We start from the raw sequence: 72,089 nt of genomic DNA, 5'->3' as shown, positions 1-72,089 counted from the left end.
AAGCTCAACCAACAGAAAGACTAGAGAGAGAGAGAGAGAAGCTAGAAACAGAGAAAGACAGAGAGACAGAGGAAAACCGAGATCATCTCTCCATTCGGCCATTAATGGAACCGAGAGCTAGAGTGAGAAACAGTTTTTGAGAGTTTACTGTTAGGTTTCTTTTTCTTTTGATTCTTCTCTTTGTGAGAGAGAGAAGGAGAGATTGAAAGAGTTAGTAAGAGAGAAGCTCTTGAATTGTAGAGAGAGAAAGAGATTTAATTTAAGTTATAAAACTCCATTATTATTTTTTTCTTCTTTCTTCATCATATTCGGTTGTAAAGATTAAGAGAGAGTTTCTGTGTTCATTAGAGAGATAAAGAGAGAAGATTGAAAGAGAAAGAAAGAGAAAACAGAGAAGGAGAAGAAAAACCAGGGAAGGAAAATTATTTTCTCACCTGGAAATCGTTTCCGGGAAGACGAGAAAATAGTTTTCCCTAAGGGTCTGTTTGGCGGAATTTTGGGAAAAACAGAAGGAAATTATTTCCCTAAGGCCCTGTTTGGTTTGGAAATAGCGAAAAAGATAAGTTTTCTTCCATTCTCTTTTATTATTCATATTTATTTAAATCTCGATCATGATTAGCTAAGACTCTCCATCTAGGGTTTTACGATGAAACCCATTTTTGACCTTTTAGAGATATAATTTTTATTGATTAACTCTTGATTAATGCTTCATAGTTTAATTCGTTTTAGTTTGATAAATAGATTTTCTTTTCACTATTTATACTTTTCGATTTGATGCATCGTGCTTATGTTAAATCAATTGACGATTCATACTTATTAATTGATAAATAGTAGTTTAGAAATTTATTTATTTAAAATAAAATGATTACATTGTTATGTTTTATTCGGTTTTAACGAAAACATCTCCCGGAATTAGGATAGTTCATTATCCGAAATTCTGAGTTATAAAAAAAAAAGAGAATTAATTAGATAATTATTTGCTCTAAAGGTAATTTTATGTGGTGAATTCCTAAACCCTAGATCCTCTCCCCATTTGAGTTCCTTGTATCATTTGTAATTATTTTCTTTCCGTAATTTTACTTTAATATTTTATATTTTATTACCAAAACCTCATTAAAACCAAAAACCAAGTTACTTCCGAGTCTTAGAATAGGTTTCACTTAGTCTCTGAGGAACGAACCGGTCTTACCGGAATTTATTACAACTTGACACCCGTGCACTTGCGGGTGTAGACCTATTTAGGAAACTTTTTAGGCCCATCAAGTTTCCTTTCAAAGGAATGCATCTGAAAGAAAATCCAGTGTTTTGGAGCTTGTTTATTCTGACGTTTGTGGACCTTTAAAGGTCAAAACACTTGGTGGTGCTCTGTATTTCGTTACTTTTATAGATGATGCTTCCAGGAAAGTTTGGGCATATGCCATAAAGACCAAAGATCAGGTACTTGTAGTTTTCAAGAATTTCCACAACATGGTAGAACGGGAGACAGGAAAATCATTGAAGTGCATTCGCACTGACAATAGAGGAGAATACATCAGATCGTTTGAAGAGTATTGCAAAACCCATGGTATTCGACATGAACAGACAGTTCCTAAAACTCCACAACAAAATGGTGTAGCAGAACGCATGAATCGCACTATTATGGAGAGGATCAGATGTATGCTCTCAGAAGCTAAGTTGCCTAAAAGTTTCTGGGGTGAAGCAATGCGTACTGCATGTTATCTGATTAATTTATCACCTTCAGCACCATTAGATGGAGATGTAGCTGAGAGAGTGTGGACTGGGAAAGAAGTCAGTTATGAACACTTAAGGGTGTTTGGTTGCAAGGCTTTTGTGCATATACCTAAAGATCAAAGAGCAAAGCTTGATGATAAAGCCAAGCAATGCATCTTTTTAGGGTATGCAGAGAAATTCGGATACAGGTTATGGGATCCAGTCGATAAGAAGATTATTAGAAGTAGAGATGTGGTCTTTCTTGAAGATCAAACTATTAAGGACTTCGGGAAAGTTGAGAAGCATGAAAATCATAGTAATGATCTCATTGATCTAGATCCTCATATCTCTTCTAAGGTTATGCATGATAATGCAGGTGAAGAACAAAATCATGAAGATGAAGCTCATGAAGATGTTCCTATGGGTGATGATGTTGAGCAAGGAACGGAAGTTCAACATGAACCACCAGATGAATTGAGAAGATCGACTAGAGAGAGCACCATCTACCAAGTATCCTCCACACGAGTATGTGATGGTTACAGATAGTGGAGAACCACAGTGTTATGAAGAAGCCATAGATGATGAACACAAGAAGGAGTGGTTGAAAGCTATGGAAGATGAGATTGAATCATTGCATAAGAACAACACTTTTAAGTTGGTTGAAAAACCTAAGAATAAGAAAATTCTTAAAAATAAGTGGGTTTTCAAAATCAAAACCGAAGAAAGAAATTCACAACCACGGTATAAGGCCCGCCTAGTGGTGAAAGGATTTGGGCAAAAGAAGGGTATTGATTTTGATGAGATTTTCTCCCCGGTGGTGAAGATGTCCTCGATACGGTTAGTATTGGGATTGGCTGCAAGTATGAACCTAGAAATTGAACAACTAGATGTCAAGACCGCTTTCCTTCATGGTGACTCGGAGGAAGATGTGTATATGGAACAACCAACAGGGTTTGAAGTTAAAGGTAAGGAACACTTGGTTTGTAAGTTAGAGAAGAGTTTATATGGGCTGAAACAAGCACCAAGACAGTGGTACAAAAAGTTTGAATCATTCATGAAGGATCAAGGGTATCACAGGACGGCTTCAGATCATTGTGTTTTCGTTCATAAATTTCTTGATGGAGATTTGATTATACTTCTACTTTATGTTGATGATATGTTGATTGTTGGTCAGGATGCTAATAAAATTAGCAGGGTAAAGAAGGAACTAAACAAGTATTTCAATATGAAAGACTTGGGTCCAGCAAAACAAATTCTTGGCATGCATATCTCTCGTGATAGGAAAGCTGGAAAACTTTGGCTATCACAAGAAAGATACATTGAGAAGGTTCTAGAAAGGTTCAATATGGACAAAACAAAACCAGTGAGTTGTCCATTAGCCAGTCACTTCAAGTTGACTCGTGATTAGTGTCCATCAACTAGAAGTGAGAAAGAAGAAATGGAGAAAATTCCTTATGCTTCAGTTGTAGGAAGCTTGATGTATGCAATGGTGTGTACGAGACCGGACATTGCATTTGGAGTTGGAGTAGTAAGCAGATTTCTTGCTAATCCAGGCAAAGAGCATTGGTTAGCAGTGAAGTGGATTCTGAAGTATCTTGGAGGTACGTCTAAAGCTCGTATATATTTTGGTAATGATAAGCCAATATTAGTTGGTTACACAGATGCAGACATGGCAGGAGATGTAGACTCTAAAAGGTCTACATCAGGCTACCTATTTACATTTTCAGGGGGAGCAGTGTCATGGCAATCTAAATTACAAAAGTGTGTAGCTTTATCTACTACAGAGGCAAAATATATTGCCATTACAGAATGTTGCAAGGAGATGTTATGGATGAAGAGGCTGTTAGAAGAACTTGGTATGAAACAAGATAATTATGTTATTCATTGCGACAGTCAAAGTGCCATCCACCTCAGTAAGAATTCTAGTTTCCATTCCAAGTCCAAGCATATAAATGTGAGATACCAGTGGATCCAAGATGTTCTTGAAGAAAAGGTGTTGAAGATCGAGAAAATCCATACTGACGACAATGGTTCAGATATGATGACAAAACCATTACCCAAAGGCAAACATGAGCTATGTAGCAGTGTTGCAGGTTTGGGGATGGTATGAAGGATATGATGCCTAAAGTCTGAAGGAATGGTATCCTTCCGAAGGAGTGTCCTTCGACCAAGGATGCAATGCGTGCAATTTGGCTATTAGGATCTTAATGACCTTATTCGGAAGATCATTAGTCTGGTCCAATTAGGGGTCGTAATGCTTAGCTAGAAGCCAACTACGATCGTCGAATCAAGAGTTGATTCGCGGCTAACATAGACCGGATCCTACAAGGGTTACACAACAGAGTAATGATTTGAACGGAGAGAATTGACTAGATGGATAATGGCAAATAAGTGGATTGGATCCGTTACTGGTAAGTCCTGAAAGATTCGGAGAAGTCCGAAGAGATAAACATGTCCGGGCCCAAAAGGGAGGCCCGGAATGGCTTTAGGGAGGCCGGCCATGTGATGGCCGGCCCAGGCAATAAGGGCCGGCCATGTGATGGCCGGCTAGGCCCTAAGTGGGCCGGCCAAGGAAGCCCATAAAGGGCTATGTTGGCCGGCCACACTTAAGAGACCCAATGGAGGGTATTTTGGGTGTTGCCTAATAGTTAGGTTTATGGAATCCTAGTTTGGGTCTAATACCTCTTCTAGGGATTTCTATATATATCTAATTATACAACCTAAAGAGAGAGACAATTCAGAGATTGAATTCTCAACAACTGAGAGGGTTAACTGAAAGAGTTTCAGAATATACATCTCAGAGAGAGAGAGAGAGAAAAGGAGTTTTCTCAAGTATCTAGTCAAGAAGAAGGAGTTCTTCATCTCAACCTTCAAGAAGGTCCTAGCTGACTGAAAGGAGGGAGTTCAAGTCATTACTCGGTGTCTCAAGTAGAGGAGCTACACTTGGAGCTCTTATCTTCCGAATACTGATCGGAATTTAGTTCGTGGGAAAGCGATTAAGAGGTAATCATCTTTCCAATCTAGTTCATTGGTATGTTCATGTATAGATCATGGAATTAGTGTTAAACATGTGATGTTTGAGATTCCGCAACCAACACTATTCAATTAGGTGTATGAGATACACTAGGTTATTCCCCTTCAGTGGCATCACGAGCCGTTTGCATGAACTATCTTTGACTAGATGAATTAGATTCTTACTTGAACAACTAGATATTAGTGTTTTAATGTTTGAATAGAGATTTAAACATAAGTTTGATGAGATCAAATTAGGGTTTTGGATGAGATTCATGACCTAGAAACACTAGAAACATAGTTTTATGAAAAGAGTTTTCATAAACAAGTGTTAGGGTTTTAGAATTTTGATAAAAATCATCAAAACCATGAAGATTGGTTGATGAATTGATCAAAAACAGTACCTAACAGCAGCTGGAACAAAAGAAAAGAAAAGAAAAATCAGTTGGGACGGTTGGATTTCCAAAAAATTTGGAAACCCTACTGGCCGGACCGGCCAGGACGCGTCCGGGCCGGACCAGCACGTCTCGGACAGACAGTCCGAGACAGGCAGGGACACGGACTGGAAATCCCAGTCCGTGAAGGACCGGGAATCCTAGTCCGAGCTGGACTAGGAGTCCGAGACTCTCGGGTCCCGGACATCCCAGAGCGTCTAGGACGCGTCTGGGATATCCCAGTCCAACACGGACTAGGAGTCCGAGACTCTCGGGTCTCGGACGTCCCAGCGCGTGGGACGGGTCTGGGACATCCCAGTCCGAGACGGAATAGGATTCCGAGACAGGAGCGTCTCGGATATCCCTGACGCGTCTGGGACGCGCTCGAGGGAACCTATTTAGAGTCTCGGTCTAGGACCGAGACACTGGACGAGTGTCCGGATGCATCCAGGATGCGTCTGGAGCAACCAGAAGCATCTCGGATACGACTGGAAGCTTCCGGATGCAACTCGGATGCGACCGGAGCATCCAGAAGCGTCTAGGACGCGTCTGGACGCGTCCAGAAGGCATCCCAGATGGGATGGCCTTGCCGTCTGTGCACAGAAGCGTCTGGGACGCGACTGTGGAGCACGGGTGCATCTCGGACCGAACATCCGAGATGGCACAGGTGCTGTCCCGAGACCAGACACGTCTGGGACGCGTCTGGGAGTTCCAACAGCTCTTGGATTGAGCATCCGAGAGGCATATAAGGCGACCGGATGGTCTGGACGCGTCTGGGACGCGACCAGGACGCATCCTAGACATCTCACCCGAGATGTCTATGGTCTGTCCTAGGACAGAAGCGTCTATCTGGGCTAGGACGCGTCTGCCCGAGAGACAAAGCACGGTAGGAAGGTGCTGTCTCTAGGACCGGACCTTGACCAGACTGAGTCAAGAGTTGACCAGAGACCAGTCAAGGGACTTTGACCAGGGTTGACTCAGATTTTTTGAGTGAGACTCAAGGGCTTTTTGGGCCATGATCTGAAAGGGAGTTTTTTCAAACTTTTCTCCCGGTTCCGAGCATAATTTTTTTTTCCGAAATAGACCCGGGTTAGAGGAGAACCCGAACGGAGTTTTTCCTTATATTGATTTTGGAAACAATTAAGGAAGAAACATAATGTGCTTCTAGTTTGAGTATTGAGAGTACGAAACTTTAGAGACATTAGACATAGAGATGTCACAAATTCCCACGAATAGCTATACGATAGCAAAACCTAGAAACGAATCTAGGATACATACTTTATTTATTATGATTGTCATATTTTTGTATGTATGGATGTATGTGATTGCGTAGAATAGTATACCTTTAGATAGGATTATCGTTTCTTGTTCTAAGCGCAAGGAGTTGTGCCCGAATAATACTTAGAGTATAGGGTCTTAGAATCTACTGACGAACTGAATGATGAGATCATGGTTCAAGTGGGAGTAGTCAATAGAGGTTCTTGGATATGAATCCAATCGAACCATAGGCGAACAAGAAATAAACTTAAAAGATGGGATCTTTTAAGGGGTAATACTAAGATTTAACAAATCATTACGCAAACCCACATAAACTTTTACGTAATAAATCATGAATGGTTATGCAAGAGTTCACAGTAACGCAACTTGATAAATTACGTAATAAGTCCCAAAAAGAATTTTGAGTAAAGCCTACCCAGATTAAGACACCTGTTGAGCCCTTGTTCATCGATGGTGGGTCATGCCAAAGCAGGGTGCCATCTTTTACCTCGGGACAATACGGGTAGATCTATGAAGAGGTCTACATGTCTAAATGGTTATTCTCAAACGAGTCAGCAAAAGGGTTTTGGACTTCGAGGCTAAAGGACGATTTAATGTTTAAATCGTTAACCAAGAGTCATATGAGATATGATCAGTAAAGGAGTTACTCACCCAGGAGGGTGAAGTTAAGGGCAGTGCCAAAGTACGCTTAGCTTCACAGGAATGGGATCTTGGAATTATATTATTCTAAGGGGACGACAAAAGTAGAATAATATAGGCAAATTAAGAAAATTGCCAGGATAACAAGTTTAATCACTTTCGCATTTCTTACATGTAGTTTAATTATGACAACAAACATCTTCAACCTCTACACCATACTTGAGAAATTGAACGATACCAACTTCGTTCAATGGGAGAGGAACCTGAGAAAGGTTCTGGGAGAAAGCACAGAAATATTAGACATTTCGATCCCCGTGCTTTCAGAAACTTCTTCTGATGAAGAACGTAAGCAAGTAGATGATATTAGAAGGAAGTCAGCGCCAGTAACCGGTTTAATGCTAATGGTCATGGAAAGAAAATATATAGATATGTTCATTGAAATGGAGGCATACACTATTATTCGACGGCTAAGAGAAGTGTTTGGAACACAATGTCGAATGGAAAGATTTAGAATCACAATGGTGACACTGGGAATGCGACTGGAGAAAGGGAAACCCGTCCGTTATCATGTTTTGGAGATGATTGATCACTTCAAAGACATGGAATAGATGGGGTCTCCTATGCCAGTCGTAATGGCGGTTGACATCATCCTGAATTCATTGGATGAAAGGTTTCAGGATGTAGTAGCAAACTTTGAAGATAAGTTTGGACGGGTATCCTTCGAAAGTCTACTGGCGATTCTGGAAGTAGCTGAAAGTAGATTCAGCACCCCTGAAACTCTAGAAGAGATTCTAGGAATTCAGGAGACTGTAAATACGGGAACGGAAGACGTTAGGAGAAGGAAGCCGTCTGGCAAGAGAATGGGCAGGAAAGCACCAAGACCCAGAACTATCCTTCCTAACAAGAGATGTCTTGTGTGCGGTAGTACATCTCATATTCGATTAAGAGATTGCCCGCTATTCTTGGAAGATCTAAACGACGGAGCTGGGAGTTCCGGTCAAGGTAAAAATTATTAAAAGTTATTCAATTAAATACACATTCCTCGAGGTATGTGATACCTAAAAGACTCTTATCATTATGAATGACAGGAGCAAGAGGGAGCTGAGTATTTATTGAAGAGGAGATGAACCTGTCGAAAGCTGAGAAGGCAAGAGTTGCTGGAAAAGCTCAAGAAGGATCATAGACTCGATAGGCAATACTTTAAAGTAGTTTTAGTATTTCTTTTTCTTTTTAGAACAATGACTCTGTAATGAGATTATGGGAGTGAATAAAATATGAGATATTTTATGATGTTCTTAAAAGAGCCTATCTGACTTTTAAGTAATTTTAACGGATGATCCGACATAGTCATTCTAAATCTTGTAAGAGTACAAGAGTTCAGTTAATCGTAGAAAATAATGTTAGACATGAAAGTCTGCGATTAATGTGATTAGAATGGACGTAAGACTTGATTGTGGAAAAGTTTTGGAAACTAATCCTAAATCGAGAAGCGGATCTGGATGACTAAAGAATATGATGAGATCATAAGTTCGATGGTCATCGGTCTTCCAAAACACAAAGTCTAATACGTATCTGCCAAACCACTAAAAACCTAAAAAGCTATAGTGAATAATTGAGTCCATCTGAATATGGATATTATTTTAGAAGGAGTTCTAAAATTTGTCAATTATTCTAATGTCTAAAGCGTGTTAGACATAAGTTCTTCAGGAAGAAGAACGGGGTTTTCTCGCCAATCATCGGAACACAATGAGATTGTTGCTCTCGATGGTGTCTTCATTAAAAGGAGGGTCCTTTTAAGAAGACAAGTGGGAGGAAAAATCGAATGGGATTCGATAAAGAGCAACAAGAGGAAGTAAGGAGTTACTTGCCTTAAAAAAAAAAAAAGTAAGAGTTACTCGGCTTTAAAACGAAAGAGAGTAAGAGTTGCTCGGCTTACGTGAAAAGGGATGTCGACTTGAATGGTTCAAGGGACGATCGCCTGGAAACTTCTTAAGGAGTTAAGAAGGTTGCTCAAAAACCCCAAGGAATCTTTAGAAGATTCAAAAGAACTATAGCAGAAACCACTCTGAAATTGGATCGGAAATCCAAAGAGATAAGAGTAAGAATGGTTAAATCTTGTGAGACAAGAAGGTAAGTGGGAGTGAAACAAGAGTTGTTTCAGGTCATGTATGTAGGAGACATACAAGAAAGGACAAGAAGACGAGGGTGAATTAACCATGGGCATCAAAAGTCTATGGAGATAGACCAGAGGATGATAAAGACTCGTTCAAAAGGAGTTTTGAAAAGGTCTGAATAAGAAGTTCTCTTGGAGAGAAATTCTACCCAACTCCCGTGATAAAACACAGGAGAGACACTTATGTTAGAAAACATAAGAACGATCATGAGATGATTGTTGTTTACCCGAACATCTAAAAAGTACTTGGAGTACGGAAGGATGTCGTCGCCCATACAAGTCAGAAGATTGAAGAAAGTCATAAAAGTAATCTTCCGAAAATAAAGATAGGAATCTTTTAGGAAGGGCTAACAGATGGGAAAGAGTTTTCCATGCTGGGAGTCGTTGCTTAACTCTACTAGATAAGAAAGTAAAATTAGAACTTGGGAAGTGCTAATTTCAGTGGGAGAAAACTGATATTATCATAGCAGCTTACGAAGAGTTCGAAAGCAAGATAATAACAAAGCGAAGTGAAAAGGAAACTAAACTGTCACCTTAGAACGATCATGAGATGCTCGGGTCTAAGGAATTAGGATCCGGGAGGAGAATCCTAAAAAGACTTGTAAATTTGAGAACGTGAAGGAGTTCACGCGGGTGCTCAAATTTTACAGACTCTTGTTATCCGAAATAAACTGGGTTTATTTCGTCATCTAAATTGTGGTTTAGAATTTAGACGACAGTCCAAAAGGATGGAGTGTTCCAGGTAGGTTTATTAGATACGTGATCTAATGAAAGAAACCCTACTAAGTGAACATGGAAGCACATCATCCTTCTATCCCTAGTCCAGGTCATTAGTTGGACAATAATGACTTAGGAAGACTAGCATGAGTGATTGACAAGATAGCGCTGTTTCTTGGATTATGGGAATAGGAGTATTCAAAGGTCAACTTCATGGGTGTATAGTTGATACACTGGAAACCCGCCGGATGAGAGTACTTCAAGAGTTGAAGTTATAAGATGTCATAACTCTCATTTAAGCAAATTGGAGAGATTCCTCAAAACATGAGTACTCACTCAGTTTATGGAAAGAATGTCGAACTTTGGTACCGTCAAACGCCATCCGTAAAAAGTGGTTATAAAAGCGGCATACTGGGGGAGACAGGATAGACATGAAATTGAGTGGGAGTACAAGAATGGATTATGTTTTCCTGAGTAAAATCAGGATAAAGTATCTCCGGGCCACTTGATGAGAAACAACTGAAAAATGCATGGCCGTGCTCAAACGGATTAAGAGTTAATCGTTTGGATTGGAAGTTGTTCTCGGGATCAAGAGAGTCTGATAAATATGACATATCAGATGAGATACGAAAAAACATGGGAATCGAGCATTGCACTTGTTCTAAGTACAAGTGGGATTCTGAAGGATATGATGCCTAAAGTCTGAAGGAATGGTATCCTTCCGAGGGAGTGTCCTTCGACCAAGGATGCAATGCGTGCAATTTGGCTATTAGGATCTTAATGACCTTATTCGGAAGATCATTAGTCCGGTCCAATTAGGGGTCGTAATGCTTAGCTAGAAGCCAACTACGATCGTCGAATCAAGAGTTGATTCGCGGCTAACATAGACCGGATCCTACAAGGGTTACACAACAGAGTAATGATTTGAACGGAGAGAATTGACTAGATGGATAATGGCAAATAAGTGGATTGGATCCGTTATTGGTAAGTCCTGAAAGATTCGGAGAAGTCCGAAGAGATAAACATGTCCGGGCCCAAAAGGGAGGCCCGGAATGGCATTAGGGAGGCCGGCCATGTGATGGCCGGCTAGGCCCTAAGTGGGCCGGCCAAGGAAGCCCATAAAGGGCTATGTTGGCCGGCCACACTTAAGAGACCCAATGGAGGGTATTTTGGGTGTTGCCTAATAGTTAGGTTTATGGAATCCTAGTTTGGGTCTAATACCTCTTCTAGGGATTTCTATATATATCTAATTATACAACCTAAAGAGAGAGACAATTCAGAGATTGAATTCTCAACAACTGAGAGGGTTAACTGAAAGAGTTTCAGAATATACATCTCAGAGAGAGAGAGAGAGAAAAGGAGTTTTCTCAAGTATCTAGTCAAGAAGAAGGAGTTCTTCATCTCAACCTTCAAGAAGGTCCTAGCTGACTGAAAGGAGAGAGTTCAAGTCATTACTCGGTGTCTCAAGTAGAGGAGCTACACTTGGAGCTCTTATCTTCCGAATACTGATCGAAATTTAGTTCGTGGGAAAGCGATTAAGAGGTAATCATCTTTCCAATCTAGTTCATTGGTATGTTCATGTATAGATCCTGGAATTAGTGTTAAACATGTGATGTTTGAGATTCCGCTACCAACACTATTCAATTAGGTGTATGAGATACACTAGGTTATTCCCCTTCAGGTCCCTCTTCATAAGTCGGGAGGGGGAGTTTGTTGGGGTCCCTCCTTATAATAAAAGGACTCCTAGTTGGAATAGGATTTCCCTTATTCCTTGTTTGGGGAAAAAATAGAAGTTTCTATGTTTGCAAGCCTAAAAAGGAATTCCTATTTCTATTGGTAAACCTCCCTATTTATCATTATAAAAGAGAATGAAAGGGAAGAGATTATTGACAACAACTTCCAGAACAAAGAGAAGTCAGAGAAAGAGAGATTTCTGAAGTGGTTCTTTTCAAGAGAGATTGAAAGAGCAGAATATTGGTTTGAAGAAAAAAAGATTATTAATCTTGTGAAGCAATTTAGTTTGTGATTATCTTCTTCAACCTTTAGTAATCTAGGATTTGTTCAAATCCTAAGGAGTAAGAGATTTTTATTTCTTTGTTTCTTTGTTCAGTTTATCCACCATAGGTTTGGTGAAGAGTTGTTTATCATTATAGTGGAAGATTTCTAGACTAGGTCCCGTGGTTTTTTACCTTCTATCTTGGTGGGGTTTTTTGCCACGTTAAATAATCTTTGTGTCTCTACTTTTACTTTCGCATCGTTTATCTTCATATTCCTGAACAAGTTAATTAGGTTATTTTTCCTAACATCTTTCTCTCATTCTCATTTTTGTCTTCAGCTTTTGCTCCACCAACCCCTCCGCCACCAGTTCACCACATCTCTCTCTCACTCTATCTCCGCCCTCGTTGAGGTTCAGGGGATCCCCCAACTAAGGCACAGAGAGAAAATGGGGAGAGGAAGGTGAAGTGTCGACGACACCTTTGAGGTGCCCAGAAGGATGGGGCCTATAGAACTTTTCAATTTCTTACATCTCTCTTAATAAGGGGTGAAAAAGGAAACGAGAAGCGGGGCTATGCTTTTCCGCTAATGTCCCATTTTTCACTCGCATTATAAGGTGGTCAACTTTATGACTAGCTAGTAGCTAACAACCTTCCCTCCAGACAAATCCATTTTCACTCCGTAATGCTAGTGATATGGAAGAGGATGATGGTTAATGGATACCCATTAGGAAAAAAGAAAATGAAATTATGTTTAATGCAGTCACCATTTTCTTCATCTACACTCACATCAAATGTATTTTTTACTAAGTTTAAAGGAAAAGTGTATATAACAAAAATAGTGAGTGCACATAAAATTTTCCTGGGAAAAAGGGAAGTTTTATAGTCCCTTTTGTTAAGGGCCTGTCCACTTTAAAGACTTTTCTCTTTTGTTTTTTCAGTTCTAAACACGGCTCTTCAAAAAAGCACCCCTCCATTATTTGAGGTAAGGGCGATGCCGTTAGGTCCTTCCATATCTTTTTCTTGTTTTCTTTTTAATTTGTCGAACCAATCGCACTTTCAACTGAGCATCAATGTCTCTCTCTCTCATTTCTCGATTCAGATTGAGAAGAAGAAACCCAATATAACGTTTTTGCACTAGAATTTCAAGATCTGATTTTGTCAAATATTTTCTATTGAATTCTCCAACCTACTGCTTAGAGCAACTCCAACCTAAGAGGTGCTTAGGCCTAAAAATTTACTTTTTCTACTCAAAATTAAATCAAAGGCCTTAACTTCAAAAAATCAAACTCAAACCGAAAAGGGGTTAAGCCAAAAATTTGTGTATCTGTGAAATACGTGAGAGATCTTTTGTGGGTGTGTGAAAAACGCGTGTGATCTTGTTTATATGTGAAACACGTGTGTGAACTATTTTTAGTTTTTTGTTTTAAATTCAAAATCTTTTTTTATTTGGATTGCTCTATCAATTTGAGGTAAACTCTGAAACTGGATTTTTTCTAATGTTTTTATGAAGTTTACATTGATGTTTTGATGTTTGTATTAGTTTTATGCAAGTTTCGTAGCCTTAAATAGGTTGTTTGGATTAATCATGTGAACGTGATTTGATTTTTAATTTACCATTCGGTGGTCTGGAAATCGAAAGGCGACGAGCTCGACATCAACTTGTAATCTGTTCATACACGAGTCTCGGTAGTATTATCTTTTATCTCCTCCGGCTATGGTAATATCTTTCCATTCTTCTCTTTAAATTAATATGTCTTATCTTTTGGTGAGAATATGCTTAAAACATTGAGGACAATGTTAGTTTTAAGTTTGGGGATGGGGGTATGATATTTTGTCCTTATGACCATGGGTTTCAAAAGACAAGAGGGTTCAACAAATTCGACCAAATTTGAAATTTTTTGGGTAGATTTGGTATGACTCTAGTGGTACACTTAGGTGTGTTGATGCATGTGTTTCAAACTTGGTCTATGTTATGCATGCTCTTAGTCTCTTTCATGAATGTTTAGTCCTTTAGTGTTTGTTTTCTGATCATATGAGTAGCATCCTAAGGAAGAAGAAACATTTCTGAGGGACCTAGAAGAGTCATTAGTGGAGACTTAAACCCATGTGAGATATCTTAGCCTTTATATTGTTTTCGAGTGTACTCTTCTGCGCTAACTCTGAGTAGAATGAAGAGCTACTCAACCTCGCAACTTTTGCAAGAACTTAGACGATCTCATGAGCTCAACTTTCTTAGGCACTAAGAGTGACATCAGGATAGTGACTTTACCTTTGTAGTCCATGAAAGCCGACAATAGTGTCAACTTTAGGGAAATGGATACTCCACCACCCATTCACATACTACTCCCGAGAATGAAGACTTGGAAAGTTTAGAAAAAGAATGTGAAACAAAGTGAGAATAAAGAAAAAGTTGTTTGTTGAGAATACTAGTTTTAGTGTTCTTGTTTTGCTATGAAAAAAAAAAGTGAAAAAAAAAAGAAAAAAAAAAAAGTGAAAAAAAAAATCAAGTTTATTTGTTATTTTGTGTGTTGTGAAAAATAAAGTGTTCAAAGCAAAAGCTAAATTTAGAAGTTGTTTAAACGTTCTTTTTATTGAAGGCGTCGACATTCTCGGGATCTCATCACTTCCATCTCATTACTTGTATCCGTTGACCTTTAGGAACATTGTTAGAGGGTAGATTGGGTGAGAAGGGTGAGTGAGCTTCCCCACTCCATTTTAGTGGCTATTTCCAACTTTAGGGATCATTTTGTTCTAAAACATTTTATCCTCATTTGTTTTGTATGTGTTGAGTTTCACTTTATTCCATGCTCACACTTTAGAGTGAACCCATTATTATCCTTTATTGAGTGATTTTATGTTTTTGAGTGTATGACCGTGAGGCTAAAGTCGAGGCGAAATGTACTAAGATAGGAAATCGAGGTTTTGTGACTTTGAACTTAGATGATGCTCATTATGGTTGGACACTTACATTTTAGGATGAAACTACTAGTGAGGAGACTTTTAGCATTTATATGCGTTTATCGATTTTGATTCGCTTGTTTAGCATGCTTGAGTGTGTCATTTGTTGTCATTATCTTATTTACATCGATGTTGAATCTTTTGTGTCTTTGGAATCTTGAATTTTGTGGGTATATTCACTGGAAACTCTCACGAGACGACACTCGTCCTTTAGGGGAAACCTAGGGGTTGAACGACTTGTTGCATATGCTAAATGCAATTGGGATTCCTCCGAAAGTGAGTTTTTACTTTAAGTTTGTTTGCTCGAGGACTAGCAAATTGTAAGTTTGGGGATGTTTGATGTGGCCTTAAAATGCCACATTTGGATCACTTAAGTTCGATTAGTTAGTTAATTTTGGGTTTTATTTCTAACTATTTATGTAATTTTCTTGGTAGGTACCTTATTTGGAGTTTGATGCTTAATTCAGAATAAAACAGAGCGTTTATCACATTCTCATCTCATGTGAAAGAGACCGGAAGGAATGAGAGACCAGGGGTATTTTGGTCATTCTGGTACAAATCAGAGGCTAAATAATATGTGGAGTCTATGGTGAATCCAACGGCGAAGACGGAAGTCGAATCGGAGTTCAGATGGAAAAGTTATGGTAAAATGAAATCGATGAGCATTTCGGTCTTTTCTGAAAATTAGAAGAGGTAGAGACAAAGTTAATGGCACACCATTGTTTTCTAAATGAGAGGGAAAGCCTAACCAATATCAAATATCCCAAAGAAGAAAAGCAATGTAAAGCTTTATGAGCACCCCCACTTGATGGGCCCAAGTCAAGTCTTATGACCAATTCTAGGTTAGTTTTTTTTTTGCAAGTCTTATGACCAATTCTAGGTTAGTTTTTTTTTTTTTTGAAACCATTGAAACCATATTTCATTCCAAAGTGATTAAATCACTGATTACATGGATATAATGTTATTTCTCTCGGTTCAGCAACATGAGAGTTACATAAGTAAATTCTCACAATTTCGAATGCAAAGTGCCTCATGAAGTGAGAGAAATTGGACTAGACACTGACGAAAATAAGAAAGAACAAAGCTGAAAGGATCCTAAAGATCACGGATGAAAAGACCCTAAAGGTCAACAAAAAATCTGAAAAACAATACTATTACTAATACTAATACTAATAGAATCACTATAGTCGTCACCGGGAAACCGCTTTCATCACCGAAAAATCGGTTTCATCACCGGAAAACCGTTTTCATCGCCGGAAGTCGTCGTCGTCCCCGGAGAACCACCCCCACCGCAGAGAAACCGCTCCATTGTAAGCACCCACTATCCCGACGAAGAGGCCATCATGTGTTATCCACAAAATCACCATCTTCTCATACCACTAACCATTCCCCACCAACACCACAAAACACCATGAAACCCTCCACCACCACCATTTATCACCATCCCATGCTTCCCCACCACCACCACAGCACCATCACCCAACACCCCTCATAGCCCTCGCCACCACCACTAAACCTACTTGAAAACCAGTAGATCTAGCCTTAAATCAGTCGCACAACCCCCACCATCAAAACCATCACCATTACTAGACTCCACCATTGAAACCACACTACCACCACCACATCCCAACACAAAACACCACCAAATCGTACCATATATCGCACCACCACCATCCCATCACGAACCGGTTTTACTGTAAAAGAAAGAGAAAGAGGAGAGAAAGAGGAAGAGAGAAGCAATAAGGAACCATAAAGGGTTCCGGCGAAGGGATGACCCTTCGCCGAAGGAATCAAAACTAGATCTGGAAGACGGTTTTCCTAGAGAGGAATTCTAGGTTAGTTGAAGGGGACAAAAAGAAAAAGGGAGTCTGATTGGGATCATCTTCTATCTTCCCCAATGGAGTTTTAGGGTTTTTTGGGGGAGTTCAAGCTAGAGAGAGAGGGAGAGAGGTTGTCGGCCAAAGCTTGGCCGACCAACACTCAAAGTCAGCCAAGTCGAGGTCGGCACATCAGAAACTCGGGGAAGAACACCAGACCGGAACAGCAAGACCACACAGACGTTGAAGAACGAGCAAAGAACAGCTCGAATAGCACATAGCAGCAAGCTCGGGTTTCCACCAGTGGAGTAGTCGAGATCTAACAACAGGGACAGCAACCACTCGTTCTTCCTCGGCAAAGCTGCTGCTTGAAGCAGCTCGGGATGTACCACCGGCACAGGACAGCAAGGACTCGCCGGATTTCATCAAAGTTCTGGCCGGAAAGAGAAGAGAGAGCAGCAACTCGGGGTCGGGGCATCTAGCTCGCAGAACAACAAGGAACAGCAACTCGGGACGAAGAAGGAGGCAGTAGCTTGGCCGGATTTGTGTTGATTCCGGCCGTTATTTTGGCCGAAAAGTTTAGGGGTTTTGCTCCTTTGATCATTGCCTTGATTCCCTTGTTATCCTATTGTGTTTGGGTAAATATATCTAGAGAGAGAAAGCTTAAGTGAAGCTTTCATGGTGGATTTTTTCTTAAGGAAGAAGATGATACTGACTGATAAAGGGAGGCCAAGTTCTGCTGAGGGGACACCTATTGTACATTATTAAGGGAACTCCTGCATTCTTTTACAGGGAGATCGACAGCACTTAAACACATATACTTCCTGTCGATCTTAGTCTCGCGCCTCATCGGAATAGAGAGATTTTCACCTTAACTCATGTCTTTCTTTATTTCCTTCCCGTTTATTATTTGTTCCACCATGTTTAGCTAGCTTTTGTATTCGGATACTCGTGAAACATGTTTTGATGTGATAAATGATTTTTATTGCTTTTAATGATAACATCTTCCAGATTTTAGACCATTCATGTTCTAGAATCCGAGTGATATAAAGAGTTCGTTGACCAATCCAAGTAAATGGGTGAAGTTAACGAACTTTTCATGCTTATATATTATTAGTACTAGTCACTATCGATTTTGTGGATCGAAGTATCCTCCTCACTTTATTCTTGATCGACCCTTTTTTCTCGAATCTCTCTCACCTCTCTTGTATATAGTTTAGTTTACTTTTCGTTATTTCCTACAAATCAATCCAAAAACCAAATCATCATCTTTTATTTTAGTCTGAGTTCAGTGACACCTAGACCGGTGGGCTAGACTTCCTCGATATTCGTATTACCTTTCTATCTTCGTGGATCGATCCCGGTCTTATCGGTTATTACTTGACGCCCGCATACTTGCGGGTGGAGACCTTTTAGGTGTAACCTTCTAGGCCCATCAATGCTCTAATATTTTGTGTTTCTTGAATCTGACTTGTCTCTTTTTTTTTTGGAAATCAATTTTACAGGAGTTGATGAATTGATGAAGAAAACCAGTTCATGATGATAGTATAATAAAAGGACTAGAATTACAAGAAACTTAAGTATAACTCTTTCACCATTCCTTGTGGCAACGTCGTGGAGATAGACCACTTTCTCGGCCAATTGAGTCAAACAAAAGGCTGATGGTGAATAGTTTCTAGATCGTCAAGGTCTTCTAAAATATTTTTAAGGTATCTTTAACTGCTGCCACAATGCATATGATGTTTTGTTTCACTTAAAAACCCAATGTTATAGTTTTTCCCAAGAAACCAATTGCAGTCCTCTAAAACTTTGGTAAGAAATATACCTCAATCCTGAAACACGTGGGTTTATGTGGATGCCAATTGGATTCATTTTGTAAATGTTACAATATTATTTTGTCGACTTTAGATACTAATTAAAAGCCCCATGGAATATCTTGAGATATTTCAGATAATAGTTAGTTTTATAGTAGTTATCAATAATGGGTATTTTATTTAGTTTGTATACGTATTAGAAGTTATCTATTTTAGTAGTTATCCATAATGGGTATTTGATTGAGTTTAAATACATATTAGTAGTTATCTAGTTAGTATTTCAAGTTCAGGAAATTACTATTTGTAAGCCTATAAAAGGCCTCTAAGTTTTTAATAAGAAAACAGAGAAGTTAGTAGAAGTAATTTGTGAGAGATTATCGTTTGTTTACCACTGGCCTAGGTACGAGCCCTCTTGGTTTTTATCACAGAGATGCTCGTCAACTTGTTCAGTCATAGTAGCAGAAAATAGCATAGTTTGTCTGCGTTTAGGACAGACACGGACCTACAAAATGGAATGTTTCAATTGAATAAATTATCAAATATTTCAAGAATGTGAAATGCAAAACCAAGTTTCCCAATTGTGTTCTGCATAATTAACTCTGGATTGTTATACATATTAAGAGAAGAGAGAGAAGAGAGAGAGGAGAGAGAGAAGACATAGAGGAGAGGAGAGGAGAGAGAAGAGGGAGGAGAGAGAGAGAGAGCCGGTCGGCGGTGGCCGGAGAGGGAGAGTTGGCCGGAGAAGAGAGATAAGGTGCGTTTAGATTGAGTTTTTTTGGTTTTTCACCGTCATCTTCGGAAATTTTTTAGCTTTCCCCAAAGCGGGCGGCCAAATAAATATTAGGGAGATTTTATAGGGCCCCCTCATTTTTGTTAAAAGGCCTCCCCTCAGTGATAATTTAGCAAGTAAAATGGTTCATGGGGAGGCCTTTTAACAAAATTGGGGAGGCCTTATAAAACTTCCCTAAATATTATTGTGAAGATTTTGAAAACATTCCATATTAAAGAATTAAAAATTAGGTGAATGGATCGTGGATCTCTGTAGGGAATTGAATTTCACTACATTCAGTATTTTAGTAGTTTGCAACTTCACACAATTAAAACTTTAAAACATGTGAAGATCACTCATTCATTTAGGTCATGTTTGGCGCGCAGGAATGGCGTGGGAATGGAATGTGATTCCCGGGAATCACATTCTAGATCATTGTTTGGCTTGCGGGAATGGTGTGGGCCCGGGAATGTGATTCCCTCAAAAAGGGGTAATAGCAAACCCAGGGGGAGGTGGGTTTGTGATTCCCATTCCCCCGAAATCACGTATATTAGTATTTATTGACAAATATATCCTTAAGAAAATATTGAAATACCAATTTTTTTTTTGGGATTTGGTATTAATAAGTACTATTTATGTTTATGAACAAATTTAATTTTAGATAAATTTCTATTTTGGTTTACGAACAAAATTTTATTTTAGATAAACTTTTATTAAGATATTTATTTATTATCTTTAAATTCTAACCCTTTGATGTATCGCGTTATTATTTCATCTCTACGAATTCGAAAAAGTAATACTACTTTTAATATATTACAAAGTTGATGTGTATATTTTATGCTAAAAAAAGTTGATGTGTATTTATGTAGTTTAAGTAAGGGTAAAAGTGAACTTTTACAAATATTTACATTCCCATTCCTGATCAAGCCAAACATCAAACTACAGTAATCTGATTCTTAGGAATCACGTTACGGGAATGTGGAATCACATTCCATTCCCGCACGCCAAACATGAGCTTACATCTTCAAATATTAAACAAAAGAAAATCTTTTGATCCCAAAGTATTTTCTCCCTCGTGTAATTTATCTCTCATCATCTTCTCTCAACTTCGTCACCGTCTCATCTTCATCTCTTATTTGCCTCATCTTCATCTCTCAATAAGATAACTCATTCATTTTCATCTACATCGATAGTGGCCCTAAAGCTAATCGCCATCCTGGCCGAAAAAACAGGCCTTTAAATCACACATAACTCAAATAGATTTCGGGAACCGGCCCTAGCCTAAACTCCGAAGGCTTTCAAGAAAACAAACATAAAGGGATGGACATTTTTAGAGAAAGGATTTGCATTGTCATGGAAATATCAGCCTCAACAAAAATCAGTCATGGACTCAACTATATCTGCTCTATGAACATCTCTTCAAAAACATTGTCCATGAACCTTCAACTTAATGATACAACATTTCAGAGAAGATAATATAATTAGGATTATAGTGGAGAAACTCAAACCCTTATCTTGAAGATTTTTCTCCTCTGGCACTGGAGAAGAAACACCAGAAAGGCAGAAAGTACAATGACCTCTCAAACACGGCTACTCCCCCGACGACCTCGCCCAGACAATTTCAGCAATTCCACTCTTTTCTGCATTTTTTTTTTGTCATTAGGAGAGCTCTAGGACTAAATCAATAAGATGAATTGAAGAATATATATCAAGAACTTGAGTAATATATATTTACCGATTCTGTTGGTTTTGGCTTCCTAATGTATGCCCTATAATGTTGCTTCTTTTTCTCGGCCGCTTTTAACTTTGTAAGGCTAGGTCTGTAAAGTATCACGGACCGTCCAATCTGACCCACAGCTACTGATCCAGTTGTTTCCTCTAATTGCTTCACAACGTCAGCAAACTCGCCCGGACAACTATTGTGAATTTTAAGCTGTTTGAACGAATCAGGAGACAAGATTAGGTACAAGATCAGAACTTGGTATTTTAATAAAACAATGTCAAGAGGGATGGAGAAAAACATATATACAAGAAGCGCGTGAGTTTGCATATCTTCCTAAAGAGAAAAATCAATAGAAGATTTCAAAGCTTCCAAACACATAATAGAGTGCAACTGATTAGGGTTCATTAGGTAACCATCTTCCTAATAAAACAGCTAAGATTTTGGACTAGTGGTAAGTTCATTATGACTCTCAGACATTACTAACTCAAAAGACATTTGAAATTCAGGGGTTTCTAACAAATCACGACCCTCTTATGATCCTCCAAATGCAAGTGAAAAACCTTAAATCCAATTGCAAGTTATTGCTCTAGTTCTCTGAGTTGAAGAACTACCACCAGGCCCAGAAGCCATCTGAATTCTGAAGCCCTAATAACACTCTTTTCTCAGAAGTTGTCAAAGCTGCTCACCTCCAGCAACGTAAGTGACGTGCTCCGAAACATCGTGAAAGTGCCTACGCAAGCATCACTAATGCTGAGAATAAAGTATTGTTCATACTGCTGCATAAAGTGACGTCAGATGTGCAACACAAAGCGTCATTGAAAGTGCACTCAGAAGCTCATGTCCCTTCTCTATAGGCTAGATACCCAAGGGAATACGGGAACGGGATGCAAAAATATTCTCCAATTGTTACCTCTCGCCAACAATCTTTAGGAAATGGACCATCACGAACGGAATAGATGACAGGAAGGTCAGAAATGGTCTACCTCATTAGCACAAGTACTAATCATGCAAAACCACTCAAAATACAATACTCTGTGCTCTTATAATCTAATAAACAAGTTAAATTTCCACCTAATTTTCTAAGGTGCTGTTTGTTTTTTTTTATACGTCTGAATCTGAATTGGCTGAATCTGAATTGGCTGAACTGAATTGGCTGAATCTGAATTTTCTGAATTATTTTGTAAGTTTGATGTTTGTTTTTTTAAATCTGAATTTTTTGTCTGAATTGACAATTTTACTTTTATACCCCTATGGAATAGTTTTAACCTAATATCTTAATTTTACAAAACCTAACTTTTTTTCTCCCTAATAAAAATTAGGGAAGTTTTAACCTAATATCTTAATTTTACTTTTATACCCTACCCTTATTATCTCTAATAAAAAGAAAAGAAACCCTAAACCCATAAACCATTCTCTCTCCATCTTGTCTCTCTCCGGCAATCTCTCTCTCCGGCGGTCTCTCCTTCTCCGGTGATTTCTCTTTCCCTCTCTCTCTATCTCTCTCCACGACAAGATCTCTCTCCATCTCTGTCTCTCCCCCCTCTCTCTAATCAAATATTGGTTTGTGGGTGCTGATTTTTTGGTGGTGGTGGTGTTCGGATTTGGTTGGATTCGTCTAGTGGTTCGGATCTGGTGGTGTTAGGACTGGTGGTGGTGTTGGTGTTGGTGTTGCTGTTGCGAGTGGTGGTGTTCGGGTCTTGTTCGTTTTTGGGTATGGTGTTGTTCACATCTTGTGGTGGTGTTTAGATCTGGTGGTGGTGGTGGTTTAGTTCGGGTCTGGTGGTGGTGGTGGTGACTCAGTTCGAGTCTGGTGGTGGTGGTGGTGGTTCAGTTCGAGTCTGGTGGTGGTTCTGTTTGGGTCTATTGGTGGTTCTGTTTGGGTCTATTGGTGGTGGTGGTTCTGTTCGGTTTGGTGGTGGTGGTGGTTCAATTCGGTGTGGTGGTGGTGGTGGTGGTTCAGTTCGGGTCTGGTGGTTGTGGTGGTGGTGGTGGTTCAGTTCGGGTCTGGTGGTTGTGGTGGTGGTGGTGAAGAAGAGAAGAGAGATATAATTATGTATTTTAAGTTTTAACAAGGGTGTAAATGTCTTTTGCATATTTTCAGATATTGGACAAATTTTTCAGACTTGTTTTGTAGTCTGAAATGTTGGGGTATTTATTCAGCCAATTCAGACATATATTAATTTCAGTTAAAATTTCAGATTAAGGTAAAATTCAAAAACAAACATCTGAAATCTGAATTGGAAACCAATTCAGATTTCAGATCTGAAAACTTGAAAAAACAAACAGCACCTAAGTTTAATCTTCTCATTGCGAGCACTACAACAATTTCAGCCACCGCCCACCTTAACCATGGACGGGAACAATTTATGAGATATGATCCATGCTTGCATTTCATTTCGGATTGATAAGCTAGCAACCCACACTAAACTGGCCATTGATCAAATTTACACCAAATCAATGGGAGTGGAAAATATTTTGACAGAACTGAAACCCTCCTGACTTATGCATACCCTAATAAGTTTTGTCAATTCAGAGATACACTAAAACCCTAATTGTTTGGACCCAAAATTCACTTGGTTCAAATCAAAATTAGGAGATCAAATGTATTTCAACAAAAGAACCCTAATTTTGATAAACAAGTGAGTAATTCAATAAGAATGTAAGTATTTAAGTTACTCAAAACTGAAGTGAATTTAGGGTTTTCAGAAAAGTAAGTACCTTGAGAAGCTCATTGGATTCTAGGTTTTCAACGAATGCAGCAGCGAGAGAGGAAGTAACACCAGACTTACCCACTTGTTGAGCTTTAAGCTTCTTTCCAAGACTGTGAGCATAAGATGCAAGTTCTTTCTTTTCTTTCATACTCAGATTCGGTACCTCCAATGCTGAGTTACCATTGATAGTCGAAGAAGAACTATCCGCTGATTCAAGCTCTTCATCAACTACTTCTTCTTCTTCTCCATCCCCTTCTTCTTCGAATTCATCTTCTGTGTGAAGATCGAATTCTGTATCTTCGTTAAGCAAAACCCGTGGAGAGATAGCTAGGGTATGTGAGAGACAAGAAGAAGAAGAAGAAGAAGAGGAATTGAGGAAAAGAGAGAGAGGAGATGAAGGAAGAGAAAGAGGAGAAGTTTTAATGGTACGAAAAGGTTTATGAAGATGGAGAGCGGTAGTTATATAGAAGGGTTTAAGAAAAATAGAAGAAGATGAAGTAGGGGTTTTGGAGAGGAGATGATGAAGTAGATGAACTGAAGCCGCCATTGTTAATAACTCCTCTACTAACTGGTGATCTGAAACTCGTCTCCCACCGGAATGGATAATGGGTTTTAATTATTTCAAACACAAGGGGAATTTCTCAGAAGTCAAAAATAGACAAGCGAGGTTTTAATTGGGCTTCGTTTGTTGAAGGAGAGGATACTTGAGAAGTTCTAAAAGCACCTCAGTGTTCACTACAAAAATGACGCTGCGCCCGGTTGAATCTCAGCCGGGTGAATCCCGGCGGGGAAAACATGGCCGGTCGAAATTTAGAGAGAGAAAGTGAGAAAATTTCTCTCCCTGAATTTTTTCGGGTCACATCACCGAACCGGATACATCCCGAAGATGGGTCGAGCATAGTATCTCTGCTGATGTTCACTTATGGAGTCCATAACTATTGACACCCCCCAAACAAGGCTGGTACGTTAGCCCGAGAAACCGATACCCATGCAGAATAAATGGCCTACAGCCCACCCAAAGCCCTTTGATTGATTAAGAGCACTAACACTTAACAAAAATCTTAGGTGTCAAGTGTTAAAAGTAGATCTCTAAATAATCTCTTTCCAACTTGGCCATTTACATATACTTCTATTAAAAAGTCTTTCTGTTAAGTTTGTGGTCATCCAACTCAAAACTAATTGGCAATGAGTGGAGAGGACCTGGACCTTATATTTTTTGGTTGCTAGATACTCATTCTCCCATGTGGGACTATTCTCACACGCCCCCCTCACGTGTGGCGTTCTTTGAGCCTAACACGTGTATTTCTTTGGGCGACGTGTATCACGTGTGGTTTTTAAACCTGTCACGTGTGGGCCTAGCTATGATACCATATTAAGTTTGTGGTCATCTAACTCAAAACCAATTGACAATGAGTGGAGAGGGCAGAGACCTTATATTCTTGGTTGTTAGATACCCATTCTCCCATGTGAGACTATTTTCACACTTTCTCCAATGCAACACTTAGGAGACACTCTAAAGCTTATATTTTGGCCGCAAAATTAATTGATTTGCCTATATGGCACTGATACCACATAAGAGATCCTTAGAGCATCTCCAATGGGACACTCAAGCTTTAAATCTTAGAGTTTCACTTAGAGCATCTCCAATGCAACACTCAACTTGAAAACACTCTCCTAGGATTGCTTATGTGCCATTGAGTTTTCTTTTGAGTATCTCAACATTTATTGTTGTATCTCAATTGTCCCACGTCATCATTTTATATAGTAAAATAAAAAACAGAAGTAAATTTAAAGTAAACGTTGAGTTTTTTGAGTGTTGCATTGGAGAAGTATTTCGAATTGAGGATCCCAATAGTGCCAACTATGAAAGAGAATCTCAATTCATGCTTGACACATTGGATTAGTTGAGTTTTTGTTGAATATTGCATTGGAGATGCTCTTAGGATTTTTAGAGATGTTGTCAAAAAATCTTCTCCAATGGGACACTCTATTTGACAATCTATGATAATGTGGAGCATTTAATATAGAGACTCTCAAGAGAGAGGAAATGACTGAAATTTTAACCCGTAGAAAACTTTGTTCTCTAACTACTTTTTGTCTTGTTGAATTCAAGAGTGACATGTGTATTTGTTGTGCCAATCGGGGTTAATGTGAACAATACGAGTAATCTAAGACAAGCAATAGGAATAGTAAAGAACAATCAAGAACAGAACACAGAGATTTACGTGGTTTGGTTGGTGAGACCTACTCCACGGCGACAACGGCGCGATGATTTCCACTATGATAAGCAAACAGGTTTACACAAGAGATTCGTGAGATATTGCTTAATGATATCTCCTTAGGGTTTAGTTCATATAGCCACTAAACCCTAATCCCACCGCCTCACCGACTCTCTACAACCGACTGTCTCTACAACTGACATTATACACGGATAGCACTAATCACCGACATAAGCCTAGCTTCCGCATTTCAGCTCTGTCTCAGACTCCAGCTCTGCCTCACAGCCCTGCTTCGCATACCAGCTCTGTCTCAGTAATCCGCTCCGCTAAAAATTCGGCCTTGTAAACGGGTTGGTGGGTCGTAAACCGGGTTCGATGTCGATCCATATTCGAGTCACTTCTAACAGTATTGAGTAGAGAAATTTTAGAAATCTCCATTGGAGACAAAAAAGAATTTACTATTTTGACACTTACGAAAGAGAATCTTAACTCACACTTGACAACTAGGATATTTAGGGGAATTAGTGGATTGGGACTTTCACAGACATTTATAGACAAAATGTCCCGTAGACATTTCAAGATATTTCGTGTGATTTATCATAGACAAAATGTCTTCATAGACATTTTCAAGACATTAAGTTTGTAAGCAAAATGCCTTTATAGACATTTCAAGACATTTGACCCATAGACAAAATGTTTTGGGGACATTTCAAGATCTTGAATCCATTGACAAAATGTGTAATGCATATTATATTTGTACTAATCAAAAATATATTTTTTGACTTTCGTGGACATCTGTGAATATCTGCAGACATTGATGGACATTTGGTGGATATTTATTATTTTAATATTATTATTTTTGTTCAATCACATGAAATAATATATTTGTACTAACATTTCAAAATATATTTTTCGACTTTCTTAGACATCTGTGAATATTTGTGGACTTTTGGTAGGCATTTGTTATTTTAATATTATTATTGTTTAATCACATTAAATAATATATTTGTATGAACATTTCAAAAACATATTTTTCGACTTTCGTAGACATCAGTAATATTTGTGGACATTGATGGACATTTGGTAGACATTTATTATTTTAATATTATTATTATTATTTAATCACATAAAATAATATATTTATATGAACATTTCAAAACTATATTTTTCGACTTTCGTAGACATCTGTGAATATTTGTGGAAATTGATGGACATTTGGTAGACATTTATTATTTTAATATTATTGTTGTTTAATCACATGATGGACTCCAAATGTTTCTTGTTTTTGTAAAGACATGTTGGGCTCCAAATTTGTCCCAAATCGTTCACAAAATCCATCAAACTATGAAGTCTACAAAAGTCCGCGAGCATTTTGTCTATAATTGAATGCCACAGACATTCGGGGATATGTAAATGTCTAGATTTGAGTGCCTCAGAGATTTCAAGACTTTCAAATGTCTGGATTTGAATGCCTCAGCCATTTCAGGATTTTCTAATGTCTAGATTTGAATGACTCAGACATTTCACAATCCTGAAATTTCTTGGAATGTCTCAATCCACTACCCCTCCCACCCCCACTCCCTCTCCTTAGAGTTTTTCCTAGAGTGTTCCATTGGAAATGCGCTTAAGAGGACATTAGATCTAAATTAAGTGTCTTTATAATAAATGTTGCCACGTCATTTTACAGATTCATGTTGAGTTTTGCACTGGAGATAACTTTTAAAGGGACACTCTAAAAAATTCTACGGGAGACTCTAAATTTTAGAGCTTGAGTATTGCACTGAAGAAGCTCTAAGTCCATTTGGCCACTAAAGTATATGGATAACCAAGGTGAACAGAGGAAAAGGTTGAACTTACATGTAGATAAAACATATATTTCGTCTAATAAGTCTCAGTTAATTAAAGCGGTCATATTAAACCTCAGGTATATTATGTTCACAATAGTGAATCATTGCTTTGGTTGAATTAAAATTAGAAGAGGCACGTCTCTAGGAATTATGTCTCTTTACATAGTCACCATTCTTTTTATTAATATTCATGTAGATTTCGTTTATGGATTAATTTTCTGATTTTAGAGTTTGCACTAGAAGTTCTAAGTGTTTAAGAGAGCTCTCTACATATATTGTTCGGAGATTCTTGGAGATCGAAATATTGCGGTTCAAGAATGTAAGACTTTTTTTTATCCTGGGAGACAATTTGTATGAACAACCTGGCTTAGCACCATTACGGGACGAATAACGTCTTAAAGAGAGCATAGTAAATACTCGAATCGGTCGGAAAACTACTTACCTGTTATCCTACTTATTTTTAATATTTTCTCGAACTAAACTGCCGTAAAATTCAGTTTTTGAAAAGAGCGAATAACAATTTTTATCCAACATATTAGTCGCTAATTACAAGCTATAAACTTTTGTTAGTTGTAGATTGATTAGTTAGAATAGCCATATTCTAGTAAGTTGATTGTAAATGTATATGAAATATAGTAAATAAACTGTGCGTTCATTTAATAGTCTATTTATATCGGTACCCCAATTAGATTCCCACATTTATCCGCAAATGATTAAAATGTCTACAAGTGCCTCAAATTTCAAATCAGGGTGTTGAAAATCTTAGTGGACTTTTGCGATTCGGGTTACTTACTTCCAATGTCCTTGCTCTCTTTCTTTTCTTCCTATGAATTTTTTAGTTTCTAAATTACTTGTGTGAATATTTTTTACATTTAAATATGTTGGTTTCCACATTGTCCAATTTGCTTGCGTCGTACAGGCTGTCTAGCCTTTTGGGGCGCCTAAGTAGCATTTTGTTGTTTCATAAAAAAAAAGTAGCACTTTGTTAAAAGAAAATTAACTTAATTTTTTTCTTTATCAATTTTAATCTTATATTTTTTTAATTTCCTCGATATATGCTCTTGTTCTTCTTTTTCTCGTCTTATCTCTTCCATTGTGATCATTCATTAATAGATGTCTTTAAAACATGATAAGATCTTTATAGTCACACATCTAGAAATAGGGGAGCCCTCTTCCTTGGATCACCTTCTTTGGGAAAGACGTTCTTTTGCAGCGAATGATATCTTTGTTTTGTCAAGAAAATATTTTGGGTTATTTCCTTAATGGCCCCCAACTTTGTGACCAGCTTCCCGTCTGGCCCCCTAAATTAGCAAAAATACCTATATGGCCCCCTTTTTTCGTTATCTTTAACTGTCCGTTACTCTCACTCCTCCACCTCATTTCCTCTATCTGCCAAGTCACCAACAATGCCGCATCATCATCTTCTCCGGCAAGGGGTCGCCGGCAGGCCAAATTCCCGGTCGGCGACCTTCAAACATAAAAAAAAATAATAATAAAGTTATTTTTTTCTCTCTCCTCTCTCTCTCTAAATTTTTTTTTCTTTTTCTTTCCCCTCTCTCTCTAGATCTAGAGAGAGAGAGGGGAAAGAAAAAAAAATTAGAGAGAGAAAAAAAAAAACTTTACTATTTTTTTTATGGGAAAAATAGTTGGAAAAAGTCCTAAAAAATTTTACGATGAAAAAGGTGAGAAAGGGCTTTTCTTACCCACACCATGTCGCGCTCTCTCTCCTCCCATGAAAAAACTTGCGCTCCATCTCTCTCCCGCCTAAATTCTTCCATCTCCCGCGTAAGTTTCCCTAATCTTCATACTTTCTTTTCCTTTATTAATCCCTTTTTCTCCCTCAATCCATTAAAAAAACCCTAAATCTTTTGATTCCCTATTAATCACTTTCTCTCATTCAATCCATTAAAGGAGTCAAGAGAAGACAAATAGAGCAAGTAATAATCCCATCATTCTATCTCTAAACCTCTGTTCTTCATGATTGTTTTGTCATAATATATCAAAATCGAAAAGCAGTATACCCATTTGGATCAACTTTGATCAGCTTAGGTATTGTTCTTGGATTTTGATCAGCTATGATAGAAAAAGTTGTCGTAGGTCAAATGTTTTTATTTAGTATCAACAAGTAAGCAATATATCCAATGTATATTACAAACAAGTCAATGGTAAATCTATGAGCCAAATTTATAAGAGATTTTACAAAAAAAATCTTGAATACTTAGATGTATCAACAGTAAGCAACAAATCTAGCAAACAACTTAGATTATGATTTTGGTCAAGTTCTGAAATGTTTCTATTTTGTTTCTATATTAGATTTGCACTATCAACTAGTAAGCAGTAAATCTAACACATACCTATCTTCATGAATTTGCAATACACATCTTTCTATCTTGTTTGTATCTTGTTGCTACATTAGTTTTGCAATAACCATATTTCCATTGGTATGAATTTATGAGAAATTTTTGCTTTTGGATGCTTATTAGGTGTTTGTTATATTTACTAAACCAATTTTTGGACTAGTATTTCAGAATTATGTGTCCTTAAGGTGTAGAAATTTTAAATATATGTGTTTGATTGATCTCATGTAGCCTAGATTATATTGAAGCCAGCTCTTAATTTTTTTTCCATGTATAACAGTTGTGGTTGATGAGTATGGCTCAAATGCACCACCAACCCTTCGTAGATGGCAGCGGAAAAGGGAAACAACATGTGCGGTGGACTAATGAAATGGATAGACTCATGATTGATGTTCTGATTGAACAGCTTGCCCAGGAGAATAAAGGAGATAATGGATGGAAACAAGTTGCATATCATGCAGTATGTAGTAAGATAAAAGAATCAGTCGGCATAAACATTACAATAGGTAATATACGGAACCGACTTAAGACATGGCGGACACATCACTTAGCAGTAAAAGCGTTGATAGATCTCAGCGGGTTTGGAATTTGTCCTATTAATCATACACTTAAAGCCGATGATTCCGTGTGGTCCGACTATCTCAAGGTATGTTTTATTCTTTTATGAAAACTATACTGTTGTGGTTTGTTTCGTACTTTTTTTTTTATGTGTAAGCAAAAAAGAAGTATCGCCATGAGAACAAATGTGAGATTGGAGAGAGTATGCATTGAGTGAAAGAGGTGGAGAAAATGTTTGTGTTTGTTATGTTCATCTTTTTTGTTATTTTTTGTCTAAGCAGGGAACAACACAAGTTGTTTTTGCTGGTTGTTGACTGTTCTTGAATGACATATACATTCTTACTTGTTTGTAATATCTTGCATGACAGGTTTAAAGTTAATTGTTAAGGGATACTGTTAAACAACAGTTTTGTTGACGCAAACATATCTTAATATAATGATGCTACTTCTTTACTTGTTTGTCATATTTTGTAGCACAGGTTCATCCTCAAGCTCAAAAGTATCGAAACATGAACTTAACAAACTGGGATGAGATTGCTTCACTAGTTGGCGCAGATCAAGCAACTAGATCATTTTCAATGACACCCGGACAAGTTGAAGTTGATATATCAGATGTTCCTGATACACCTATATCTGGTCCCAGTATGGAAGAAGTGGGCATTGATGATGTTACGAGTGACTCACCTACGCCAACTCCTCACTCAGAGTCTCCTACTTCCCATGTTCAAGTCGGAGAAAAAAGAAAAAGAAACAAACCAAACAATGTTGAAAAAGAATCATCGATGATAGAATTGACGACTTCTTTCAAAACCATTGCAAACCATATAGCTGAAAGGTACAAGAAGCCTGACCCCGAGGAGTTATTGACGTCCCTACGCAAGCTTTCACATATAGATGCCGCCTTACGTGTGAAACTAGTTGAAGCTCTTGGGCAAAATGACACAATGACAAAGATATTTTTCATGATGGACGAGGTAGAACAACTTGAATGGTGCAAGCTACGGTTTGGGTCGTGATACTTTCTGAAGAATAGTTTTGGTATGAGATGCTTATGGTACTAGTTTGTGGTGGAAATACACAATACTTTTTGTAGTTTTTTGTGAATAGGTATGTAGCATTTTGTGCATAGGACAATGTCATATGATAGGTGTGCTACCTGAATAGCATTAGCCTGAAAAACTACGTTACTATGAATACTAGTATTTAATCTAAATGTTTATTTTGTTATGTCTAAATTCATATGTTGTTACATTACTAGTATTTAATCTAAATGTCTATTTTGTTATATCTAAATGTCTATCTTGCGGATCAATGTCGATTCATATACTAAAATGGTGATCTCGGAAAATGTTGTGTAATAATCTAAAATCGAAATCGATGGGCTTATTGATAATCTAAAACCTTCGAATGAATAGGACTTCATCCCGCATATTGTGTTATAATCTAAAATCGAAGGGCTTATGTGACGGAAGGTTTGTAACAATTGAAGAACAAGTTGCAATGTTCCTCTTTGTTATCGGCCATGACGTCAAGAATCGAAATGGAAACTTAATTTTTATTCGTTCAGGAGAGACAATAAGTCGTTATTTTAATCAACCCATGGTGCATGAGAGTAGGAACTTCATATTTTGTTTCACTACTTCACAATTTTACCAAAAACTTGAATTTGAATTTCTCGCGAAAATTCAGGGTTGTATCAAACGCTTAAATTTGCATTTTACCATGTTAAAATGACTTTCTTTCCTGTGAGAAAGAAAACGATTTTCTTACTCGGACTTTCTAACGTATCAAACGGACCCTAACTCCTCTTAATCCGCATAAATACAAGAAACGAATACGACAATATGAGAGAGAGGGAGGAGTGAAGGAGAGTTGGAGAAGAGTGTCTCTCTGTGTGCATACAATTGTTTGTTTTGTGGGGTTTGGTGAGAGGCCCGAAAAACCCTCGGCACGCGAAGGAAGAACAATCACTGAATTACTATTAACTTCACAATCTTCCCAATCATTACTAAAATATCCTCCCCTACCCAAACTATTATTATTTAATTCTTTCTCCAGCTCGTGTCCCCATTTCTCCCATCTATTCAATCCAATAAATGCAACAAAAAACTTTGCTGCAACCTTAAACATCTAATTCCTTATCACACTAGCTTTTCCAACTCCCTAGCCGTTGATTTCGAGTTACAATAGATTCCATTGTATCTTCAATTGAGAAGATTTTGACACGTGTATAGGGTTCACTCCTTATTTAGCCCTCTTACTATTACCAAATAACATTTCAGCCCCTCCTCCTCCCCAACCCAATGCAACTCAACTTAATTTGGGACCCGGTTCATGGATGTTTGTTGCCGGGGGCAACAAGATCAAGTAGGGTATCAACGAAACAGATTTAATCATTAGTCGAGCCGAAGTCAGCGAGGGTACTATCATGAAAAAGTTAAAACCTCGAGCTCGAGGACGTAGTTATCCATTCTCATTCGATCACGGCGGGGGAGCAAGCCAAAATAGAAAAACTCACATTGGGTTTAGGGATAATCAGGCTCGAACTGATGACTTCCACCACGTCAAGGTGACACTCTACCGCTGAGTTATATCCCTTCCCTGCCCCCATCGAGAAATAGAACTGACTAATCTTAAGGCAAAGGGTCGAGTTTGGCGAAGGACATGTTGAATGCTTTATTCCTGACTTTGAAATTCCCCTTCTGGTAATGAGATATTTGGTAAATTAACTATGACACATTTTATTTATTCCAAACACAAACAAAAGAAAGAAGAAAACTGACGTTCTCTAGCTCATCTTGGGTGTAAACAAATAGAAGTCATGCCTCTTCTTTATCGACATGTGCATACACATACGTACGTGCGTTTGAATCGTACAAAGCTTTAAATTTTCTTCCTTGCTTCTTTTCTTTCTAATCTTGTAGACGTAGCTAGCTGGCTAGAGAAGAGTTTTTTGGAGGATGGTAAACAAAATGTTTTAGACAAAAAAATTTATTTACGAAGTATGAGTCGGGTTTGTAAGATGGGAATTTGAAACATAGTTATTCGTTTAGTGGATATGTGACTTGCTGAGATTTCAAGCGTTTATAGATTCACTGTGATGTAGATTCCTCTCACAAAATCCTCTCGTCACATGGAGGGGAACAACTCCCTCATTTTCTAGAGATGCGGAGGCTTGTACTTCCATTTTAGATTATGTTTTACATACTTGAATCGATTGTGTGGTGATAGTTGACGAAGAGTGTGATCAACGATGAAGACAGTGTGGTTAATGAGGACCACACACCGTAACTCTTTCTCTCTCTTCTAAAGAATTTGATGAAAATATGCTATGTTGAATTTAAGATAAATGGGGTTAGCCGGTTAGGTGGAAAAGAAAATGAAAAACCAAGTCAAAAATTTAACCAAGAAAACTGTTAGTTACGGACCAAATGTACTCCCAATCGCAATATGGGGCCAAAATTGCAAAATAATAAACTGGTTGTTACCTTAGGGTGCCAAATTAGAAATCAAACCCAATGATACGATAGTGTGAAATAGAGTGAGAGTATGACTTAACTAGATCTGATTGGTGAGGTCACCATAAGGTCACCAGCCATGTCTTTTTCTTCAGATATGAAGCAATCGAGTGATTTTTTATTTTTTTTCGAGAGGAGAGCATGAGAGAGAAATGACATGCATAGGCGGATAGGCCCTAGCTGAAATCAAGTGTGATTTGGTAGAGAGGGAGCCAAGACTTATTGTCTAATTAATGAAGGAGGCAAGCCATCGGCCGTCAGAAAATCCGGCTGCATTTAATAAGGAATGACCAATGTGGATTCTATTCTGCCTTGGTTTTTCTTAAGGAGGAAACCTCTAATTTGCTAAACACGAGTTGCGAGCAATGCGAGGTCTTGTCCGTATGGTGAATGGGTGGCCGGGTAGAGAGAGAGAGTTTCGTATATCGATATAATAAGTCAGTCGGTTAGTGAGGGACAAGCCCATCCGTTGATTTTTGTTGAGAGATGATAAAGATTACATCCAACGACTCGTACAAATTCTTCTTCGAGTAAATCGACTAAAAAAAAGAATGGCATTAGTGTTGATTTTTTTAAATGCCAAAATTAGTTAGGATGCCCCTAAAATAACTTCTATTTCTCGTACAACCCACGTTTTAGTTTTTTCCTCTGTATTATGTTATTTTTTTCCGGTAAGAAATTAACCATCTTATTCTTTTGGTGTAAATCGTAATGAAATGTGTTCTACAAGCGTTAATCCAGAAAGATATGTCGCATCTGTAGGACGTGACGGAAATCTAGTTCAAAAAAATCAGGACGTATATAAATAAAATATAGTTATAGATTGTTAAGTCTATAGAAAAATATCTTGTTGGCGTTTCAAGATATTTGATTCATAGTTAAAATGTCTTGTTTACATTTCAAGATAAACGGTGTCAGGTGTCAGGTCATTATTATCTTATGATATGAAATATATAATCAGTGAAAATATGCTTTTAGACTTTCGCGCGTGAAAATATACTTTTAGACTTTCGCGTACGTCTGAATATCCGTCCACATTGATGTTCAATCGGTAGAAATATAGTATTATAGACATTGATAGACAATTGGTGGATATTCATTTTACTTATTATCTTATATAAGTAATAACATATTTTTACTAATATTTCGAAATACGCTTTTTTATTTTTGTGGATATCTGGATATCTGTGGACATTGATGAACAATTAGTAAATATCGGGTAAAACTTGATGAAGATTCCGCTGCTCTAGTATTTTCTCAAATTTTCTTTTGTTTTTGACGAACAATTAGTAGATATTCGTGGACATTGATGAAGAATTAATAGATATTCGCAGAAATTAATAGACACTTAATCACGTTCTTGTATTTCTATTACAGATATTCGTGGACACTCTAATTCTTGGAAACGAAAAGATGTACACCGTGATCAGTGGCGAGAGCAGAATTTTTTTTTATGGATGCACCTTTTAATAATTAACATATCATAATAAAATAAATTATATATTCGATGTATTAAACATCATCTTAATGTGTTTAGTATGAAAACACAATTTTAGTCTAATAAAACATATTACCATTATTTATTTAGCGAAACTAGCTACATTTTGTTAGATGTTAATTTTATTTTTTAACTGTGAACTTGATATGTCAAAATTGGATTGGGTTCGTCAAATAGTTAATCTGTCAATTTCATATTTAAAAACGATCATTTAGGACAAACCAAAATTTTTCCAATAATAAACATATTAATGTTCGAACTTGTATGAAAGATTCGGATAACTGATATTTGTTCATACGTAAACGTCATCATATTGTAAACTACACTTTAAAAATAATTAGATTTAAAATTTGGAAAATGAATGACTAATTTTGTAACCGGAATAGAAAGAGATACCAAGAACAAAAAACATGTTTTTTCAATAAACAAATATCCGCCGTATCGATGTTATATGAGAAAATCAACTTAAAGTCCTTAGTTTAAGATTTTTTTTCTAATTTAATTTTGTAATGTGACTAAATTTATATTTTCATTTTGATTTTACTAAATCTTTCAGGTCATATGTATAATTTTTTCAATAGTGCTTCAATTATAATCTCATAGACATATAATCAAGTTAGATAATTAATTTAATCAAATGATTTTGGAGTCTTAATAAAAATAAAGGAAATTGAGTCTAAGTAGATGTCAAGGGATATCATAGTTTTGTTGATAGTTTTCTCAATTGGTTTAAAGTATAATGGAAAACTTTCAACAAAATAAGAAAGAAATATATAATGGCTAATGCATATTGGTCGTGGGCATAGTAAGTTGTCGGGACGAGTTAGAGGTTGAACAACTTAAATCTTTTAGGGGAGGCCACCATTGGGTATGTGGGGCATGTACCCAGTAAGACCCTTAATGGCCTTGCCAGTGTCTACAATGTAATAGGTTGTGTGTGCCATTATAATACGATATTTGATAGTATAGAATGAACTCGAAAAGGATGTAAATGTTGACAATATTTCTGAAATACATGATCCAGATGTAGATATCCTAAGAGAATGACAAAGAGCCTTTTACACAAGGGCCGGTAATTATAAGGCCCAAAATGGGAAAGTTAAAGAGAATCAGGCCCAATACTAAATAATAATGAGGAAAAAACCCAGTAGGTAAAAATATTTTTACCCTCTAAAATGAAATTTTCCGCCCAAATCAATATCAAAAAAAATTTTGAACATTTCTGAACAATTATTGGTTTGCTCTCGACAATTTTGTAAATTTCTGAACAAATCTTAGTTTGTCTCAACAATTTGTAAAATTGTGAACAAATTCGTTTTTGCTTAGACATTGTTTTGCCAAAATATTTCGCATTTTTTTCTTTTGCATTTTACATAGACAAATTAACACAAACATTTTGGCTACAACATTTTTCAATTTGTCTTGTGAAAAAATAAATGGTTACCGCATTTTTTGTTTTGCTTTCGACATCTATTATATAAAACAGAAGGGAAAACGATGACTGGGACAAACATCCTTATTTAATTATGCATATTGTCTAGAAGCCCTTCTCAAAATTTAAAATATAGTCCTTATTAGAAATAAAGTTACCTATTTAAAAAACAATTATCCTTTCCTTCTTAGAAATAAAAATACTAATTTAAGAAAAAAAGAAACAAAATAAATTTCAAAGGTTTAAAAAAGGAAATTAAAATCTCTTTCTCTCAATAAAATAATAACTAATTTAAGAGAAAATAAATAAAAAAATAATACGAAAAAATAATAGCTAATAAAAATCTCTCTCTCTCAATAAAATATAACAACAAATTTCGTAAGTAACATTTGATTGATACAAGTGTCCGTGCCTGGGGCTCGGGATATACCCTAGTAAATATAAAGACTAAAACATTTTTTTTATTTGACTTTTACAAAAATTAAAATGTTATGCATATTATCCTTTGTATTTAACAAATCCGTTAACGAACAAATAATATTTTGACTAATACATTATATATGTTGTTAAGAACATAATTATATATGACGCCAACATTTTATAATAAGTCGGGACATTATTATAGATATTGTCAACATTTTATAACAACACAATGATATATGTTGTCAACATATAAGGGTAAAAATGGAATTATGAAAAAAATATGTTGTATTGTTAACAACATAATTACATATCTTGTGAACATTTTGAAAAATGTTCAAAAAATGGGTTTTTTTGACATTATTATTTTTGAGTGGGTTTTTTTTCTTATTAGGGTCTAGATTTTTGGGTTTTTCACTCATTTTTTCTTTACACAATTCATATCTTCAAACAAAAGAATTAAAATCAAAGAGAGCTACGAAGGTTTTGTCTTAGAAAAACTATTAAATTGTAAGATATTGTCTTATTTATTATTATTTTATTATTTTGTTATGTATTATGTAACAATGAAAAATTACTCACGTTAATTTACAGTAAGTAATATTATTAATTAAATAATATTTATTATAATCAATTACAATACAAGTAGATAAGACATAAATGCCAATTAATAAAACATATGAATGACCTAAACGTGAACTCACAGGTATTGGGACCAAGGTACAGGGGTGGTCCGTGACCAACGCCACCAAAACGGTCGCTTTAGGCCCCAAATAATCAAGGGACTCATGTTTCCTACTTCGTATGTAACTTTTGAAAAACAAATTATACTTTAACCCAATTTTAAACATAATTTAAGGCATAACTTAGTGGTAAAGAATTTAGATCTTGGATAAAAGGTTAAGGGTTTGATTCCTACCCTTTGCATTGTTTAAATTTTATTTAATTTTTTTCTAATGTCCATTGTATGGGGCCCCAATTTTTAATTTCGCTCGAAGCCTCAGATATACTTGGGCCGGCCCTGCCAAGGTACGACACGTTTATATGTGAAATTCGGATTCTTACTAGCACAAGGTACGACGCATTGACTAGTGGATCCAACCAGTGGACACCCAATCTTGCCCGTTGACGCTACGAGGGCCATCTAACTAAAGTGACTGCATTATGTCTTGATTGTCTTAGAGCAAGCCCAATATAGAGTGATTGGGCTCCCATTTTGGTAGCCTGAGAAATTTTAGGAGTTCCTTATTATTTTAATTTCAATGTGGACTCTCAAATGGGGGAATCTTAATTCAAACTTAAATATGTGAGATGTACGTGTGCGAAATTTTAATCATATTTTTCAACTTAAATTCTTAGTTCTAAATTTAAAATTAATATAATTCTCTCGAGAGAATTTTAAAAAGGATAAACAAAAAAGAGAACTTAATTGGACCCCAAAAAGGGTCCGACGACTATATTCGAGGATGGGATCTCCTCTCCTACGGACTCCTATTTAAGATCTCGAAGGACAGCTTGGCTCACTGTTTGGAGTGAGGATACGAGGGACTGGGCTCTCAAAATTTGAATGAAATTGATATATAAGTTTCTAAAATTAATTTATGAGTACAATGTCCCTACCCCCACCTCAAACAAAAGTTTCGATTTCATTCTCGATTACATTGTAGTAAGTTAAATAACAAGTAGAATCGAGTAAATAATATCACTAACATTAAGTTGTGATTGGACACTATTTCAAATTACATCATGAATTCACCTAAAATAAATGAAAAGCTAAACTAAGTAAAAACTACTCATAATTCAAATCGGAGATGAAAATCATTAAATCTTTCTCAACCACTTTCTTTTAAGATTTAATACTTATTATTACTTACTAAATCTTATTACCGGATTTTCGCAATTCTAATTTCATACACCACCAAAATTTATAGTAAGTTCAAACAAAAACTGAAAACGATTAAATAAAATCATTAGCTAATAGTCTGAGCTGGAATCTACAACGTTACAAATTTCAAACTTAAAAGCAATTAGCATTTCATATTCACCCAAAACAAATAAATAAACAAGGTAAATGAAATAAAAAACCACCCACATATTTAAAAAATTTGAACAAAATATAGAGAAAACCACCCCATATAATGAATTCCATGTATGTTGTTTTGTTAGAAGTCGACCTACATGATTTGGTTTGGTGCAATTGTTTCATTTTGTGAATCTTTGAGAGAGTGCATTGACATCAATTAATGCATAAAAAACAAAGAAATCACTTTCCTCTTTAACAAAATTTAAGGGTATTTTTGGTATAAAGATTCTAAAAACTAAATAAAATCCATAGCATCTGGAAGAACATTCTCTCACCATAAAATCCATCACTTTTCTTCACAATCATTCTCATTATTTCTCTCACCTTCTTGTTTCTTGTACCAAGCTTCTTCAATGGCAACTCTATCAGAAAGATCAACCTCCTCTCTCAACCCTAACGCCCCGGAGTTCTTTTCTTCATCAATTTTTCATACTTTCACCATTAACCCCAATCCTGCTATTTCCAACTATTACCAACCCATCCTTCCATTTCTCCATCTTCCTCCTCCTCCACCTCCTCATCCTATTTACAAGATATGCTACCCTAGATCAACTTTTTTTCACTACCACACCACCATCCCACCCCAGTTTTATGCTGTGGGTTTACCTCCACCACCACCACCCCCACCACCCCCACCACCCCCACCACCAGCTACTTCAACTGATAACTATGATCATCATCAAGTTGATGTTGATGATGATCAAGAAGTAGTTGAAAAACAAATACTGATACTGTCCCATGATTCTGAGAAAAAGAAGTCTAAACATTATCATAGACGCCATTGGTATTCAAGAGGTGTTTTTTATAGAAAACCTAATGGTTTTGTTAGAAATGAAACTAAAAAGAAGATTTGGAGATCTGTTTCTGGTCCATCTTATTCATCAAATCAATCTCTACCTATAATCCCTTATCAGAAGTTGAAACAATCATCTCGTTCATCTTTTCAAATTCCAGAGATTGAAGAGTTTAGCAACAAAACAACTGTCATGATTAAAAACATACCCAGTAGATTCACGTATGTCTCTCTCTCTCTCTCTCTTTCTCTGTTTTTGAACTTTCTCTCACTAGAATTCCATTTTTTTTCACTTTCTCTCACTAAAATTATGAATTTCTCCTATGTAAAACTTGATTTTGAGTTTGGGTAACTCAGAATTGAAAAAAGGGTATGCTCCATTAACTACTGGTACTACATGCAAGAAGTTAAACTATCTTCTGTCTTTGACCTTTCTTCTTCTTCTTCTACTTTTTTGGTCAATTGGGTTGATTTTTTGTTAGGTTACTTAATCTGTGTATAAATTTTTAGTCAAACTTGATTTCAGCTTTTAAAGATGAACAATCAGTAGAAATACATGAAATTTGCTTAAGTTATAAATAGTCATGTTCTGTTAAAAGTAGTACTAGTAGTTGTCTTTTAATTTTGCCCTTTTTTTCAGTTTATTTCTCTACTTGGGTGATTTCAGATACTACTTTATGAATGATTTTATCTGTCACTGCTTTTTTATGTTTTCACCTTTTTGGATCACTTATGACCTAGAAGATTTTTTTTGAACTTCAATGTTATTTTACCTTATTCATGATTTATGTGTTCTTGTTCTTCAATTGTTTATTTTGATTTTAGGATTAGGGTTTGCAAAGTTAGGGTTACTGTTTCTCTGAATTAACTTTTTGGGTATTGTACTTTTTTTAATCCATAATCCTCATTGGGTGATTGTGACTTTACAAAGATCTAGTACTTGCAGATAGAAGGTTTTTTTTTGCCTTTTGGATTTGTTTACATTTTTGTTCTTTATGATTTTATCCTTTTGGATGATTGAGGATACTATGTTGCAGAAAATAATTTTTGTTTGCCCTTTTTGAACTACAAGACAAATTTCCCTATAATTTATTCCAAGACTTAGGGTTTTGTATTTTATCTATTCCTTAAGGGGTCTAGGGTTTTAATTATCTTGAATACAGATCACAAGAATACAACATAGAAATCTGTACTTGAGGTTATACTTTTTCCAATTTAATGTTTTTTAATCTATTCTACGATTTAGATTATTTTGTTTAGGTTTTTTTAAAATATTTTAGAAATTAGGGCTTTTTTACTCTGTTAATGTATTTGATATAGGGTTTTAGTTATCTAGTATACTAAATGAAAATAATATGATTAGAAATGGGTATTCAAATTACATAAATTTGGATTAGTATGTGTTCTTTATCTGATTTGATTTGGTTTTTGGGATTTTTAGTAGGGTAAAATTGATGGAGTTCTTAGATGCTCATTGCAAGAAGGTCAATGAGAATGGAATTGGTTTACCTTCTGCATATGACTTCCTTTACCTCCCAATTGATTTCAGGTATATATTTTTTAAACTCAAATCAATTTGTTTTAGCAATGTTTGAATTTGGTGTTCATTTGTTTGTTTGTTTAATTGTGTTTCTTTTTTGGATATGAAGCACCAAATGCAACAAAGGCTATGCATTTGTCAATTTCACTAACCCTAGTGGAGTTTGGAAGTTACATATGTTCCTCAATAACTACAGATGGGGAATGTTTAACTCCAAGAAAATATGTGAAATCACATATGCTAAGATTCAGGTATTATCCATTGATTCCCAATTTTGGTTAGGATTATGTGTAACATTGTCTTTCTCTCTGAAACTTGGGGGTTTTTTTTCCTCTCCTTTTGTCTTGGGTGTCCCTCTCTTTTTGTTTCAACTTTCAACTTGGGTCTTGGGTTTCTATTTCTTTTTCTAACTTGGGTGTCCCTCTTGTTTGTTACATGTGATGTGAATTGCAGGGTAAGGAAGAATTGATAAATCGATTTACGGATACAGTTTTTGACTGTAAATACGACGATTTCCTTCCGGTCTACTTCAATCCTTACCGCGATGGATCCGAGACGGGGGTTGTGAATCAGTACACCGCTGGGAAATGCCGTGGAAGTAAGAAACTCCGTCGTGGATGTAGGAAAGTGGATGATGGAGGTAGGGAAGTTCATGATGAAGTTGGTAGTGTAGATGCAGAAGGTGGTGGCACTGAGTTTGAAGCTGGTGGTGATGATGGTGAAGGTGGTGGTTTTAGTGGAAGTGGTTAGAAACTGAACTAGAGACATGGTGGTAGGTGGGGGAGCCATTAGAAGGGGTGTCTTGATTTCTTTTCTTGTTCTTGTTGTTGTCACTTTTTTTAGGGTTTAAGTTTGGGGTGTTTCTTGGTATGGAGGTGGGTTCTTGTTCGTGTTTGGACTGATGGGTCAGAGTAAGAAATGACCCATGTTTGGTTTCTTAATAATGTTGTAGTTAGGGAAGGAAAAGGGGTAGACATTACCACCTAAACTAAAAGTAGGATGTTAAGGTGGTGGTGTCAACCTTTCCTGATTTTACCTTTTTTTTTTTTTGTTGAAATTTCCTGATTTTAGTTGAAAAACAAATGTTTGATCAATGTTTGTATTTTAGGGTTCGATGGAATTCTGATAACTTTCTTATTGGAATGTCTTTTTTTTTTCTTTCGTCTGTTTGAGAAAGTTTGTTGTTTCTTTTGTTTCACACTTAGGTTGATCTGGAACCCTTCCAGTGAAGAGATATGGATTAGTTTATTTTCTAACCACCCTCTGCTCTCATTTAAGCTAGCATTACAAAAATGACCATACATGTAGTTTATCCAAACATTTGATATAGGTAAAAAACTACGGAAATACAGAAGGAAGGTGGTGGGGAGAGAGAGAGAGAGTTGGGGTGGGGAGAGTGAGGTGGAGAGAGAGGGAGGTGAGGTGGAGGTGGAGGGTTTTTTATTTTGAAACATATAATCTGTAGGAAGGGTAATTAAAGAATTTATCTTAAAAAAGGGAGTCAAATTCGAATTTTCAAGAAATAGGAGTCAAGAAGGAAGTTGGTCACAAAGTGGGGGCCAAATAGGAATTAACTCTTTTGGAAAATAGTGTATACCTCTCCATATTCTAAAAAGAATGATCTCCCAATCTAATGCACTGTCTTTACTAAACATTGCTATACCTATACCAAGGACCTTCAATTTTTACGCAACTATATTTTTTATATTTACAGATCAAAATAAGGGTAAAAATGAATTTTTCCAAAGACTAAATTCTAAATAATAACTGAGTAACTTAATAATTCAAGAAGGAGATAAAATTTAAGCATCTTCATTAATAAAAGTAGTTCACAATCATGATGCGCCACGGATATCTGGACTCATTTTTTTTTTGTTCTCAAATGAAAGTACATAGATTTGATTGTGAAGTTACCTGATTTGGTGAGTGACCATTTCATAGAGTCATCTTTATCATGTCGTAAATTGATACTGCAGATCGCCTTTCCTACCTCGATATCAAAAAGTTGGTAAATCAGGTCCATGTTCCACTGGTTATTAGTGATCAGTTGATCAACCGTCTGTAAGCTGCAATTGTGAATATTAGGTATCGGAGGTTTGTGATTCGGAATCCAGTAATCCTCCCAAATGTTAACATTAGTGCCCTTATCCACATCCCAAAAAATGAGATCCTGAACTTGTTTATAACGCTGCATCATAGATTTCCAAATCCAGGAGTGGTTAGTTTTAGCCACAGAAGGCTTGGTGTCTTTCGGGCAGTATTTTGCTTTCAGAATCTTCGTCCAAAGAGTATCGGGGTTTTTGAGAGCACGCCAAAGGAGTTTACTAAGGAAAGCTTCATTATCCAGCAAAGGTAATCTAATACCAAACCCCCCAGTCTGCGAGGCTTACAGATCTGTTGCCAGTTGATGGTGTGAATGGTTTTTGATTTTCCCCACCAGAAAGACCTCTGGATGGTCTCAATGCGACTGCTTATGGCTTTAGGAATGACAAAGCATTGCATTTGGTATCGGGGAATGGCCGCTGCGATAGTGGAGATCACTACAGAGCGGCCAGCTTGGGATAGAAGGTTGGTATGCCATTTAGAAAGTTTATTTTGGATTTGGTTAGGGAGAGAAGAGAACACTTGCTTTTTATTGGCTCCGATGAACAAGTGAGTACCCAGATACTTGTTGAGAGAGGAAGCTTGGTGAACTTTCAGACTACGAATAATCATCCGCTTGAATTTAGGATGGGTGTTTTTGGAAAAGAAAATAGTTGATTTGGCATAATTAATCATCTGGCCCGAAGCCGCACTGAAAGTATCCAATATGTTCTGGAGGTTAGTAATATTATCAAGAGAGTTAAGGCCGAAGATGAGACAGTCAAGCAGGTGGGTAAGAGAGAAATCCGAATTAGGAAATTTGAACCCAATGAAATGGTTTTGACTGTTTTTGGATTCAAGGAGACGGTTGAGGCCTTCCATAGCGAGAGCAAAAAGGAATGGGGATAACGGGTCACCCTGCCTAATGCCCCTGGAGACGTTGAAATTCTTACCTGGGCGACCATTGATAAGAATCGCCATCGAGGAGGTGGAGATGCAGGTATGAATCAGATTAAACCACTGCTCCACGAATCCCATCTGATACATGATTCTCTCTAAGATGGACCACTCAACTCGATCGAAGGCTTTATAACATATCCAGCTTTAAACCAAAATAGCTTTTCTTCCCTTTTTTCCTCTTGAAAGAGTGCGACACTTCCTGGCTAATGATAATATTATCGGTGATCAGACGACCCGGAACGAAAGCCGCTTGGAAGGGAGAGATAATCTCAGGAAGTACAATCTTTAGCCGGTTGGCCAGTATTTTAGTGATCATCTTATAGGTGGTGTTTAGGAGACAGATGGGTCTATAGTCCGAAGTGGTTTGAGGAGTTTTGGTTTTAGGAATCGAACAGATATGAGTGTGATTAGAAGCTGGCGGAAGATAGTTGTGGGAGAAAAGGTTGGTCACCATGTTGATGACATCCAATTTTACCGTATCCCAGTTAGAATGGTAGAAAAAAAGGAGGGTATCCGTCCGGGCCCGGAGCAGCATCAGCTTTAAGCGAGAAAACCGCCGCACGGATTTCATCTTCATGAGGCGGCTTGATGAGGTTGTTGTTTTGGTTGGTCGTGATCTGCGAAGGGAAAAGATTGATTAAATCCTCAGAGATAATGGAACCCATCGTCGTGGAGATCTTCTGGACATGGGAGGAAAAAACAGTAGCCACTTCCTCGATATCTGGACTCATAGTAATAGCATTCTAAGGTAAAAATCACTAAACTCTTGGTAAGAATAATCTTTAAACCCCACTACCACCCACTCCCATAAACATTCTCACAAACGGCATTAATGGAAGAAATTGGCTAGATAAAGCTTCATTAATGGAGTTTAATGTTTCAAGAAGCTTCATTATTGGAAGAAATAAAGTTTAAGAATCCTCATTAATGGAGGTAGATAACAATAATGAGCTATAAAGAATAACTTTTTTTTTTTTTTGGTGAGACGATATAAAGAATAACTTGACTCATAGTAATAATATTGCAAGTGAAAACATGTTTTTAAATGTAAGATAAAATGTGATTTTTCCAAAGAAAATTCAGATTTCTAAGAAAATCAATTTCTTCATTTTTGTCAGCGATCCAAAATTTCATCCGATTGATGCGTTTAATGGTTAAGTTTTTGCGCCACATTATGATCCTAAGTCTTTGGTCAATGATGTCATTTTTTACAAAAAAAAAAAAACAAAATGATGTGAAAGTTGAAGTTTTTTCTTTTTGCAATGTTTTTCTTGTATAATTAGATTTTGAATTATGTAAAAGAAAACGAATCACTTACAACTCATATGTAAATAACCTATAAATGCTTGAACTTATTATATGACAGAAAAAACAAAAGAAATTGCTTCAAATAAATAAATAACCTGTCATGAACAATCAATAAATGATGAAATATAAACGACGTCGAAAAAAGATTATTTAGACAATTATTGTCGAAAAACCTCATCTTCTACATTACGTATCTATTGAAAACATACCACATTCTTCAAGCAATTTTCTCATCGTTCAAAGTTTAAACTTCACACAATAAAAAGATTTCTAGAGAGGAAATCAAAACTCATCTTTTTATCAAACCAATAACAATACCAATACAAGAATATCCAAGCTTATTTAATACCATAATTGAGAAATCAAAGATTTTGATTCATTGAAATATTGGACAAAATTTTTTGTTTTTTATTTTGATTTATTGGTTTAGCTATTAGTTTTAAATTTGGGATTTTATCAAATGAGTTATTGTAAGGTATTTTCTTCAAATTTAAGCCTTTACTTTTAAATATAAAATAATTTTTAGATTATAACTAATTTATTTTTTATTGAAAGTATGCTATCTAAATAACTAGTTCGTAAGTTGCTCTACAAATACCAACAACCAATTTTTTCGGAGTATATTAATATCTATAGTCGGATTAATAAAACTAACATAATATATTCATAACAATAACTAGGCCGTTTGGTTGAAAATTTGGAAGGTGAGATACTCGGTTCAGTTGGAATCTATAATTGTTGACTTGAATATAAATAAAATAAAAGTAGAAATGAGGTTTGGTAACTATCTAGTTTATTTCAATTTATGTTTTTATTCATGAAATATCTATTCGTTATTAAACTTAATAACTCTTAGAGTGTATATGTTACAGAAAAAATATATGATATTTGATTATTAAAATATACTAATATTTGATTAAAAAAGTAAATATAATTTAAAAATAAATTAGCGACCCTATATTAGTTAAATGCATATTTTTTCTTTTTAGAAATTGATTACGATCTACGATAGTCATTACATTGACATTGATACATCAAAGATGTGATAAATACGGAATTGCCGTATTCAAACTCTAACAAAGAACGGACTATAGACCAACTAAATTATGACTTAAATCTCAACAACATTATTTATACCTTAATAAACCAAGTTTAATAAACCACGAAAAGTGGAAACCGCCTCTTCTGGGAATCGAATCTGAGACCTCCAGGATTTTGAAGTTTATGTCAACACATTGGACTAGTTGTTAGCAGTTGAATCCCATATTATCAATTCTTTTTTTTTTTTTTTTTAATTTTTATAAAAAGTATAATTTAAGGATAAAAACACTTGGATGGAGTTCAAGTATTCCTACCAGGCTAACGTTGAATAATTGGATAAGGGAGGGGCTAAAGGCCCCCAGCAAATCTGCTGTTAGCACCCGGATTAAGCTAAATTGTGAGGAGGTTACGTGTGTTATCCAGGTGCTAACAGCAGTTTCGTGGGCCTTTAGCCGTTTCCATTGGGTAATTATCTAATAGGAATTCAGAACTTTTAGGATGTATATCTACAATGTTTAGATTTTGGCAGCGGTTTTAAGATCCGCCAATTGATAGATTACTGGGTGGTTAGTGGTTAGGATGTATATCTAATAGGAAATTGAACCATTCTCGGACGGGGCTTATCTTCCCGATAATGCGTGCCGGAGCAATCACTGTACAGGCAATCATTACAAAGCAACCCAAATCTTTCTAAACGTGGGTTACATGCAAATGGTAACAGCAAACTGGATGTTCTCATGAGTTTTCAAAGAATCAAAGCTGGGGTGGGCTGATATATGGACAAATATAAATTTTATACAGACAAAAATTATGAGACTTGATGTAAGTTAACCACAGAAAAAAATATTTTGTAGTTCTTTGATTGTTTCCTCAACAAAAAAAAAAGATGCAAGTTAACCACGGTTACCTCAAAAAAAGAAAAGAAAAAAAGGTTAACCATAATTGACTTATTTTACTTAGAGTACGCAATGTAAGGATACAAGGGTACAACTCGTGCTCGCCGCGGTACGCCGGTACGGACAGTTCTATCAAATACGTCACGTAAAGTGATTGTACGTCCCCACATTGTAGCTATAGGCGGCTTTCAAAAGCTAAAGTTTTAAAGGATCTATATGTAAATGGAGCGCCTACAACAATAATGTGGGTGCCTTTAAATCTTCCTAAAGAAAAATGAGATCTTTTAAAACATGGCATTTCTTATAATTTTAACCTTGGTTGACTTTTAATCATATCTGAACCATCAAACTTTGATAGAGTAAATCCTAACCATCAGAGACAAACATGAGAGAGTAAATCTTAGCCATTAGGGGAAAGATACCCTCCTCCCTTGTTATATAGATAATATTAAAATATAAATTAATCTAAAGATCATAAAATATAAACACTAGACCAAACTTCTTCTTCTTCCTCCATGATACTACCCAACTAAACTACGACATCCATGTGCTTCAAACATATAAGGGAAGAGGATCTTCTTTCTCTTCTCTGACCATTACTATAATTAAACTACGACACACATCATTCTCAAACATACAAAGGAATATGATTAAATTCGAATCTCTCAAATTCACTCACTATTGTCAGAGACGTGTTCGAGGGGGGGGGGGGGGGGGGGCGCAGACAGGGCATCCGTCTTGGGCCCCCACCTCAAATGGGCCCACAAAAAACTCATTACTAGTTATATATGACCCAATTGAAACAATAACAGAAACAAGATGTGGCCCTATGGTGGTATGTGTATCTCTGGATCCATATGTTGTAGGTTCAACCTTCAATGTTATCAGTGTTTCTATTTGTTTCTAACTATTACAAATCAAATATTCTAGGGTTTATAATTTTTTCATTTTAATTTGACTTAATAAAATTAGTAAATTGCAATTTTAAGAATCAAACATCAAGGGTTCTATCAGCATTTCTAGTTTGCTATATCTTGTTATTTTTTCTAAAAATATTTGAACTTTTTGAGTAAAATATATTCTTATTACTCAAAAGAAGAAATATATCAGAATTAATATTTTTGTAATTATTTTTATAATGTTTCAATTAAGTTTTAAATTGTAACTCTCCAACCGTTCCACCAGACAGGGCATCCGTCTTGGGCCCCCACCTCAAATGGGCCCACAAAAAACTCATTACTAGTTATATATGACCCAATTGAAACAATAACAGAAACAAGATGTGGCCCTATGGTGGTATGTGTATCTCTGGATCCATATGTTGTGGGTTCAACCTTCAATGTTATCAGTGTTTCTATTTGTTTCTAACTATTACAAATCAAATATTCTAAGGTTTATAATTTTTTCATTTTAATTTGACTTAATAAAATTAGTAAATTGCAATTTTAAGAATCAAACATCAAGGATTCTATCAGCATTTCTAGTTTGCTATATCTTGTTATTTTTTCTAAAAATATTTGGACTTTTTGAGTAAAATATATTCTTATTACTCAAAAGAAGAAATATATCAGAATTAATATTTTTGTAATTATTTTTATAATGTTTCAATTAAGTTTTAAATTGTAACTCTCCAACCGTTCCATTAGCTATTAAAGAAGAAAGCAAACATATGTATTAGGTAATTCCAAAGTAAAATTGTCCTTATATGATTTCTTAAGAGCATTAACTCGCGAGATAGAACTTAATTCACAACATGTTTCGACTATTATCACTAACATTCATTATGTTTTCTTTGATCATCTAAGAACCTAATTACTCAACTGTTTGCATATCAAAGAAACTTGAAAAATAATGGAAGCGATCATTCAGAAATATCATACGAGTCTGGTTTCGTCAACAATTTAATATCTATATTATTGAAAAGATCTGAACTTTTATTTATTGATATATAAAGTATTTTTTTTACTTTTATGTTATCATACAAGAGGACCTCTTGTAAAGTTTGGCACCGGCCCCCTAAATTCTCAGCCACGACTTTGATTATTTTCATTATGCAAGTTCTTGACGGCGAAAGAAAAAACGGCTCAATGAGTAAAGATCAACCCTCCAATTCTAGATAATCAACTCTAACAACTTTGCCTTCTTGCCTTAAATTTCATGACAAGTCTCATGCGATTGGTTAAATTTTTGTGAGGTTCCCGTGAAACACAAACAAGTCTCTACCGATGTTGGTCTTTAGGACCTTTTGTTATTTTCGTCTTTTCAGGGTCGAGTGTTTTGATCATAGACCACGATTGGGAGTTTCTTCATCAACTTACAACTCTCTCTACCGATGTACCGGAATCAGAGGCGTTAACCGGAGATCTGCACGCCACGGTTGACGGCGAGAGAGAAGAAGGTGAAAGAAGCATTGTTATAAAACTACCCTTAGATGGTTAGTGGTGGTAGTACCAGATGAAACCCACCAGCTAGATCAGGCAGCTCTTGAGGCACCCCAAGTGGGCATAACTTGTCTTGTTTGTCTGAATTTGGTTGTGTCTTTGTTATTTTAAACTTCATGATGTAATTCTCATTAGCCTTTTGGCCTTTAAACGAAGTTTGATTTAAAAAAAAAAAAAAAAAAAAAGTCAACAAACTGTTTGGTTTAAGGTCCAAAAACATTTATACCTTACAAACTAAACTCAAGTCTTTCCCAAAATCAAAGATTTTTAAAACTATTCACCAAAGACTGAATTATGTTAAAGAAAAAACCTAACATATTGAAGTTGAGTTTGAATAATCGAAGTTGGGTTTGAATATGAAAATATTTTTATTTCTCTTTGTGAAGGTTCTTAAAAAATAGGTGCCTTTAGTTTGTTTAATCTTGCTATCTTCAATAATGCTCTTCTCACAATGTATCTGTCTAAGATCTAGTAACTAGAAAAGAATAATAAGAAGAAGATCTTTATCTAGAGTTTATGAAAAGGGGATGGACTTATCGTAAAAATAAAGCTTCCGCGAATATCAGTTTAAATGTAGTGTATTTGTACCCTTTATGTTTTTGCCCATATAAGATTTTTAAGTTTTTGTATTGCCCACTCAAAATTCTGTCTATGTAAGATTTCTAATTCTTTTTTGTATTGTCCACTTAAATTTTTGTCAAAATGTTCAGGTATACTCATGTTATCCTACGAACTTGAATATAATGTCATTGCAAATATGAAAGCAAAAAACCAATATTCTATGTGAAGATGTTCCCCATCCACTATTCAAGGATTAAGGTAACCCGTTGTTTCAAGAGGTTTGGGAATGAGTATCATCTATCAAATTTCACCAATACACTACGGACAAAAATTTAACATTTTCTAACAATTGCAAATTGAACACTCTGTATACTCGAGATTTCTGAAGCTTTCTAAATAGGAATGTCAACGGGGCGGGTTTGGGATGGTTCATCCCCTTCCCAACTCCGTCCCATTAGCAAACGGGTTTTACCATTACCGTCCCAATAATTAATCGGGGCGAATATTCAATTACCATACCAGCTCCAATTAAAATTTACTAAACCATTACCGCGCCGCCCCGTTTAATATAACATGGGTCGGGTCGGGTTCAAACAAAATATTTTGTGTTTTGCTTCACAAAAGTTATTTTAGTTTGAAGTAACATAACAATGGTTAACAAAATTTTATAAGACTTTGAGTTTATCAATCATAAACACTACAACTACTTAAATAATATAAAACATAACATAGTTAAATTGATAATATAAGATTAAAGTTTTAGAAACATAACCTTAAATAAAACATATACTTAATATATATCGTACTAATCGGTTCTGAGCGGAGTTTACTATCTAATATCAAACCCTCCCCGAACCCGATTATTTGGTTTAACTTCATACCAAATCCGAACCGTTTAATAAATGGGTCGGTAAAACTCATTCCATTAGGGGCGAGTTTGGAAAAAAATGCCAGTTTGGACCAAATTGCCACCCTTATTTCTAAATTCTACTTTTGAGTAACCAACTAAAACTATTATAACTTTCAACAAAAAAAAACTATTATAAAGTTGAAGTCTACTAATTAAATAAAAATAGTGAGCTTAAAGTATGATAAAAAAATAAATTGGGGTTCACTTGTAACCCGTGGCTCAACCACATCATGTCTTGAGTATATTTGTTTAAGTTCAGCAACATGTAATCTACGTTGAAGCTGCGAAAAATACATTTTTTTTTTTGTTCAAATAGCTTTCATTAATTAAACTAAAAAGTTATTACAATATTTGTCAACAAGCATATAAGGAACATTTTTCCGCACTCTACAAGAAATCTTCTTTCGCGCCCATTTAGCTAAAGTGTCAGCACTGGAATTGAGATTGCTCCTTGTATACTGAAATTTCACCTCTTCGAAGTCTTCCTTATTTCCTTGATTCTCCGGACATGTATTAGAGATTGCCAGTGTATCGAGTGCCTTTTATTCTTGAGATGTTTGACAAGGTTTATGTTGTCGCTTTCAAGTATTATCTTCTTGTGGTTGTTAGCTTTAACCCATTCCAAACCAAATAAAACCGCCATTGCTTCTCCTTCTTCACTGTTCCTGGCTCTGGATGATTTAACATTAGCTTCTATGAATTTTAATTCTGCATTATGGACAATGAAACTGATTCCAATATTGGATGTTAGGTTGATAAATGATGCGTCTACATTCATCTTAATATAATTTGCCGGCGGGGGCTGCCATTTTTCATTTGCATTTTGACTTATAACCTTGCTATTGTTTTTTATTCTAGGAAAATTTTCAATCATTTTTATGATTTTGTTGAGATCATTGATTTCATGCTGGAAACAGTGATCACATCTCACTTTCCATAAAATCCATAATATAATAGAAAAGTGTATGTTATTAACCGTATAGCTCAGATGAGTATTCTCTTCCCATGTGAAGATCCAGTCAGAGATAGACGTAATATTCGCAGAAATGATATTGTATTTAAACCATATATTTTTCGCCAACTCGCAATGTAATAAAGCATGTTCTATAGATTCAGTATACGTGCAATTTGGGCATATAAAATTATTATTGATATATTTACCAATTCTTTCTCTAACTGGTAGCACTTTGTTACAAATTTTCCATACAAACATCTTTATCCGGGGAACAGCAGGGAGAGACCAAATGAAGTTCCAGTTATGATGATTATTATTAGCATCGCTATTGTGATTGCTGAGGTATTGATACATAGATGCAACTGTGAATTTACCCGAATTTGTGAGCTTCCACTTAATCTGATCTTTACCTTCGCTGTTCACCGGAATAGCTTTGATAAGATTACAAGTATTCTCATCGAAGTTAGATCTAAGAAGATCATTATCCCATTGATTGTTCGCGATGAGCTGCGCCACTTTAGTGAGATTGAATTGATGATCGTTCTGAACTGGTCCATTTTTCCCCGGCACCCAATTGTCAGTCCAAATGTTAATGTCGTTGCCTGACTGAACCTCCCAAATCGCCATATCTTCTATGAGGTTATAATGCTTTATGATCGTCTTCCAATTCCAAGAGTGGTGAGCTTTAGCAGGGCCTGGGTTGACCTGACTCGGATAATACTTAGCTTTAAGAAGTTTAACCCACACCGCCTCTGGTTCCTTTTTTGAGTCTCCATGCTAGCTTCGAGAGAAGTGCTGTGTTGTCTAATTCCGGAAGATGAAGTCCAAGTCTTCCTAATTTCTTAGGAGTGCAAATATAAGACCATGCTTTAGTGCATATGCCTTTGGTCTTACCCCACCAGAATGTCCGTTGAACGGCCTTGATGCTTTTGCTGATTCCTTTCGGGATATGGCAAAGCATTGCATCTGATATCGGGGTACAGCCGCCGCTATGGCCGAGATGACCACATAGGAATAGAAAAAACATATATATTAGCAATATAACACCAAGTAGTAAAGCCTTGTTTTTCTTATTTGAGACTCCACCTTTCTCCTTCTGGTTATCGTTTTCCTCTATTTCATCTGAATGTTTCTTCTTCGCTGCAATTTTCTCAGATCATCCTTCTTGTCATCGGCTTAAAACTCCAAAATAAGTTAAAAGTGAAACACAAATATAAATGTTAAGAGTTTTAAATCAGGAATTTGATTATATAAGTTCAGAAATCAGAAGGTTAAACTCCACCCCCTTGATTTAATTAAACAAAACAATAATCTTTTTATGAAAGTGTTAACTTTTACTCAATTAATATAAATTTTAGTTATTTACTACTGTTGTGAGATACACAATTAAATGAGATCAAATTAAATCTAGAAAATAGAAATTTTAGGGTTAAAACATAAAGATATAAAAAGGAGTACCATCAATAGTTTATCAGCTTCTCTATAGACCCGAGTTACGGTGGATGAGGAGAAGATCAAGATAAAAATTGGCAAAGAGAGGGGTCTTGTTTCCTGCGTTTTAGATCTGTTTCATGTATATGCGGGAGTTCTAGGGTTCACTTTAATATAACTCTTTAGTATTGTTTTGGGATTTGTAAGAAAAGAGAATTGTAATGATTTGTATTGATTTTCATAGCAATTACATAATATCTTTATAAGAAGTAGTACAAGAGAGAAGTTTAAGCAATTGGGCAATGTGGGACTAACTATTCTAACATTCCCCCTCAAACGAATGACTTTGCTAGGAAAAAATTCATGAGTTTGCAAAAATATGTAGATGTTGACTTGGTATTGATACGGAGACATCATTGTGAGGTTGCTAAGTTGTTGTTCTTTGTTGTTGTTGTTGTTGTTGTTGTTGTTGCTGTTGTCGTTATTTGTTGTTCTTTGTTGTTCTTTATTGTTGTTCTTTGTTGTTGTTTTTCTTTTCTACATTGGAAGACCCTTTGAAGAAAAGTTGGCACCATTGCCAGGTATTTTCTCTTTTTAAAGAAAAAGCGGACAATTATAACCCATTGTCCGGTTGTGGGCGGAGATATACTCCTTGCTTTCAATAGTTCTCACACATGATTATTACTCCATATAGAATGCAAACCGTTGATCTTATGATTTTATCATTTTTCGACCACTAGCAAGCACCATTCTTGATCCTTCCCACTTCAATTCTTTTCTAATTTTCTCTTATCTCCTCTTCATATGATCTTATGAAAAACTAATGGAACCAAGTAGATTACTAAAGAAACAAACATTTGAGAGTTCTCATCCTTGATATAAAAAGTATGAGCAAATCAACTAAGGGTGTGTTTGATATCTCCCATTTTCATGGAAATAAAAGAATTTGCATGGAAATAGGTATTTCCACCGTTTGATACGAAGTGTAATTCCATGACTTTAATTCCCTAGGGAATCTATTTCCATGAAATAGTTCACTTTTAATTCCTTGCTCTGCCCTCGGAATTAGTTTCCGTGGAAAGCGAAAAATCAAAATAAAAATATTTTAATATATTCGGATTACTTGAAACTTAATATTTATCTCCATATATGTTGAAAATGATATTTTTACCCATAAAATTTAGCAAAATAAATTTTTTCTTATACATTGGGCAAATGACATTTTTGTCCTTCTTACCAAATGACATGTTTACAAAGTTGCCCAAATGATATTTTGGAATTTTATAGCCAAAATTACATTCTTACCCTTTTATAAAATCAAATTGACATTTTACCCTTATGTAGTCAAAATGACATTTTTACCCTCGTATAATATCAAAATGACATTTTTACCGTTAAATTAGTAAAGTGACACAAGGTTAAATAATTTTACAACATATGAGTAAAAATATAATTTTGAAAACATAAGGGTAAAAATGTAATTTAGACAACATAAGGATGAAAATGTAATTTTCGCAAAAGTAAAAATATCATTTAGACTATATAAAGAGTAAATAAAAACTCTTAATTGAATATTATATTCGTAGAAGTTAGTTGTCAACCAAATAACAGAGTTCGTAATTCCACGGAATAATAAATGACTACCAAACGAAAGGACTTTTATTTCCACAGAACAAATTCCGTGAAAGAGTTTCCACGGAATTGTTTTATTTCCATGGAATTGTTTCCGTGATATCAAACACAACCTAAGAGAATTAACTCTTTTTCCATAAAAGAACCCACAAACATATTTTCAAAACATCAAAAGAAAACCATCATTGAGAATAAACATGATTTCTTTGATACATTCTATCAAACACTTAATGTGCATCATATTGTAATAAAGATTTTGGACAACTATGACTATAGTTTCAAGATGAACATGGGGTATATAATTATTCTTAGAAAGAAATCCATGAATTCTTTTCCCCCTCTCTAATAGCTTTCCAATTTCTCTCAAATAGAACTTCATGGGCCAATGATACACATAGATTTGATGTTGTGGAGAACTTCACATTTGAAATGCTTGAGATCATTGAAGAGTATATCATGTGATTTCTTCAACAAAACACTCTTGTTTTGATCTTTCTTCTTCTTGTTAATCTTCATCACTTACAAATACTATTGAGAAAAGTATTGAATAATGACTAGAATTGAAGAAGACAACTACTCTTATTTGAGAAAAAATACTAAACTTGAACATAAAAGTTAAAAACCGATAAAAATCTGGCGGACGATAGCCATTAATGGGACTATCGCCGCCGGTAAGCGGAAGACTCTATTGACTAACCCAAGAAAGAAACCTGGAAGCTCTTATACCATGTAAGAAAAGAGAATTGTAATGATTTGTATTGATTTTCATAGCAATTACATAAGATCTTTATAAGAAGTAGTACAAGAGAAAAGTTTAAGCAATTGGGCAATGTGGGACTAACTATTCTAACAGGGTTAAAAGAGATGAAATGAAAGAGAATGAGAATTTTCTCAAAAAGGTTGAAGAAGAAAAGAGAGGGGAGAGATAATGGCTAAGAATGAGAGGGATTTCGAGTCTAAGTATTGATAGGAAACAATAGGTTTATTTATATGGGTTGTTTAGGGAGAAAAAGAGAATTTCGGATTGCTTTTGGATCAAAAAATGCCACTAGGTGGTTGAATAATGAGTGGGGACCAAAAGGGGCGCAAAGAAGTATTTTTCGGAAACCCAATATCCTTTTCTAGAGTTCTTGCTGCTAGGGTTTGTTTGGGAAATTCATATTCTAGGGTGGATCACAAAGCAACGAAGTTAAGTTGTTAAAGCATTAGGGACCGTGGGGTGAAGCTTGCACGAATCTAGACGGTTGAAATGGATTTCAGTTGTGGGAGGCTAAGTGGTACCGCGCTAAATTGATTCGAGTCCATAACACGCGGGATATGCTGGAACCATCGGATTAAGAAAACACGATATTTAGACTCTTAGGTGGCACACGGAACTACCGAACTAGGTTGCGCTGTGTTACACTGAATCTCGCACCTATTGGACCTAATTTTTTGTTTCACGGATCATTGAACTAGGGTGTGTCATGCTTTAGATCTTTGCAACCTCGCCTTTCGGCACCCCGCATGCTCGAAACATGACCGAGTGTGTCCCATATGGTCCATTGCATTTTACCCTAATTTGACTTCGGCTTATTTGCCCGTCCGGACTTGATTTGTCGTTAAAATGCCACATTTTGATCACTTAACTTCGATGAGTTAATTCGTTTCGGGGTTTATTTTTAATAATTTATGTATTTTTCTAGTTAGGGAGCTTATTTGGAGTTTGACGTTAGATTCGGAATAAAACGAAGCAATTTATCACATTTTCATCTCATGTGGAAGAGACCGGAAGGAGAATCAGGAGTATCTTGGTCATTTTAGTGAAAATCAGAGGTCAAATGATAAGTGGAGTATATGGTGAGTCCAACGGCGAAACGGAAGTCGAATCAGAATTTAGACGAAAAAGTTATGATAGAAAGAAGTCGAGGGGCATTTCGGTCTGTGCTAAAAATTAGAGGATATAGAGAATGATGAGGGCTCCCACTTTGGTTTCCGATGAAAAGCAAAGCCCCAAACCCAAAATCTAATATCCCAAAGAAGAAGAACAATGTGAAGTTTTATGAGCACTCCTTGTTAAAGAGTCTAAGTCAAAGTCTATTGACCAAGTCAAGGGTTTGGAGACAGAAAATAAAAACAAAATCAAACTTTGGAGGGTTTATCTTCTCCATCATCAAAAAGCTAGGGTTTCTAAGTTCTAGGGGTCGAACAGTGGAAGTTTCGAGCTAGAGAGAAAGTGAGAAGGAAAAGCCGGCCAAAGCTTCGTCGACCAACACTCTAGGCCTGCCAAAGCTCAGCCAGCACCACAGTAGCGTGGGGAAGAACGGGGCAGAGCTAACACGAGCAGCTCGAGGTCTGTTCTTGAAGCCTGAAGGTCACCAACTCGGGTTTTCCGTTGGAGTAGCTCGGGACGAAGGACGAACCATCTCGGGTTTTAGTAGCAGCTAGCACAGGAAGCTTAGGTCACTTGTTAGCATCACGGGACAACAACAACCGCACCTTCCTTCTTGCCGAAAAATCAGATTTGGCCGGATTCGTTTGTGGTGATTCCGACCATTATTTTCCCCGAAAAGTTTAGGGGTTTTGCTTGAGATGTTCTTACCTTGCTTCCTTGTGCTTTAGTTGTGATTTGAAGTAACTTTTCTAGAGAGAGAAAGCTCGAAGAAAGCTTTCATGGTGGTTTAGTTGAAAGGAAGAAGAAGACTTTGTGTTTCACCCATATATTGGTATCGGAAAATTTACCAGAATGCCCTTGACTCCAAATCACAAAAATGCCCTTTGTGTATCTGTCGCCTGTTTTAAGCCGTTTTTCGTTCTCAACTTCACAAAATACACCTAATCAAGCAACCAATTATTTTTTACAATAAAGGGTCGAAATGGACTAATCCGCCTAAGTTAAAAGACTCAGATGAGATATTTTCATGGCCTTGTTCATGTAACTTGGTTAATGAGCCCGGCATGAACAAAGCCTTTGTTTACAACAATTACTTGACTCAACAGAATTCTGGTTGAACCAGACGCTTAGTTACTCCTCCCTAATCATTAGTTTTTCTCTCTCCAAACTTTGACTCGCCTCTTTTTTCAAATTTTACTGATGCAATTTCTAGTCTGGTTAAATTTGAATTATTTTGACACAACTTTACTAATATCAGAATTTCGTAGTCCTTTTAAGTTTCATGATTTTTCTTTCTTATTTTTGGAACTTAAGGATTGTGATTTATAGTTGTTGATTGAATTATGGTCTTGTAGGATCACCGTCAATTTGAGCAGCGTTATTATGAATCTTCTTGTAATGGCATTCGAAATGATTATGTCACTGTGAATTCTACTATATTTTTTTATGTTCGTTTGAATAATCTAGATGTTTATCCATCTTATTTGAATTTGAGAAGGATGAGATATAGGGAGGAAAGGACAAGGAAACACAAAGATGTAGGGAGATAAATAAATGACAGTGTTGGTTGGAGGCAGAGGTGGAGCTACAGGTGGGCTTGGTCCGGCTGCAGCCGGGTCTCCCCACTTTTAACTTCTATTAAATTTTTAGTCTCTGTAGTTTTAACCTAAAATTTGTGGTAGCTTAGATGGTAAAACGAGTAAATACTTTCCATTTGGTCCTGAGTTCGAGCTCCCCTTCCTACATGTATTTTCCTTTTTCAATTAATTCTTTTTTTAACAAACACCATCAAACACATACTACAACATTAGGTGGTGAGTTCTTTTTTCTATTTTAAGGTTTTATCTTTGTGTATTTTAATTTGAACTGATTCTTTTAAATGCAAATCTTGTCTAATTTTGCACCGCCGAATTAAGAATTCTTTTTTAAGAATTTTTTCCAATTTAAAAGTGAGCTACTACTATGATTATGATCATTTTTAAATAATATTTTTCAAGTGCATGAATTTTTATTGCTATTTAACTCAATAGGTATTGTATAGAAATCGAAAAATTATGTAAACTCTTGATATAAACACAGCCCGTCCGCCCCTACTCCGATTCCTGGCTCCGCCACTGGTCGGAGGTGATGGTCGAAGGTGGAATTTGAAGATTAGGGAGCAGAAAACAAACGAATCAATTTTTTTTACTCAAAATAAAGTTGCTCCTCAGTCAAATCTAATTGTCAAGTCTTTATTCTCCGGAGACTGTTTTGAATGCCCGAATCCACAACCCGAGAGAAAATGCATAGGTGTTAGTAATTTTCGATTAATGACTCCAACTTATTTCAGTACTCAATCATGAAAGAACAACCGACAAAGATGTCGTGAAGATGGCATGGATTGAAATCCAACGATTCACACTCATCATGTTTGACCAAGAGAGAGAAACTAACATGAATCCAACCGTTGGATTTCCATTCACGCCAACTTCTTCGATGGCCTTGCTTACGAAGGCAGACCATGTATTATCGTGGAAAGCAAGGAGACTGTGGACGAAAGTTAAGAATTTGAAGGAAAAGTTCAGAAGCTTTCAAGTAACACATATATACAGAGAAGCGAACCAAGCGGCCAACTATCTTTCAAAATTGAAGTTAGGTGTTGGTGAAATCCATTTGGACGTTTGCAACTTGCCGGAAGAATTGAAGAATATAGTTCTTATGGATACTCGTGGGACAGTGAAAATGAGGAAAGGGTGGTGCTAATGTAACTACTACTGAGTGATTTTGTTTTCGCGTGTTTTTTTTGGTTATTTTGACTTATTGTAATTGGGTAGTCCCTTACACCACTTATCATTTAAAAAAAAAAATTCTTCGATGGCTGATGACATTTTCGTTTTATTTTATTATTTTCCGGCCCCCGTACAAGAAAATTCTTTTGCCTTATTACTTTTTGTGCTTAGGAAAATAACCTATAAGGCTATAAATCATAAACAAATAGAAGTTTACAACTATCAATTGGCGTCCATATTTCATTTGTTTTTGGATATTAACAAACAAAAGCTAAAGTTTTGATAGTTTGTACTTAGTATTCAGTTGTACCATTTTGTAAGTTAAATTCGTCGATTACACCTATAATGTAACGAATAATTTAACCGACTAAAAAGTAGCAGTAGTTGCATTCCGGTTTGTTCTTCCCCTCTACTTTGTTATGAATTTTGAGAACGCTTTCTTATGCATCATGTATGGTAGAAAAATATACGTAGAACTCAAGAATTATGTCCAATAAGCAATTTTGAGAGTAATAATTTCTTGCATATGGTTAACTCTTGGGACCCGTTTGATACATGGGAAAGTATTTGGATGTGAAAGTTTTTGTAATGGAAAAGAAAATGATTTCGTTTTCTTATATGAAAGTCGCGTTCTAGAATTTGATTGGCTATGGGAAAATTTAGAGTGCCTCTAAAACTCAAACCAATTCAACCATATACCTCAAGTGTCTTAGAAAGTCCTGATGGGTTGCCTTTCGAACTTAAGCTTTCATCATCTTCTTCATTTTTTTTGAGGAAGCTCTTATTTCATTTGTTTCAACAAAAAAAAAAGCTCTTATTCATTTACCTCCTCCGCTGAAATGGAGTTTATTCTTCTCCCTCAAAAACTCATCTCTCTAATACCTAACCCATATCATACATAATCACTCCTGCATTCACCAACTCCAATCACTCCTTTGTGTTTTATCAACATCAACAAAGATAAAATCGTGCATCCATGGTCTTTTTCTAGTAATGTTTTTTAGAAAGAAAAAGAATTTATAGAAGGGAAAATGGATTGTTTGTTTCAACTGAGTTTCTTACATGTTTAATCATTTGATCAAGAACAGGAAAAACATAATCTTCAATCATTTGAATATCTTAAAAACTCTAATTTTAGAAATATCACATTACGAGGTCTATACAAAATCGTCAGGTCTACTGAGGTCTACACAAACTCAAATAGAATGCAAGATGTATTACTAGATGAATCAGGTTAAAGGCCCCGTTCAAAATTATGGCCCCCAATTAAATACAAATTGTGAAAGACACCATGCGCAATCCGGGGGCCTACAACGTTTTGTTAGGGGGCCTTTAGCCCTTCCCTTACTAGATAGAGAGAGAAAGTGGGGAAAGGAGATAATTAGAGGCCTAGGGGTGGGAATCGGGCGGGTATGGGTACCCACGGGTAGTTAGGTTTCGGGCTCGGGCGGGTCGGGTACTTGTACTCCTTGCCCACTCGGGCACTCGGGTAAATCGGGCGGGCAAATTCAAATATTTGAATGATCAAAGCCCGCCCATGCCCAGTTAAAGACTCGGGTGGATCGGGCTTCGGGCAAACGGGCGTCGGGTAACCCAACATAAATTTGATTTAAGTGTATACGTACAAGCTCACGGGCCAAGTATGGTACATGCAAAAATTTAGAGAGGTTGCCACCATTTAGCAGGTGCTTCGGACAGATTTTAGGGTCTAGAAGTTTGTTCTATGTAATTCCTAATCTCCTTTTCAAGCCTAGTGGGGCAGTGTGGGACTATTGAATTATCACCCATTTCAAAGACTAAACTTTTAGTCCCATACTATTATCTTAGTGTGAGAAAAACATGAGTTGGGGTTATATAATCTCTAATGCCATTACATGGTGAGAGACCTTCCATTACATGGTGAAAGACCATCCAAATCTGACGGTGAAGAGATAAAGAATGGGATGGAAAGTCTTCACCCAATGGCCTTTAATCCCACCTTTAGCACACACTAAGTAGTTGTACAAGTAGGTTTAACTGGGTATTAATCGGGTAATCCATCGGGCATCTCATTATGGGCTCGGGCTCGGGCGGACTGTCGGGCAAGCCTTCTCACCCATGCCCGCCCACTAAATTCTAGTGGGCGGGCGGGCAGTACCCACCTTCGGGCTTCGGGCGTCCACAAGCTCATCGGACTCGGGCGTTCCGGATCGGATATCGGGCTCTCGGACTTTTTTCCCACCCCTAAATTAGAGCATTTCCAAGGGTGCTCCAACCCTCCAAATTTTGTTCTTTTTAGAGAGGGGAGCAACCGTGCTCCAAATTTGGAGCACCGTGAATGGTGCCCGTCCAAATATTGATGGGCACTATTCACTCGCCTGTGTTTGGACTTTTTTGCCTTTTAAATTAAAATTTGAGTCGTTCTCATTTTTTTAATATATATATTTGAATCTTTAGTAAGTCCTTAATTTCATTTTAAGTTAGCATTTCATGTAGTTATTTTATGTAACTGAGGTATAGCCCGTGTCCGTAGGGCACGAAATTTTTTATATTTATTATGTTATACAAAATTATCAAATATTTTGGTCTACTGAGATTATATTGAGTTGTCTGAAGGGAGAAAAGAGGAAAGAAAAAATAGTTAGAGAGTTTACAGAGAGTGGGTAGTTATTCTGACGGTTAAATATCTAGCTTTTCAAAGACTCTTTAAAAAGAAGAGTTCTGATTTACAAAAGAAAATTGGACGACCGAGATTTATAAACCAAAGTTATGACATGACACCAAAACCTATGTCATTTGTTATATAGATTAATTTTGTTTTCTATACAGTAATTTTCATTTCAATTTATGTTGTACTTAATAAAAGAAAATATAATACAATTTTATTTTATGTTTTTCAGTTGAATATTTTTTTTTGTGCAATGTTTTTCTTTATGTTTTTTTAGTCTAATGTTTTTATTTTTTAATCGAATATATTAGTGTTTTTTAATATAATTTTTTTGTTTAAAATGATTTGGAGGGAGAACATAGTGTCAGAACCACTGGACTACCCAACCAAAAGTGGGCCCAAATTTGGAGAAGTGCTCACCTGGAGGGGCATTTAGAGGCCTCCCCTTAGAGATATTCGTACAAAAATCAGATCTAAATGTCTCCTGATGATAAAATCTCTTCGCATCACATCTGGAAGAATATATAAATGATTATGATCTGAATGTGTTCTAGGAAGGGTTTCTCAATGGTTATCTGGTTGTTTTTATTTAAAATCATCATCTAATATCAGGGTGGAGCAGTGAATGGTGAAATCTAGGAGAAAAAAGTATTAAGGATTTGTATGGGGAGAGAGAGAGGGGGAGGGAGGGGGAGGGAGGAAAGGAGAGATGGGAGAAGGGTTTTACCATTTTTTAGTAATAAAACAAATCACCATATTTTCCAAATATTTTCCGAGGCAAAATGAGTTCTCACGCTTCACAACTTAATCAAACACGTAAAAATTGATTTTCGTAGGGAACGTATAAAACGATCCCTCAAGATTTAACTTGTAAGAGTATAAGAAAGTAAAATAATAGTACATGGTAACATTCTTATTCTTAATATCCTTCCTGGCATATTTAGGGACCAATATACTGTACACCTAGAGAAGGAGGGTACACCATAATTAGAATTAAATGATCTTGTGTGGTTTTGACTCTTTTGTGGTACTTTTATCCGAATTTTTCCTTCCTGGCATGGAAAAGGAGGTTATTTCAAGCCGTTTAAGTTAGGTTATTTTATCCTTCCTGGCATGGAAAAGGAGGTTATTTTCAAGCAGTTTAAGTTAGGTTACTCTACCAACCCGAATTTTTAATTTTGTGGTACTTTTATCCGACCTCCATTAAGTTTGCTTCAAGTTATCTAGTTGTCTCCTAAAAACCCAAGGTTAATTCTTTTTGGGGCTTATAATTTTCTAAATGAAAAGATAGCGCATGTGTATACACGTCTCGGTGGGAGTCTTTTCCAATTGTAGGAATGAATCCCTTCTGCTAGAAACGATAGAAGAGAATGAAGAAAAGATACTGAACTTTTAAGTTTTGAGAGGAGAAAGATGATACGAGGGATGAAGAAGAGGTGCAAGAGAAATAATGGAACGAGAGAGAAAGTAATGAGGGAAAAAGAAATACAAATTAGAAAGAGGTCCTTTTGTTAAGCGAATACTTAATTGTTTGGCATGTTATCATAATTGGTATTCATTTGATATAGTTTTTTTCGTGAATTATGCATATGAATCACTAAATATTCAAATTTCTTTAAACATTTTATTATGTCACAAAGAATTGTTAGCCTATAATTATAATGGTGAGTCAAAATTTTATTTTCCATCTCAAAATATAAACTTGAAAGGATCTTGAATACTGTAATTGAAGATTACAAACTTTGACAGTGACAGACCAATAATAGTATTTACCAATTCATGTGAAACAACGTAAGATTCACAAAATATTGAAAAAGTTCTTCATATGAAAGAAAATCAATTGGACCGATATCGGATTTGCATAATTTTTTGTCTTCCTTCGAATCAACTATCTTAACAACTACCAAACAACTACTTCAGAAATAATAGACTTCTTATCTAGTGAACTGATAATATTAGGCTCTTCCGTGTACAGTATGTTAATTTTTGTTTCTTGAAAAATTGACTTATCGTCACATTCAATAGAAATTTCTACTTCCGAAACAACCACATTAATTGTATCCACAACTAAGAAGCATCACAATTAGATATTACCTTAATTTTTTTTGTAATAGTAGTTGTATATTCTTCTGTGAGGTTTGATTTAATTGGTTCACCATAATCTTTACGTGGGTCCACTTGGGTTGAAAATTTATTAACTTCATTGGCTGAATTGTTAGCATATTGTTGACATTGTTGTGTTTAACCTTTGTATCCTTTGACAGTTTGACTGTGGGTGAATTACTCTACATGTTTCCTCTTAACGGTTGATTGCCTCGGGTTTGCATTAGTATTCGTATGATTTTTCAACGTCTCATGAACCTCACACATCTCCTCTATGAATTGGTCCCTCGGATGATCCATCTTATCAATTGCTAACCAGAAAGCATTGATCCCTCGATCACTGTATTTGGTTGTTTCTGTAATCTTGTCTTATGTCATTGAATGAACTAGACGAAACCTTGCTCTGATACCAATTAATGCAACGAAAAACTCAGAAATTTCTAAGGTTGATGTCCAAAACATAAAAAGAAGCAAAAACTAACAAAGTGTAAAGAAAACGTTGTAATCTTATTGATAAACTGAATTAACCAAACAACTAATAGATCATATTTATGTAATATTAGGGTCTCTTATACCTTATCAAACTCAAATTAACAACTTCTAAATAAACAAAATACTAGAATCTAAAACCTAAAATGTTCCTTAAGAAATATAAACCTACAAAATATAATAACTATCTATTAGCCTAATTACGAAACTATTAAAACTACTAGTTTTTAAGATATCTACGATTCTCGAAATATCTTCTAAAAATCTTCCTACATCATCCTTCATCTCATATATCTTCGTCCACATGAGGTCGACGAGTATTGTCCCTCTAATCTCATCATCTTCGTCTCTTATGCCGTCTTCCATACTCACCTCATATTTTCTCGTATTCTGAAAATCTTCCTGCATCTATTTTCTTATCTCGTATTCATATTGTCTGATTTTTTGTTTCAATCCATTATTTAAACTTTGCATTCTTTGCAAGTCGACGGACTATAGTTTAAAGAAAATACTCTAAAAAAATCAAAGGAAAAGTTCTTACATTGGTTATGATAAAAGAGATCAGTTTGGCCTACACCAATAAGAAATTTTGATAGAGTTTTATGATTTTTTTTTACATCGTTATAGTTTATTAGTGTGGTAAAGAACGTTAGCGCGGACCCTCTAACAGATAAATAAGGGATTAAAGAGAAAAATAAAATAATAAGAGTAAAGTTGTTTTGCCCATTTTATATACATAATGTCCAATCAAATAAGGGTATCCTAATTATGCATCAATGGAAGGGCTAATGTTAAAATTTTCAAGAAAAAAATGTAGCTGGTTGGGAAACACATAAAATTATTGTCGAGATTTAAAAAAACCAATACAGTGAAATTTATGATGTTTTATGGGGACTGAAAATCTACGGGACATTCTAATTTGTAATTTCCCATCTTTCTTATTTTTGAAGACAATGTTCAAGCTAATGGGCCAGGGAAATGCTAAATGTACAAAAGATCTTAAATTAATTTGTGACATACTGACTCAATCTATCAAAAGAACAATCGAGATGGCTGTGAAATTTTGTTTTTTCTTTTCTTTTTCATTTAGTGAAGGTAAGTCATCAAGTCACAAATTAAGTCAAAATCTATTGTGCACATAAACAATCTTATTTCTTTTTGGAATTCTTTTTTATCTCTAAAAATCCTGTATTGTTTGTAACATGTTACAAATTACCGTATTACCTAAATATTTGTTCATAATACTTTCTTTTCTAGTACGTTATTTTTTGATTTATTTTGTGAAAGGTGCAGACATAAGTACCGAGTATGAGTTTGGAGCATGAAGATGTTATTTTTTTTTGAGTTCGGGGCATGAACCAACTCTGACTAACTTTATCATCAAAAAAGTAACGACGTCAAATAACAATTAACGTTTGTTAACACTCCCGTTAGTAAAAAAAACGTGAGATGCCCCAAACACTAGTTTTATTTAACTTTTTCTGCCCGAAACATTAATTTTTCAAATTCAAGTGTCCCTAACACTATTGTTGCAATTTTTTTTGAGAAATATATATATAAAATATGTTTAAATAAACCTGCATACTCATCATTTATCTCTTTTAACTGCCACTATTTTTTCCTCTATCTCCCTCTTTCTCCCTTCCCCCTCTCTCCATTTCTCTCATTTTCTCTCACTCACTATTTAAAGCTAAGAGAAAATTTCTTTCATCGGAATACTCCTTCGTCTCAGGTGAAAGGAAAGGGTCTCATGTGAAACATAAAATTCTCGATGTTACTCCATAACTCTCTTAGTTTCTCTTTTCTAATTGTTGCGGTGGAGTAGAAGAGTTTCACTTGAAATCTTGAAACTATCCATGCGAGTTACTAATAAAGGTACCATTCTTTATTTTGTTAGAAGAATGGAGAGATAGAGAGAAATAGTGGTAGGGTTCATCTAAGATTTTCCACTCAAAACTTGGATTATCCTGATACCAAATGTTATTCTCCAATTCACCGTCGTAAATTTAACATTTTTTTAAACAACACTAAGCTACTTAGAATATTGACAGAGATCATTTTTTATAACATTAAGACACTTAAATATTTATGAACAAATGAATGTCTATTTATTTATTAATTTTTAGATTAATTTTTGTGTGAATGAGTGAATGAATGTATACAATTAAATTTTGTGGTCACACTTTTTGTGATATATAGGTTCGCACACGACGTTTACGAATTTATGTGAGTGTGGAGGATTATGTGAATAAGGTCAATGGATGTAAGTAGGTTATTTTGTTTTTAATTTGATTATTCCTAAAAAATTGTAAAACTTGTGTTAGGAGCATTTTAATTTAAAAAATTAGTGTTCACGTTTTTAACAAACGCAAGAGTCAACTAATGTTAAGTGTTATTAGACGACGTTAATTATTGGATGATCAAGTTAGTCAAAGTTAGTTCTTGTCCCAAACTCAAAAAAGAACATATTCATGTCCCAAACTCATCACCCAATACTTATGTTTGTCCCTTTCGCAAAATATATAACTTATTTTTTCTACGCATCATGTAGAACAGACATAAGAGAAAATGTCATTACCAGTCTGTGGACCTTCCACTCATCTTTTCTTTGGAGAGGATCTCTCTCCCATTTATGGATTTGAAATGTTATTTTGGCCCAAATTTGCTTTTCTTTTAAAAACTTTTCAAATGATTTCTTATTTAGTTAGATAGTGTAAGAATGCTGAGCAATATGTTTGTATAGAGAACACCCTTTAATTTCACCGTCAAGGGTCGAGATGAAGTACACTTGTTTGATATAGACCTTGAAAGTCCTTGGATCCATGGATCATAACAAAATGCTAATAAAACCTCTCCATTTTGGTCTACTAGAGTATATCCAGTGACCAAGGTCAGTTGTATCAATCAAATTTGACGAAATTTTTACTCAGTGCTTCTATAGGCACCCCATAATGTTGCTTTAGGCGCTCTCGCCAAACATGTCATCCGACATTTCATATATATTTATTACTGCTATATTCTGGATACCTTAACTTTTCGGTATTTTACTTATTGTTTATTTTCTTTTGTTTCATTTTTTTCATAAATGAGTTGTTTTATTGAGAGATATTTTAATTTCTTTTTTTTACCCTTGCAATTTCTTTTGTTTCCATTTTTCTTAAATTAGTTATTTTATTTCTAAAAAGGCACGATTATCTTTTTTTAAATCGGTTATTTTCTTTCGAAGAAGGACTATATTTTCAATTTTTGGAAGGACTTCTAGACAATATCCTTTATTAAAAATGATGTTTGTCCGAGTCAACGTTTTTTTTTGGGTTTTGGTATAGGAAGAGCATTTTTAGCAAAGACAGTGCATTAGATAGGGCGAGCACTCTTTTTAGAATAGGGAGGGATGAACATTTTTTTAAAAATATCTCAAATTTATACTTTGGTCCCTCCCATCAAATTCTTTTGGACCAAAAGAGAGACAAGAGAGTATCCTCATGTTCGACTAAAAACCTTCGAGAGAGAAGAGAGAATCTTGTTCGACCTAAAACCTTCGATCAAATCAAAGAGAGAGAAGAGAGATAAACATCCTGAAAAGGAGAAAAGCCCTAAAAATCAGTTTGATTCGATCAAAAATAGAGATATAGATATAGAAACCTAAACCCTAGATGACTAACACAACACTCATCTCCATAGAGAGTTTGTAATTCTTGTTATTGCTTGATTTCTCCATAAATTTTTAGGGTTTTAACACTAATTAAAGTAACTTTTGAAGATATCAAGTATCAATGTTGCAATGAAGAATACAAACAAGGATGTTACTCAAAAAATATATAAGTGACATTTACATAAAAATAAATTTCGCTTGGCATAAATAAAAATTCATGAATACCAACTGAAACTTTTAAAAAAGTTCGGCCAGAGCGGTTGAAAAAACAGACTAATTTGAGCCATCTTAGCCGAAATTTATTGCTATTTTCAGCGGGACCAGCCAAAATTTGTTATCTTTTTCAATCGGCCCAACCGAAATTTGTCATCTTTTTCAGCCGTTGCGACCGAAATTTGTTGTCTTTTTCAGCCGACCCTAACGAATTTGTTGTCTTTTTCAGTTGATCAAACCGAAAATTCTTTATGAAAAAAACGACCTAAACCCCTTAAAATTTTGTTCAACCATAGAGGAAGACAAGAAAATGATATTTCTTTACCTGAGACATATTATCTTCATTATAAATGTCTTTGTTTAAGTCGATAACTCCGTTTAAGTCGATGGGTTCGTTTGAGTCGATGTCTACGTATAAGTCAAAGGAATCTTCTTTCTTGATGTAGGTCGCCTCCTTCATTAGCGGTGGTTCCTCATCCATGAGATCTTGACACATCATTAAAAGCTCGAAACTAAAACTATAGTGATGGTAAATTTTGCAAGTTTTTTAATACTAATGGTGATGTTGATAGTAGTGACGATATTAGGGTTTTGGGTTTTTATGTGAGAGAAACTACAACTGAATAAAATATTAGATTTATTATTAATTTTTATCTAAGTCCTTCTATTTTGGCACTATTTATTGAATGATCCTTATAACGCCCTCCTTAAATTAATTTGGTAAAGAAAGAGCAAATACATAAATTGACCTTTTTAACGCACTGCCTTTACTAAATAGTGCTCTTCCTATACCAAAAACCTTTTTTTTCTTTCTGCTTTATTGTATAGATATTTTCCAATAGAACTTGTTTCCTAGATCTAACGGCTAATATTGAGGCGATTATTAGTTCAGATGTTCCATTTACTAGTTGAATATTTGGATTTGAGTATTTGCGTTTAGTTCGGGATATGGTAAGTCACAATAGACTTATTACCGTTTTTATATTTTTTTAAGTTCAAGGGTTCAACTAACTTTCTCTCTCCTACGGTGCTTTTAATGTTTTCTTCCTCTCTCTCTCTCTGAAATTTGTCGCCACGGTTATTCCCGCTCATTTTACATTCGGTTTTCAAAGTTTGTATTAAAAGCGCGGGCATTTTCTTCCCTAGTTTAATCTGCCAATCCCTACTTCCACATCAGCATAACGCCACGTCATTTTCTATTTTTAATTGTTTCTTCGAAAAAATAATTCATCACTTCGTTAGCACTCTTCTCTATCTTACGATTCTCACCGGTTCTGTTTTGGGGATCTATTTCTCTCTCTCTCTCTCTCTCTAACTGCAACTTTGAAGAACAACGAAGGAAGACTCTCTCTTTCTCTCTCTACTTTCAGTTTCTCTCTCTAGAACATGAAAACGAATTGAAAGGTAAAAACAACCGAAAAGGGGAAAAGGATCTTAGTTGTTTCATGTTGCTCTTTTTTTGGTCTTTCAGAGCATGTGAGAACTGACAAAGAGATTCTCCTTTTGTTTTCTTCTCTCTCTCTATCTCCTATTTCTCATTTTTCCTTGGAGAAGAGGAAGAGATTGAAGTTTGAACGATTAATTAATGGCGTCGTCTTCATCGCGAGGACGGAGTAGTTCACCGTTTAATCATCGGAAACCATCAACTCCTTACTCATCAACTTCTTCATCTTCATCGCTTATCAATGGAAGAAGCACTATTCCTCGTTCTGGTTCATCTTCTGCTTCTTCATTATACGGTTCTGGAAATGGTTACTCTAATAAATCGACCGTGTCGGCAATAAATCGAAGTCGGAGTGATTCGATTTACCGTAGCTCTAGAAGTCGTACTCCGGTTCATTTTCCTTCTGCGGAAGAGCTTATTGCAGAACCAGTTGATAGTTCCAGATCTGGAGATAGTATTTCGGTTACTATTAGGTTTCGACCATTGAGGTATAATAGTAGATCTGATTAAATTTTGGTTGATCTGTTGGTTTTAGTATCATATCGATTAGAAATTGGGATTTAGGGTTGAATTGTGAGTTAGTATAGTAGACTAATCGGATTGATGAATTTTGTGGTTGTAGTGAGCGGGAATTTCAGCGTGGAGATGAGATCGCTTGGTATGCTG

General features: G+C 35.9%; 4 protein-coding genes across 4 annotated transcripts in view; 3 read left to right on the top strand and 1 right to left on the bottom strand.

Annotated features, from left to right (window-relative positions):
• Positions 1 to 20,645: 20,645 nt before the first annotated feature.
• LOC147538542 (uncharacterized) lies at positions 20,646 to 24,439 on the bottom strand. The gene is made up of 3 exons (XM_086642257.1): positions 23,760 to 24,439; positions 21,054 to 21,251; positions 20,646 to 20,958 (listed from the first exon to the last, which is right to left on the bottom strand). Exons 1-3 carry the CDS (start codon positions 24,297 to 24,299, stop codon positions 20,899 to 20,901), a joined length of 798 nt encoding a protein of 265 aa, XP_086498383.1. The 5' UTR covers positions 24,300 to 24,439; the 3' UTR covers positions 20,646 to 20,898.
• A 6,031-nt stretch (positions 24,440 to 30,470) lies between these two features.
• Positions 30,471 to 31,749, top strand: LOC147538541 (uncharacterized). The gene is made up of 2 exons (XM_086642967.1): positions 30,471 to 30,821; positions 31,213 to 31,749. Exons 1-2 carry the CDS (start codon positions 30,471 to 30,473, stop codon positions 31,747 to 31,749), a joined length of 888 nt encoding a protein of 295 aa, XP_086499093.1.
• An 8,214-nt stretch (positions 31,750 to 39,963) lies between these two features.
• On the top strand, positions 39,964 to 43,171 carry LOC147538540 (uncharacterized). Its single transcript, XM_086641377.1, has 4 exons — positions 39,964 to 40,699; positions 41,919 to 42,026; positions 42,127 to 42,268; positions 42,471 to 43,171. The coding sequence occupies exons 1-4, from the start codon at positions 40,038 to 40,040 to the stop codon at positions 42,765 to 42,767; spliced, it is 1,209 nt and encodes a 402-aa protein (XP_086497503.1). The 5' UTR covers positions 39,964 to 40,037; the 3' UTR covers positions 42,768 to 43,171.
• Positions 43,172 to 70,779: 27,608 nt separating this feature from the next.
• The window catches only part of LOC147538539 (kinesin-like protein KIN-7D, mitochondrial), a 13,832-nt gene continuing 12,522 nt past the window's right edge, over positions 70,780 to 72,089 (top strand). The window contains exons 1-2 of the mRNA XM_086641376.1: positions 70,780 to 71,911; positions 72,046 to 72,089. The exon at positions 72,046 to 72,089 is cut by the window's right edge and continues 54 nt beyond it. Coding sequence (XP_086497502.1) covers positions 71,565 to 71,911; positions 72,046 to 72,089 — 391 coding nt within the window. The 5' untranslated portion in view covers positions 70,780 to 71,564. The remainder of the gene's footprint in view (positions 71,912 to 72,045) is intronic.

The sequence above is a fragment of the Eschscholzia californica genome, unplaced genomic scaffold (assembly GCF_041429995.1).
Source record: "Eschscholzia californica isolate CP2 unplaced genomic scaffold, dmEscCali1.0.p SCAF_5, whole genome shotgun sequence".
Lineage (NCBI taxonomy): Eukaryota > Viridiplantae > Streptophyta > Magnoliopsida > Ranunculales > Papaveraceae > Eschscholzia > Eschscholzia californica.
Note: the sequence above shows the minus strand (reverse complement) of the source record. Positions and strands in the feature narration are given on the sequence as shown.

Bases quoted from the DNA above. Each gene is read 5' to 3' on its own strand.
- LOC147538542 (XM_086642257.1), bottom strand. From the start codon at position 24,299: ATGGCGGCTTCAGTTCATCTACTTCATCATCTCCTCTCCAAAACCCCT. The intron at 21,252-23,759 runs GTACTTACTTTT...TCGTTCAAACAG, and splicing joins AATCCAATGAGCTTCTCAAG to CTTAAAATTCACAATAGTTG. The intron at 20,959-21,053 runs GTAAATATATAT...AAAAAAATGCAG, and splicing joins AGCCAAAACCAACAGAATCG to AAAAGAGTGGAATTGCTGAA.
- LOC147538541 (XM_086642967.1), top strand. From the start codon at position 30,471: ATGGCTCAAATGCACCACCAACCCTTCGTAGATGGCAGCGGAAAAGGG. The intron at 30,822-31,212 runs GTATGTTTTATT...TTTGTAGCACAG, and splicing joins TGTGGTCCGACTATCTCAAG to GTTCATCCTCAAGCTCAAAA.
- LOC147538540 (XM_086641377.1), top strand. From the start codon at position 40,038: ATGGCAACTCTATCAGAAAGATCAACCTCCTCTCTCAACCCTAACGCC. The intron at 40,700-41,918 runs GTATGTCTCTCT...TGGGATTTTTAG, and splicing joins AACATACCCAGTAGATTCAC to TAGGGTAAAATTGATGGAGT. The intron at 42,027-42,126 runs GTATATATTTTT...TTGGATATGAAG, and splicing joins TACCTCCCAATTGATTTCAG to CACCAAATGCAACAAAGGCT.